Source organism: Talpa occidentalis, unplaced genomic scaffold (genome assembly GCF_014898055.3).
Source record: "Talpa occidentalis isolate TD23 unplaced genomic scaffold, MPIMG_talOcc4v2.1 talOcc4.10, whole genome shotgun sequence".
In the NCBI taxonomy this organism is placed as follows: Eukaryota; Metazoa; Chordata; class Mammalia; order Eulipotyphla; family Talpidae; genus Talpa; species Talpa occidentalis.
In genome coordinates this window covers 59,190,315-59,262,403 of record NW_023600993.1, presented here as the reverse complement: position 1 = coordinate 59,262,403, position 72,089 = coordinate 59,190,315, and positions in this window count along the sequence as shown.

The following is a 72,089-nucleotide window of genomic DNA, read 5'->3' as shown; positions in this document are numbered from 1 at the left end:
CTGCGTATTGCTTCATAGTGAGGTGCTTAACCCCTTGAGCCACCAGGGAGGCCCGATTTTCACTTTTTATAGTTATCCATTTTCCTGGTTTATTTGTGCTTTCTCCCTTTTTTCCTTTGTGAGACTGTCTAGGGGTTTGTCTATTTTATTGATTTTTTTGAAGAACCAGCTCTTGGTTTCATTGATCTTTTGGATTGTTTCTTTTAGTTTCAATTTCATTTATTTCTGCTTTGGTTTTTATTATTTCTTTTCTTCTACTGGTTTTGGGGTTTTTTTGTTGTTCTTTTTCTAGATCTTTGAGCTTCGAGATTAGGTTGTTTCTTTGAGTTCTTTCTTGTTTCTTGATGTGAGCATCTATTGCTATATATTTTCCTCTTATTACTGCTTTTGATGCATCCCATACATTTAGGAAATTGGTGTCCTCCTTGTCATTCAATTCAAAGAATTTTTAAATTTCTTCTTTGATCTCCTCATTACTCCAGTGGTCTTCCAGTAGTGTGGTTTTCAATCTACATGAGGTAGGAGAGTTCCCTGCCTTCTTTTTTTTTTTTTTTTAATTAATAAATTTTATTTTTATATTCCCCTTACAATTGCATGGTTTATTTCTAGTTTGATGCCTTCATGGTCAGAAAAGATTGTTGGTATGATTTCTATCTTGGGGTATCTGTTGATGTTTGTCTTGTGTCCCCGTACATGATCTATCCTGGAGAATGATCCATGTGCACTTGAGAAAAATGTATACTTCATTTTTTGGGGGTTTAGTGTTCTATAGATGTCTGTTAAGCCCAAACACTCTAGGTCCTTATTTAGAGCTTTAGTGTCTTTACTTATTTTTTGTCTCGTTGATCAATCCATTGTAGATAGTGGTGTGTTGAAGTCTCCCACTATGTATGTTTTTTCTCTGATGTCTGTTTTCAGAGATGACAATAGTTGTCTGATATATTTTGGTCCTCCTTCGTTTGGTAAATATATGTTAATGAGTGTAATTTCTTCTTAAAGTATTGTCCCTTGATCATAATGTAGTGACCGTTGGAGTCTCTTTTTATCTTTTTGAGTTTGAAATCTGTTTTATCTGATATAAGTATAGCTGTTCCTGCTTTCTTTTTTGGCCCATTTGCTTGTAGGATTGTTTTCCATCCTTTAACTTTGAGTCTATTTTTATGTTTTGTAGTTAAATGTGTTTCCTGGAGACAGCAAAAGGCTGGGTTTTGTTTCTTAATCCAGCCTGCGACTCTGTGTCTTTTTATTGAAGAGTTTAGTCCTTTTACATTTAGAGTTAATATTGATATGTTAGCATCTGTATTTGCCATTGTGTTTGTCTTTCCTTTGATTTTTTTATTTATTGTTTTAATAACTTTTTTTTTTTTGGCCTTCTTTTGTTGTTATTCGTCCCTCTGAGGTTCTGGCTTTAGGACACCTTGTAGTATTTTTTGGAGTGGGGCTTTAGTCGCAATGAAATTCCAGAGTTTCTGTTTGTCTGGGAAGGTCCTTATTCTTTCTTCACAGAGGAAGGAGAGTTTGCGGGATAGAGTATTCATGGTTGGCATCTGTATTCTTGGAGTCTATTGACTATGTCCCTCCACTGATTCCTTGCCTGTAGTGTTTCTTTGGAGAAGTCTGATGTCAGTCTAATTGGTTTTCCTTTGAATATTATCTGTTTCTTCTCTCTTGTCAGCTTCATTAATTTTTCCTTGTCCTGGATTCTTGGGAGCTTTACTATTATGTGTCTTGCTGTATTTTTCCTTTCATCGTGGAAGTTTGGTGTTCTTCTTGCTTCTTATATATCAATTTTCAGCTCCTTCTTCACATTTGGTAAGTTCTCTTCAATTATCTCCTTGAATATTTTCTCTGTCCCTACATCTCTCTCCTCTCCTTCTGGGATTCCTATAACTCTTATATTTCCTTTCTCATGGAGTAAGATAGTTCCCGAAGTTTTTCTTCTGTCTTTTTCCTTCGTACTTCTCTTTCCTTTTCTGTTTTAGTTCTTTTTATTTCTTTGTCTTCAAGAGTACTTACTCATTCTTCCATTTCATCTATTCTGCTTTCATTGCTTATCTCAGATCTCTTTAGTGCCTCCATTAATTCTTTGATCTCCTGCATTTCTTTTACTTCCCACTTTAGGGACTCAATTTCATTCTTCTGATTGTTGATTATTTTTCCCTTATCATTGTTTTCCTTTGTGGCTTCTGTCAGTTTTGTAATCATGGCAATTTTAAATTCTCTTTCTGGAAGGCTCAGCTGTTCTTCCATGTTACTGTCATTGCAATTTGGGGCATGGTTTTCTTTTTGTGGTGTGCTTTTCTCCTGAGGAGCTGCTAGGTTGCGTGTGGTTCTTCTACTCCCTACTGTCTGTTTTCTAATTTGCCGTATGCATTGGCACACTGTGTTGCTGGGACTGGTTGGCATCTTGGGTGAACTTCTCTGCTCCCTTCTGGCTCCTCTGGGAGCCATCTGTTGGTTTTAAGCATTCTTTACTGAAGAAAGGTCCCTGTTCTAAAATGCCGATTGGGGACACAGTCCCTGCGTGCCTGGTCTGCACCGGTGGTGGGTTCCCGCTCCCCCTCTGGGCTAGGACTGCAGGCCAGAAATGCCTAGTACATGCTCCATATTTTCTAAGTGTTTTTTTTTTTTAGTCTAAATTCCCTTTCATATCTTTAATATACCACCTGATTCTTATAAATCTTACCCGCCAAAAATGTGAGCAGTGGCACATATTTTGAAACTGACTTCCTGTAAAATTGCCTTGCTTTCTGTTGGAATCAGACATGACCTGAATCCATATAATCAGACACCAGAGAAAGAATTCCCTGGCTGTTTCTGAGAGTGAAAGCCTTGTAGACTACAGAAGAGGTGGTTTCAGCAGAGTTAGTACTCCATTTCAGTCAAAGCAATGTGTAAAGTCCATGAATACCAAAGAGGAAAGTGTTAAGATTCAAGCAGGGCCTAACTGGTAGTGCAAAGGGATAAGATGCAGCCTATGAAGCTGTCTGCGGCCTCTGAAGCACAAGTTCAACCCCTGGCCAAACAGGGAGCAACTCACATGGTGCAGCAGACTTTTCCTGACTCGCCCGCTGCTCCCCTCAGCAGTGTCCTTCAGTCAATCTGCCTGTTCTGATTCCTATTCTGTCTCTGGTGAATCCTCTCAACCTCCATACCTCTGGCCTGTACCCCAGCTCAGGGGACCCCATACCCTGGCCTGTACCTCTGGCCTGTATGCATAAATAAATAAATCTTTAAAAAAAAAAAAAAGATCCAAAGCATTAAAATGGGTTATAGGTAAAATCCACTAAACCATTTTATTGGAAATTGAAAACAACAATATTCAAGAAGTTATATTGTGCTGTTAGATGGACTCAGATAATCAAAAAGTACATCTCACCAAAATAGGATCTAATGAAGTTTGAACTTTAATTGCACAGGTCCCTTTAAGGCCTTGTAGTAGCTCATAATCTCTTTACATGAGTTTGTATTTTTGTTAAATTTGCAATGCATATTTTCACTGTTTTCTCTCTTACAACTATCAATAGATAAGTTATTTGTATTCACACTTATTATGCCCATCTGCTTAATCACGAAGGCAGGAAACTTTAAGGCTCCCTTCCCTAGTGTGGGGATTCCTTGTGGATCCATATCTCTAGGTAAAAATTGACCACCCTCAGGAGGAACCAAGAAGACTTTAAGGGTTATTCATTTACTCACAAGGAAACTATTTGAAATATAGGATATCTGATTTAGAGTTAGACCTGGACAGTGAACTTGGAAGGAGGTTCAACTTGGACTAGGACGACTGAAAGTCTGAAGGAAGTCTTTTCACTTTTACTCAAATGGTCCACATACAAGAGATAAAACTGTTAGAAGAAAACATAAGGATAATACTTTATGACCTTAATTTGTTCATGTTTTCTCATATTTGACAACAAAATCACAAACAAAATGGAAAAAAAAAAGAAAATTTAGGTATTTCATTGAAATTAAAACTTTCTGTATTAAAAAAAAATATATCAAGACCTGAGCAGACAACCCATAAAATAGAAGGAACTATTTTCAAATCATATATCAGATAAAAATTTAGAATCCAGGATGTATACAAAAGTTATACAACTCAATAAGAAAGTGACAATCTCTGGCCTCTCCCGTGGCGCACCAGTTGAGTGCTGGGCTGCGAAGCTGCCTGCAGCCTCTGTAGCACTGATTCATTCCCTGGCCACAGGTGAGGGTCCCACATGGCACTCAGACCTCTCCTGCCACGCCCACTCCTCCCCTCAGCAGTGTGCTTCCATCAGCGTTCCTGTTCTGCTCCCCGCTCTGGCTCTGGTGAATTCTCTCACCCTCCCACTCTTCTGACTGTACCCAGTGCTTGTATAAATAAATAAATAAATCTCAAAAAAAAAAAAAAGAAAAGAAAAGAAAATGAGAATCTAATTTCAAAAGTTATCTATGGACTGGAATAGAGTTATCTCAAATTAAAAGATACAAACATCCAGCAAACACCTGGAAAAAGGTTTAACTTCATTGCTCATTAAGTAAATTCAGATTGAAAAAACAAAATGCAGGGCCTCCCCTGGTGGCACAGGCGGTTGAGCGCCATGCTGTGAAGCTGTCCGTAGCCTCTGCAGTGACTGTTCAATCCCGGCCTGCCGGCAAGGGTCCCACATGGCGTGACAGACCTCTCCTGTTGCGCCTGCTGCTCCCCTCAGCAGTGTATTTTGTCAGTCAGCCTGTTCTTTTCCCCGCTCTGTCTCTGGTGAATCATCTAACCCTCCCACACATCTGGCCTGTACCCTAGTTCTTGTATAAAAATAAATAAATCTTTTAAAAAAATTTAAAAAAAAAACTTATGGCAAGTTTATGACAAGTTTATATTTCCATACTGAAACTTGTACACATTTGTTTATAACAGTCTTATATATAATAACCAAAAAGAGAAGCAACCCAAATATCCATCAATGGAAGAATGCATGAGCAAGTTATGGTATATACTTATGGTGGAATAATATTCAGATATGACAAGGAATGAGGTACTGATTCATACTACAGTGTGTATAAACCTCGAAAACATTAAGCTAACTGAAGTAACACTATACAAATGTGTCACATGCAAATATGTATTGTGTGGCATATTTGCATTTGGCACATTTGCATTGTTTCTTTTATATTAAATATCCAGAAAAGAAAATCCATAGGGACAGAAAGTAAATCAGTGGTTAACAAGGGGTGGGAGGGGAGAGGAACAGGGAGAGATCATTTATATCATATTCCTTTGGAGTGATAAAATGTTGAGTCTAAAGAGAGGTGGTGTTTTATATCATTCAGAATGCACTAAAGGCAACTGAATTGAGCACATTGAAATGATTAACTGTTCACCTCCAAAAAAGAAATCATTGTAATTGACTATAGAATTTTCTCCATATTCTAAACACTCCATAAAAGAAAAACATGATCATCTAAAAAGGAGTGAGACAACAATTTGGCAAAATCCAGTTTATTCTCAAAAAACTCTCACCAAAATAGCAATAGGAATGGATTCAATCTGCATAAAAGGCATCTACGAAAATTGTATAACCAGAATGAAAGACTGAAGGTGCCTAACATTATGAAGACAAGCTTGTTTCATCTCTTCAATAAAATGCAGTGGATTCATGACACTGAAATAAACACCAAGTTAGAATAGAGATGGCATCAACCATGGCAAGGGAACTAGAAAAAGCCAAATGCAGATGACTATCAACATTAGAGATTCCTGTTGTCAGATAAGCACTACAGGAAAATAGTCAAACAAAAACTCTCCAGGAGTTTGCAAGCAGACCTAGCATAATTTTTGAAGACTAGAAACATTCTATGAACAAGTCTTCTGCTCCCCTTCCCAAGGTAGGCCTCTCCTGCGAGTTGGAGTTTTATCTTTAACACAAGAATTAAATTTTGTCTATTATAACATTCATCTGAAGAGATCAGGGAACTGTGTGTATTTTTTTAGGATAGAGCAGCCAACTCTAGAACCTACACAATGTCTTATCTAGGAATTGTGTCACATACAGCAGATTAAAAGGGCAGTGCAAGACAAAATGATAAAAGTCACTTTTGTGATTGCATCCTGTAAGTAGTACTAATACTAGTGGAGAGAAAGAAAGGGGAAGTAGTGTTGTTCCGCCCAACTTGATAGGAGTCAATGTTGTCATCCAGGCTCAGAATTTCTCATATGAATGTTCATGACATCTGTTATTGAATGCTCTTTCTCTTAGGCAATTTACAGAAATAAATTATTATCCTGGATAAGGAACTGGACGTTTCTACATTTCCTACATACCATATAAATCAATTGTGCTTTCTTGGATCTTCACTTGTTCAACTCCAGCTTAGAAGTACATCTTACTTACTATTGGCTCTTTACATTGCATCATGGGTGAGAAAACAAAGAAACAACTAAATTTTTTTTAAATAAGCCTGTTTCATTAATGCTTCCATATCCTGGCTTGACATGGTCCTTCCGCTCCCTGATGTATAATATCTCATTGTTCACATTTAAATCAAGGACTTATGGTCTTATGGCCACCTACCATAAGTCCTCCCTCCTATTATTTTCACAGTTTGAATGTGATTTTCCTCTTTGGAATTCTACATAGGTTCTCTCCTAAATATTTCCATCAAGGGTGCAAAACTACAAGTTTAGACACATGTTTTACAGGTCAAATTGCCTGTTTACAGTGTATAGCTCTCAATTACTATCTGTTCAGTGAACAAATGAAGCCAAGGAGAAAATTAAGAAAGAGTTACTATAAAATTTCCCTTTTAGAGGTATAGGAAAAATGAGCTCCATTATTGACTTAGGCAGTAAGAGGGAATATACTGGAAGAGAAGCTGCTTTCCTCCACTATTTGTCCAAGATTTTACCTATGCTTTCTTGCAATGTAACACTGATTTCTCTTCAGAAGAGAGTAACAAATGAAAGGGAAAGGTCAGCAAATAATATCTGATAGAATTCCAATGATGCATATCCACTATCTTCTTAACCTTAAGCTATTTTTCAGTGGCAATTACATCTGCTTTGCACTTGTAGAGAATAAAACAGCACCAGTATATAATAATTTTATTAAAATGTTTAAAGCAGAGAACATATCTTACTTGCTAAATACTTTGTCAGTTCTAAATTTGTTAAGAGATCTCCTTCCTTAAACATGATTTTTTAAGCAGCACTGTGCTTTCCCTTTCCTGTTTCTTTCATTGCACGTCAGGTCAAGATCCTCAAATTTCCTTGTCTTCACTCTCCTTGTGTTGCTGAAAATCAAATAAAGGATCACATATCTGAAATTATACTCCCTTCATCTGTTTGATTGATATTTATTAGCCAAGTCCTAATAGTTAACAGTTATTAAACAATCATTATGCACCATGCTTATAAAATTATTTCGTTTTCACTTTTCTATTTGAGTATTCATTGCCAAGGTGTGAATACAATTATGAGGTTAACGTTATATTTGGGAAAACAAAACTTGAAGATGTCACATTGAAATGTGTGGTAGAACTGATATTAACAAAAACTCTGAATGCAGTCTCTATCTTTGGAGCTTGAATTTAGGACAAGGCCAATTGGCTTTACCTGTTATACTGTGCCAGGCACTGTGTCCTAAGTGCTTTGCATGTTTTATCAAATCTGATTGCCGATACTTCTAAAATTCTTCTGAAATGTTGTTGTTTATGTCTTCATCCTTAGGCCCCACTGTTCTTCCAACTCTACTCAGTGAGTGTGTTTGTCCTTCCATCATCCTCTCCTTCCCCACCTTGAGAAAGGAAGTACCATCCTGGTTTTTCAATGACTCACCCATGTAATTTCCCTTTGGACTTTTCTAAAACAAGCCAAATCCTTTGAAGATCAAGCTTCCAAGGATACCAATCTCTTCAGATTGTTGGGCATTGGTGGCCTTGTCAGTGAGTTCCCAACCCCCAATCCTGGCTCGTTGCTTCTTTTTCACTGTACCCCAACAATACTGAGTGCACATGCATATCCTAAACATACATTTGTTGACATCCTTCACAGTCAGTCAGCTTGAAGATGGTTCATTTCACTCTCCAGTGCCTGCCACATTTTCCAACTACAGAAACTGCTTTTTCTTATTTTTTTAAAGATTTATTTATTTATACATACAAGAGCTGGGGTACAGGACAGAGATGTGGTGGGTGAGAGGATTCACCAGAGACGGCGTGGGGAACAGAACAGGCAGATATACTACTGGAGTACACTGCTGAGGGGAGCAGCGGGCGAGACAGAGGAGGTCTGCTGCGCCATGTGGGTTTCTCCCTGGCTGGCTGGGGATCAAACTCGTGCTGTGGAGGCTATGGATTGCTTCATAGTGTTGTGCTTAACCACTAATGCTACCAAGGAGGCCCAGAGACTGCCTTTTCGACACTCGTTTTTTCCCTTGTGGTTTACACATAAACTTTCTATGACAATGAGAGTGAAATGATCAGAGCTGGGGTAGCTCAGTTGTGTTTGAAATAAAGAGGTTGAGTCCCAAGAGTAGGGAATTGAGATAATCAGGATGTTAAAGTTAATGCATTTGGGAATGTTAAGAATCTCTAAAGATTGAAATTTGCTTGGACAGTGGACACTGAAGTTGGCCTATATGACAGAGTGACATTGAGGTGAGATTTTGAAGCTATTTCCTCTGAGAAGAAGGAAAACAAAACTTTTTCTAACATTTTTTATATAGTTTTGGCAAAACAGAGAGTGCATAATAGCATAGATTGTTTTATGCTTTTTTCCTTCTCAATTGTGTGGAAATATGTGCATAATATTTTGTAAAGATTTATTTATTTTTATAGAAGAGCTGGTGTACAGGCCAGATGTGTGGGAGGGTGAGAGGATTCACCGGAGACAGAGCTGGGAGCAGATCAGCAGACAGACCGAAAGCACTGCTGAGAGGAGCAGTGGGCAAAACAAGAGAGGTCTTCTGGGCCATGTGGGAATCTCCCTGGCCGTCCAGGAATCAAACCCACGCTGCAGATGCTGTGGACAGCTTCACAGTGCTGTGTTCAACCCACTGCACCACCAGGGAGGCGCAGCGTGCATAATGTTTTCCCATCTTAATCAAGATCCAAATCCTCCACAGACCACTGCTAACAATTTCCGTTTACCTTTTCCCTACATACTAACCATGTTCCTTTCTGCCTCATGGCCTTTGCATATGTTCTTCCCTCTACACCCAGTGGCTTTATTCACAAGTATCAAAATGGATTCCTTTTCTTCCTTCAAATTGTCCTACTCAAGGATACTTTCTCTGTAAGGTTTTCCTTATTACTGTGATTAAAAATTGCAACCCTTTGCATCTTTTTTTTTTTTTTGCTTTTCTTTTCATTCTTTATATTTCCCCACAGCATTTATCACTTACCTCTGTAATTTATTTATTTATTATTTACCTCTCTTCTACTAAAATGTAGTTTATAGGAGACAAGGTATTTATTCATTGGATTCTTTAAAAAAAAAAAGATTTAGTTATTTATGTATACAAGAGCTGGGTTGAAGGCCAGAGATGCAGGGGGTGGGGGGTGAGAAGATTCACCAGAGACAGAGTGGTGAGCAGAACAGGCAGATGTACTGAAATACACTGCTGAAGGGAACAGCAGGTGAGTCAGGAGAGGTCTGCTGCACCATGTGGGTCACCTCCCTAGCTAGGGATCAAACTTGTGCTTCAGTGGCTGTGTATACTTCATAGTGCTGTGTCTTAACCCCTTGAGCCACCAGGGAAGCTCCTACTGGGTTCATTGCTATATCAAAGTATAGAAAAGAGAATGGAATGTGCTAAGTATACATTATTTGTAATGAATGAATGAATAGTGATATAGAGAAGCATCATCTATTCACCTTTTTGTCTGCTTTATGTCTAATAATGTTTAATTTATTATTAGTCTTATTGTAAGCTTTAATTATGAAATGTAACTTCCTTAACTTTTATCTATAAATTGACCATATTTTTCCACAGCTAATTAAATAATTCTGGTAATTTTAACAATTAGCCAATGGTGCCCCATGATGGAAGCATTTGTGTGGTTGGCAATGAAAATTTTTGAAACATTCCTAAGACCATGCTCCATAGGGTTTTCAAGAATATATGGATAGCACCAATAAGAAAGCATCCCAGTGTATGTACATTAGGAATATATCAAATCTGTGAGGAGCCTCCCTGATGGCCCAGGGGTTAAGTCTCAGCATTATCACCACTATAGCCAGAGTTTGACCCCAGCCAGGGAGCTAAACCACATGGTGCACAGACCTCTCCTGCCTTTGATCACTGGTCCCCTCAGCAGAGTTTTTCAGTAGATCCACCTGCTGTGCTCCCCACTCTATCTCTGGTGAATCCTTTCACCACCAACCACCGCCTTGGACCTCTGACCTACATCCTATATGTATAGGAAATTATCAAATTTGTGAAAGGAAAAACTTAAAACTGGAAAAAAAAAAGTGCATGCCACATCCTTCCGTAATTGTTATAATTTTAAGGAATACACACCCTATAAAACTTTATATAACTGCCATTGTTCTAGTTTGTGGATATTATTCCCAATTTTTTCACCAATTCCCAGAGCTCTTCTGATACCCAGATTATGAAAGATCTACTTACTGGCCTAATAGCAAGAGTCCTATTGTTCACCTCAGATAATCAACTGATAGAAGTCTGAAGGAAACTTTAAAGACAAAACAACAACAACAACAACAACATATACTGAAAAAAAAATAGCATCTGCAACTCCTAATTCAGATATAACACCTATATCTCAAAAGCATTTTGGTGCGTACTTCTAGGAACCTGTTAACATATATTATTCATGTGTATATATTTTCATAGAAGTAGGGTCACTGGGGACTCCCCTGGTGGCGCAGCGGTTGAGCGCTGGGCTGTAAAGCTGCCCGCAGCCTCTGCAGCACCTGTTCAATCCCCAGCCACCGGCAAGGGTCCCACATGGCGCGCAGACCTCTCCTGCAGCGCCCGCTGCTCCACTCAGCAGTGTATTTCGGTCCTTCTGCATGTTTTGTTCCCTGCTCTGGCTCTGGTGAATCCTCTCACCCTCCCGCGCTTCTGACTGTACCCAGTGCGTATATAAAATAAATAAATAAATCTTTCAAAAAAAAACCAAAAGTAGGGTCACTGTTTACATTGTGCTTGTAACTTTCGTGTGATAATAACTGTGAATATTTTCATATCTAGCTAATCTTCCATTCTATTGCCTATATGCCATTTATCACCTCTCTAAATAATGTTAAAACTAAGGTTTTTGAGCCTCCCCAGTGGCACAGCAGGTTGAGCGCAGCGCTGTGAAGCTGTCCACAGCCTCTGCAGTGCAGGTTCAATTCCCAGCCAGCCAGGGAGCAACCCACATGGCGCGACAGACCTCTCCTCCCTCATACCAGCTGCTCCCCTCAGCAGTGCTTTCGGTCTGTCTGCCTGTTCTGCTCCCAGCTCTGTCTCTGGCGAATGCTCTCACCCTCCACGCCTCTGGACTGTTCTGCTCTTGTATAAATAAATAAATCTTTTTTTTTTATTTATTTATACAAGAACCGGAGTACAGTCAGAGGTGCGAGAGGGTGGGCAAATTCACCAGAGACAGGGCAGGGAGCACAACAGGCAGATGAAGCAAAGACACTGCTCAGGGGAGCAGCGAGAAAGCCGTGAGAGGTCTACTGAGCCATGTGGGTTGCTCCCTGGCCCGCCGGGGATTGAACTTGTGCTGCAAAGGCTGCAAATTGCTTTATAGTGCGGTGCTTAACACTTGAGCCACCAGGGAGGCCTGTAAATAAATCAATTTTTTTTTTTTTAAGATTTATTTATTTACACAAGCACTGGGTACAGTCAGAAGCGCAGGAGGGTGCGAGAATTCACCAGAGCCAGAGCGGAGAGCAGAACAGGCAGACTGATGAAGTACACTGCTGAGGGGAGCAGCGGGCGTCAGGAGAGGACTGAATGCCATTTCGGACCCTCGCGGTGGCAGGGGATCAAACCGGCGCTGCAGAGTCTGCAGGCAGCTTCGCAAACCAGCGTTCAACTGCTGCGCCACTGGGGAGACCGAATAAATAAATCTTAAAAACAAACAAACAAACAAAAAAACTGAAGTTTTAATGGCATCCCAAATAATCAATCTGGATGCCATTTTAAATCTAAAATACATCAATTTTTTTACTCCTCTGTTTGTGGTACACACTATTATTGCTCCCATTTGCCCTTCAGCTATGATTTACATTTTTGAATAATTCTCACACAGGAGAGACAAATGACACTTCAATTTCACTTTGAATTTTGTATGTTATGTGATGATTTTGACAGCTCATCACTTTCTCTGACCACAGTGTAAGTAAGGGATCCATGTCTAATGCAAATCTACTCCTACTTGTCATATTTCTTTCTGGTTTTATGCCTCATAAAACCAGGTGTCATGGAAATAATGTGAAGCAGTAAAAGCTATCATAATAAATAACATATGAAAAAGATTCTCTTCATCTTTGATTATAATTTATTTTCTTTTATTTTTTTTAATTATAAATTTAAACCACGGGGCATCGTTTCACATATGTGTGTTTGGGATAAATTAATTATTCTTCCATTTTAGATGCTAGGAAATATGAGAAGCAATGGGAACTCATACATGGGAGTGATCATGGGAGATAAATTTGTTGAAATCATTTTAGAACTTCTTTTGGAATTATTTGTTAAAGTTTAATAGCCAAAAATACAACATTTCTGGACATAATACAGTACCATACAGAAATAATTGTATCCTTATACTTGAACAAATGTAAGCATTGATGGCAGCAGCATTTATAATAACAAAAGTATAAAAGGTACATTGACAAGGGTATGGGTAGCTCAATTCCTTCAATGGTATAAGACACATCAGCAGAAATAAATTCTGCTAAAATAAGATTGAGGACAAAATGCACAAACTATGTTGAGTAAAATAAATCAGGTATAGACCTAAGGGTACAATAATGCCTGGAATATTTTAGTCCCTTACTCTCGACGTGGAATAAGTAGAAATTGAACCCATAGTTTCTAATATAAGTCAATTATTTAATATTCATAAGCTTCATGCAGACTTTCCTTTTATTGTTTTATCATAATTTAAAACATAATTTAATATTTAACTTATGACAGCATAATTATTACTGATGATAAATAAAATTATCTATAATTAATTTCCCTGTCTTATATTTTCTCACATGTAAAATGGTAATAGTATAAACACAACCATACTCAACAGAGTTGTTAGAAGAAATAAAAATGGCGCCTCCCCGGTGGCGGAGTGGTTGAGCACTGGGTTGCAAAGCTGCCTGCGGCCTCTGCCACGCTGGTTTGAGCCCCAGCCACCGGCAAGGGTCACACATGGTGCACAGACCTCTCCTGCCATGCCCGCTGCTCCCCTCAGCAGTGTATTTCATCTGTCTGCCTGTTCTGTTCCCCTCACGGGCTCTGGTGAATTCTCTCACCCTCCTGCGCTTCTGACTGTACCCAGTGCTTGTATAAATAAATAAATAAGTCTTTTTTTAAACAAAAAGAAATAAAAATGAATATGTACAGTGGGTCATATATAGTATAATGATTTCATGAACATTAAATGTATTTACTATCAAAGAGATAGGAGCGTATTAAAATGATAGCACTCAGGCTAAATTCCAAACTTCCGGGAACTTACACCAGACTTTACGCATAGTAGGCTACACGTTGCCTTTTCAAATATAAATTTAAAAAATGTTGCTTTGAAATGTTAGAAACAATGTTGACTTCACGTAAAGGTCAGCCAGACATCCCAAGTGAGAACTGATGAGTATTTCCATATTCTCCTCAAATTTATTTTCTCATCATGACATTTTTCCCCCAGCCTGTGCTGATGATCCTACAGGTTTGCTAAGTACAGTCTGCAGTGATGTCATGTTGTGACAAATGGACCCTTTCAAGTGTCAGTGTAATGACAATTTATCATCAGAACTACCTGGTGAGAGTCATGATTATGAGTTTATTTATGAAATAATGATTTTTGCTCATTAATCTGGCACTAATGAATTTGAGGGGAGAAGATAGTGCCACTGTAACATTTTCTAACTGTAGAAGCATCAAAAGATACTTACGGTTATAAGTGGAACTAAACCAAGTAATTCAAATGCTATCTTAAGTACTCAGGTATATTATTTAAATCATTTTCTATTAGTAACCCACACATTGTACATAAGATTAAAAAACATTGTTACCTACTATGTTTGCTCTAGATATAAGAGGAATAATTCACTACTATTTGTAACCTTTGATTCTTACTCAATAGAATTATCCTAGTCAATCCAATATCCTAGTCAAAAGAATTTCCTAGTTCTATAAAAATATATCTTATTAGTGCTCTGAGGAATTCTGACTTTGCAATCACAAGCACTTGAAATTCCAAACTAATATATACTATGTCACCTTCTCCCTTGGCTTTAAGACTACATGGAAGTTCCCTATCGCTCTTTCAGCCATAGGAACTATTTTGTTATCTTTAAAACCCATCTATCTAAAATCATATCAATTTATTTATTGTCCATGTTATTGTCTTCTCTTCCCACTAGATTTTAATCTCCATATTAGGAATTTCCCCCGTGTTTATTATCAATTGTATGTTTTCAGCATACAATTGATACTCAATAAATATCTGTTGAAATAGAGAGTTTTTAAAATCATGACAAAGTTACTTTGGTTTGTAGTCTGAAGAGCTGTATTGATTTCATGCTTACTTCAAAATATCTCATTCTTTTGACAGATCTGCTGTCAAAGTGTCAAAATGTGGAGCTTAGTTATTAGCAGAGGAAGTAGAAAGTTAGCCTTGGCATAAGTCGCAAACTCTCAAATTTGAAAGTTTGTCTGAGGTATTTCATTATTCATTTTACCTTTTAATTTTTCTGGGGGGAGGCAAATTTTACCATCTGTAACATTATTAATTTGGCAGCATAATTCTACATATATCAACTTCCTTACCATTTGAAGCAACACAATTCTCATGTAAAATGTGACTTTCCATCATTCAGCACTTACATATCAAAATCTCATTGAAGTAAGAAAAAATATGCCAATAAAATAAAAGGAATTACCCACCATAAATACACTTTACTTGCAGAACTGTGGAGGAATGGACATCTCTCAGGGAGTACATCCTTATTCTCAGTGAAAAATGATCCTCCCCATTGTTTTATATTTTCCTACAGGCTATCACACATTTTCAGAGAGATATTCAAGAGTTTAAAATCTCTGCACTGCAATACAATGGCATTAACCTTTTGTGTAAGTTTTAAAATCATATAGGTTTCAGAAGGTTCAATGTTTTTGAGTCTGGGGGAGCAATAGAACCAGCACTGGTTGTTAAGCTCAGGAGCACATGGGCTAATTTGGTTTCCTATAGTAATGCCAAAAATACTTGAGAAAAGCCATAGTCCTAGGGAATATGAAAACTGCAATTGTGAAAATGTGTGTGCTTGATATCATGAAAGAAGATAATATTTGAATAATAAATAAAATGTCCAAGGGCCTCCATGGTGGTGCAGGGCGTTGAGACGCAGCACTATGAAGCTATCCTCAGCTGCTGCAGCTCAGATTAGATCCCAGGCCAGGGAGCAGCCCGCATGCATGGCATAGCAGACCTCTCCTTTGTCACCTGCTGCTCCCTTCAGCAGTGTGTTTCAGTAGATCCACCTGTTTTGCTTCCCACTCTGCCTCTGATAAATGCTCACTCCCCATCCCCTGCACCTCTGGCCTCTACCTAAGTTCTTGTGTGCATGGATAGATAAAACTTAAAAAAGAAAATGCCCAAAGTTAAAGTTAAACACATAGATATAGATAAGTTATAATTAGAGGGACAATATAGCCATGACAAAAATACATTAGAAAAAACTAAAGCTGAATATTTATTTTAATTTTAATAAAATTTTAATGATCTGTCATTGGTTTACACAAACCGTGTAATTTCAGGATATTTGCTTTGTACGAACCCATCTAGAGATACAAGCAAAAGAACAATTAATATGAAGGAAGGAAAAAAGAAAGTAAATAATATAATAGAAATGAAAGAAAGTAAAAAGTAACCTATGATAAAGGAACTGAGAAAAGAAATGAATGAGAGTCAAAATGAGCATGTGATAGTTATTAAAAAGAAAGGATACTATTTTAACAAGTAATATTTAACAATATAATACTTATATCAGTATATTTGAAAACTTAGATGATATGGACAGATTCTTAAAAAAAAACAACTTTCCATAGTGGACAGAAGAAATGGAAATTTTGAATTATTTAACATTTCATTGTTATTTAAAGGGTTTAAGTTTATAATCAATGATTGCAGCAAATATAGGAATTTATTTCAAAAGTAAGACTAAATTTTATAAAGCCCATTTTATGAGGTCATCACATTTTGATAAAACATCCTATAAGGACATTTCAATATCTAAAACAAAATAATAGGCAATCTCATCCATGAACAAAGACAAGAATCTTTAAAAAAATGATTTATAGGGGCCTCCCTGGTGGCGCATTGGTTGAGCGCTGGGTTGTGAAGCTGCCCGCAGCCTCTGCAGCGCCGGTTCTATACCCTGCTGCTCCCAGGCCACTGGAGGAGGGTCCCACATGGCGCGTAGACCTCTCTTGCTCCCGCTGCTCCCCTCAGCAGTGTACTTCGGTCCTTCTGCCTGTTCTGCTCCTGGCTCTGGCTCTGGTGAATTCTCTCACCCTCCCGCACTCCTGACTGTACCCAGTGCTTGTATAAAATAATAAATAAATAAATAAATAAATAAATAAATAAATAAATAAATAAATAAATAAATCTTTAAAAAAAAATGATTCATAGGCCTCCCCTGGTGGTGCAGCAGTTGAGCACTGGGATGCGAAGCTGCCCGCAGCCTCTGCAGTGCCGGTTCAATTCCTGGCTGCTGGCAAGGGTCCCATATGGCCCGACAGACCTCTCCTGCCACGCCCGCTGCTCCCCTCAGCAGTGTGTTTCCTTGGTCTGCCTGTTCTGTTCCCACCCTGCCTCTGGTGAATCCTCTCACCCTCCCATGCTTCTGACTGTACCCAGTGCTTGTATAAATAAAATAAATAAATCTTAAAAAAAAATGATTTATATACCTGGTGACATTGAACTGCATGTGCGGAAACCCACTACCTGCCCTAACCCCACCTGAAAATGTGTCTACCCCCAACATCTAGAAATCTTTTCCACTGTCTTCCCTCAGAACTTCTGACTAGATTCATGGTTTTACTGTTTTTTTGTTTTTTTTTTAAGATTTATTTATTTATTTATACAAGAATCGGGGTACAGGCCAAATGTGTGGGAGGGTGAGAGGATTCACCAGAGACAGAGCGGGGAAGAGAACAGGCAGACTGATGAAATACACTGCTGAGGGGAGAAGCGGGCGCAACAGGAGAGGTCTGCAGTGTCATGTGGGACCCTCACTGTCCAGGATCGAAATGGCACTGCAGAGGCTGCAGACAGCTTCACAGTGAGGCACTCAACTGCCTGCACCACCAGAGGAGGCCCTATTTCAGTTTTCTATCTGCTATCCAGAACCACCTCTCCTAGTTCCTTCATTTCTACCACCTTGGTTTCTACCTTCGCCTCCTTTGACAACTTTGGTACAAGTCCACACAGTTTCAATTTAACACACATGGTTGCTTATACCCCACCCTGCCACCATTCATTCCCCCAACATAGCCAGAGGACCAGGGAAGCTTTTCTCCTGGAAGAGCTCAAGTTCTTGGAAGGCATGATTTTAGCAATGCCTCAACCTAATCTGGATTTTTCCTCACAGAGAAGGAACCCTCTGAGTACTTAGGGTTTATGGTCATAATGAGACAGGATACTAAGAGGCCTAAACCAGGTTTATTTGTAAGTGGGAAGTCATATCCCACATACTTATAACTTACACAGGGACCAGACCTCCTATGGAACTCCAAGTGACATGAACATTTTAAAATTAGCTCCTATTTTTGAGCAGAAAAAAAAAATACTTTGAACCTTTTCTTCAGTCTTTCTGGGTCATTGATATTCCATTTGTCTTCTAACAGAACACAGTAAAGAAGGATTAAAAATTATGTTGTTTTCACATCTGATTTCAAATTAATTTTCTTTTCTTTGACTCTTGTACTTTATTTGCCTATATCAATTTCATTTCCTGAGTTAAAAATTCAGTAACAGAACAGAATTGAGCACAGCACAGAATTGAGCATGTGCTGTTACAGATTTTTAAAAAATTAAAAAATTCATCTTCAATCATCTGTGACTTCAACATTGTAAATTATGCTGACCCCTCAAAAAATGGTAAACACTCCATCAGAGATTCTTAACCTTAATTTATAAAATTACCTGAGTTAATAAACAGTAAACATGTTGTTTCAGAAGTGTGGAAATTTTAATATAGGATAATTTTCAAAGTAAAATGTGCACACACACAAAGCAGCAGATACTGTAACTGTGTATGTGGCAATGCAAGTGTGCTCAGGCCTGAGCATTGCTGGAATTCGCCCATGTGTTCACTAATTCAGATCATAAGGTCTGACACCTAGTACAATACATGTGTTGTGCTAGATGTTGAGAGGACAATAATACAGAAGAAGAGGAGGAGGAATAAAGGCCCAGATTATGGCTTCATGGAGGAAGAAAGTTAAAAGTCCAGGGGGAAATGAACCAAAAATCACAGAATCATAAAAGGGACTGGTGCTTGAGGTGTCCAGGTAGCTGATAACACATTATTTCTGGGTTTTGTATGTGAGCACATGTTTGAAAATGATCAGTATTTGAATTGGTGGACTTAGTAAAACAGAAAGCCTTCACGTGTGGGTATCATCCAATCTATTAAGGACCAGAATTAGGGGGAGGAAGGATGAACTAACTTTCACTTTCTTTCCCCCTCTCCATAAACCCCTCTCTTGCAACACCCATTGTATCCTGCTTTAGGGAAAAAAACCATCAACCAATGACACTCAGATTTTCACATTGGACTAATTACATCACCAGTCTTCCATCTTACTGATGGAAGACGAGGGGACTTCTCAGTCTCCATAACCATGTGAATCAATTCCTATAATATATCTCCTCATATATACAGCTTATTCTTGAACAATGTATTTTTGAAACATGTTACCCCACTTATACAGAGATATTTTTTTCACTTTTTCCCTCTACCAATCCAAGACAGCAAGACAAACCCTCATCTTCCTCCTGAATCTATTCAACACGAAGACTATGAAAATAAAGACCTTATGATGAAAATAAAGACTTAATGAATAGCAAATACAAATTATGTGATAACTGTCTTATCAATAAGTCTGGTCAACAATAGGCTATTAGTGGTTAAGAATTAAGCTTTTGTGGAGTCAAACTTTATACAAAGATTTTTCAACTGGAAAGACAGTGACGGGAAAGTAGAACACATAATTCCATTATCAGCAGACCTGCAAGCACTTCCAGCTCTTCCACACCTTCCTCTTTGTCTGTTGAACTTCCTTGACATTCTCTGTGCTTCTTTATCTACTGACTCTGCTTCCCCACTAGACGTAGCCCTGGGGTCCAGTTGTCCAGGGCAGTCTGGGCTACTCTGAGAAGAAAATCAAGAGCTGTTCACTCATTCTGATTAATTTGGTAAATGAATATTCATTTATCATGATCATGACTTATTGCCACACATTGGGTATAAATGGAAAAAAGGAACATGCATACACACACACACACACACACACACACAATGACTCTTTGGGATTCTTGGATCTGACTCCAATGTGAATGTTTGGAGGTTTCCTCACATCAGGAAGCAATTTTCAGATGCCAGGAGGGTGTTTATGATTCAACTTAGTTCAGCTCAATTCTGACACTATCAGGAGATATCAGATCTACAGGTGAAGGGTTCAGACTTCCAAGTCCTCCTCCTCAGATACCAGCTAAAAGCCAGGCTTCTGACCAGCAGGCTGTAGGCTTCAGGATCTAAGAACCCTTTCCTCAGACTTCAGACCTCAGTCAAAAATCCAGACTGTCACCTGTGCTTCTGAGATACCAGCTACAACTTAACAGTTCCCATCACCATCCCCCTCAGACTTGGTTAATTTCCTGGAATGCCTCACAGAAATTAAGAAACCCATTTACTCACTAGATGACCAATTTATTACAAAGGGTTATAATTCAGGAATAGCCAGATTGAAGAGATGCATGGGATGCATGGAAAAGGAATAGCAAAATGACCCAGAGCTTCCATGCCTGCTCCAGTCATGTTATTCTCCCTAAATTTTACCATATATTTATCAACCAAGTACTTTCTGAACTTCCTCTTTTTGGATGTTTTATGGAGGCTTCATTCATGAATGATTGATTAAATCATTAACCACTGGCAATTGATTCAGCCTCCAGCTGTTCTCCCAGGCCTGGATGTCAGAAAAGTCCCAATTCTCTATAACTTTGTGGTTCTCCTTGCCTCATCCTTGGGTGCTTTCCAAATAATCATAACAGGAGAAATATTTTAAACTCTCAAATATTAGTTAATCGTATGCTTTTAGGGAACTGTGAACCAGGAATTACAGCAGCAGACCAAATATATATGAGGTAATCTTGATCATTAATAATTTACTAAATATATCATTTCAGATTTCCAAATATTTTGCATAAAGCTACTTTTATTATTCTCATAGCTTTTTTTTTTTTTTTAAGATTTATTTATTTATTTGTACAAGCACTGGGTACAGTCAGAAGTGCGGGAGGGTGAGAGAATTCACCAGAGCCAGAGCAGGGAGCAGAGCAGGCAGAAGGACCGAAGCACACTGCTGAGGGGAGCAGCGGGCAGCAGGAGAGGTCTGTGTGTCATGTGGGACACTCAGGGATAAAACCGGCGCTGCAGAGGCTGCGGGCAGCTTCGCACAGCCTCTCAGCCCAGCGTTCAACTGCTGCGCCACCAGGGGAGGCCCCTATTCTCATAGCTTTTAACTTCTCTCTATAGATTTGTTCTGCTTTCTTTTTTAATATTGTAAATTTACACAGTCTCTGGATATTTACTGATTCAATAATAATGGTGAGGAAAATGAAAGTGGCTTGAAGATGATCACATAATTAAGTTGGTAGTAAAATAGTCAGGTCTGCTGATACCCAAGCAATGAACTTCCCCTGAACCCGCTGCTTTGTTCTAGCTTATTATTTTATTCAGAGTCAAATAAAGTTTTCCAATGGTTATGTCTGGACAGAGTTAGCCCCATTATAACAGTGAGGGAATATGATTAGGTGGAAATGTATGATTCACCAATCTTCACAACACCCAATGGGTTTAGCACAATCTTTGTTCCCAGAATCTTGTACAAAACTTCAAGTCAAATATACCACTACAATCTAGTAATTGATTAAAATCAGTAAATCAAAACTATACCCAAGGGATATGAATACTATGATAAGTATGGTGTTCATAATGTTAGCTTCCTTTTGAAAGAAATAGATATGGATACAATTTCTAGATGTGCTTTTTAGCCAATGAATTTTGCTAGGTTTGATGTATGTATTTAACTCAGTGGACCCCATTTTACCTTAAAACATTTTAATGTTTAAAAAAGTGATGGATTTATCAATAATGTAGTGAAATATCTTTTCTGTGATGACAATAGCAAATAATTAAGAAAAAAATGTTTCTAACTTCTTTCTGCAATTTTGAATATTTTCCAGCAGGAAAAAAACACCCATTAAATCTCTCAATAGGAATTCTCACTGTGAGAAAATGGCAATGCAATTTATTTAGCCTAAATGGAAAGAAAATATCCATAATTATTTTGTTCTCCTTATCTTCTGCATTTAATTTCTCAATAATGACAAATACAAATGACACCTGACCTAGATCTCAATAAATTTCTTGAATCTCAAAAATAGCATTATGCTTAAAACCTGTGTTGTCTGAAGATTGTCACATAATTTGACATTATTTAGTTTACTTAATGTGTGCAAAATTGATTTCATGCTGTTAACATGCAAAATGACTACAAAATTTATTGGTTCAATAGTAAAGGTTTCTGGATATATATCCAGTATCTATTTCATTCTTCTTTTATAGAACTTGAAACCTCATTTTATTTCTGGTCCACAGCCCAAATATTATTTCAGGCAAATTATAGTCATGGGATTATTTGGACATCAAATCATCCTAAGTATATGGCTCACACACTATCACAAGTGCTCTTAAAATGGTGTCATCTGCTCACCACAATCAAATCTCTCTCTCTTTCTCTCTTTCTCTCTCTCTCTCTCTCTCTCTCTCTCTCTCTCTCTCTCTCTCTGCTGCCTTGAATCTGTGATTGCTAGAGAAGCAATAGTCACTTAGAAATAAAAGGAGGGCCTCCCTGGTGGCACAAGAGGTTAAGACGAAATTTATGAAGTTATCTGCAGCCACTGAAGCACAAATTCGATACCTGGCCAGGGAGATACCCACATGGTGCAGCAGACCTCTCCTGTCTCTCCCGCTACTCCCCTCAGCAGTGTATTTCAGTCAGTCTGCCTGTTCTGTTCCCACTCTGTTTCTGGTGAATCCTCTCACTGCTCCCCACACCTCTGGCCTGTACCCCAGTTCTTGTATGCTTAAATCAATAAATCTTTAAAAAATTATATAAAAAGGAAAATTCTAAAGATGGCAGAACTGAGTTCTTGATTGCTATCAAGCCATTCTATCTGTTTCTTCTAGGTTCCATTGTTCATTGAATATTGTTGATTTGCTCTGACATTCACTTGTTCTCTAATGTTTTTTCCCAGTTTTATTCTCCATGTGTAAATGCCCGCCTAAGTTGTACCTATTCCATGAAATCAGCTGCTACATGGGAGTACTCATTATTTATAGATCTCTACCTGCTTGCATGTTCAAGGACAACGAAGACTTTCTCACCCGCGGGTGCATCACCCCATGTTTACAGTATTTATCATCAACTCATATACAGAGAATAGACTAAAAAGAAAAACTAATTGAAAAAATGAATAAATTAAAGTGTATGCATTGTGTTATTTTTATTTTTGATTCATATCAGGGGCTAGATTACAGTAATTTAATTGGGAATTTTTTGATTGCAAGTAATAGAATCCAAGTACACAGAATTTAAACAATTATTCAAGTGGGTAAAACTCAGTGGTCACATACAATGAGCAAATATATTGTACCAAAGTGCTCACTCATCTGAAAAAATGCAACGGACCACAACATAAGCCAAAGGTAAGAACATGATCTAGGTAGCTTGAATGTTTTCTGTTCCATGATATTACTTATGCCTAGTTCTTATCTCTCCCCAATTTCTATGTTAGTTATTTCTGTTAATAACCTGTGGCCCTCCCTCATTTATAATTTACTTGCAGCAATGTTTATATATGGTTATTTTCATACACTCCAATAGATCAACAAATATTTGTGAAGAAATGAAAATCAGGAAAATATGAGCAAATGAGGATTTTTGTTTTGTTTTAGAAAGCTGGTTCATAATGGAAACATGATAAAAAGGAGCATTTTCTCCTGTGTAGAAGTACAGACAGATCTCTGCTCCAAGAGGGCATTTATAAAAGTGAATATCTACTTCCTGAGGACAAATAAATTTTACAGGAGTAATTTGCTCTGCACATATGTTTTGATAAAATGAGAATAAAGATTTCTTTAAGAGCTGTAGAGTTGATGTATTTGCTTTTATTTTGAAATTATATAAAGGACACCTTTGTGAATGATAATAAATTTCTAACTGTTTTGAAAAATATTGGAAAAATAGCCATCCAGAATGGAACTGAAGGCATGAGAACCAATACTGCAGCAAGAAGTAGAGCCAGAAAACAACAGAACGGTCTTCAAGACTGAGAAACTGTAGCAAGGAGGGGTGCCAGTACAGCAAGAGGGAATCTTCTTTGCTCCATAAATCCCCTGGGCTCATCCAAGTATCAGCCCAAGAAGATGAGTGTATACTTATCAGCAAGAAGGCAGCCTGTTCAAGAAAAGACATCACAGTGGGCAGTAACTGGTTTTTCCAATAGAGAGAGCCATTTCTCCATCCACTACACAGTCTATGGGCAACCAGGATTTTTTGTATTTCTGCCCTGAGGAGCCAGGAGGCCATCTATCCCTCATCCCTGTATGTCCTCTAGCCTATACCTGTGTGGCATAAAAAAGAAATTGTAGGGCCTCCCCTGGTGGCACAGCGGTTGAGCGCTGGGCTGTGAAGATACCCACAGCCTCTGCAGCGCTGGTTCAATCCCTGGCCGGTGGTGAGGGTCCCACATGGCACGACAGACCTCTCCTGCCACACCTGCTGCTCCCCTCAGCAGTGTATTTCATCAGTCTGCCTGTTCTGTTCCCTGCTCTGGCTATAGTGAATTCTCTTACCCTCCCGTGCTTCTGACTGTACCCAGTGCTTGCATAAATAAATAAATAAATCTTTAAAAAAAATTGTAAGTTGCCACAGTGAGCTCAGTCTACCCAGTAGATATTTTGTGTCCACCTTGTGTAGTTAGTCAAAGCAAAGGCCTGAAATGGATTTTATTTTGGGTGACTGATCCCCTGTACAGTGTGAGAATGCAACATCCCCAGGTGTATCCCAAAACTTAGTGTCACAGACACCAGGGATAACAGCACACTGTGAGTTGCTGGCCTACACCAATAACAAACAGCTCTGTGAGATACCAGGCCAAGGTCTATGGTTTTCCTTTTAGGCAACGTCAGAGGCAGAGCCAGAGGCAGGTGCAGTAGCCAGGTCTCTGAGAAGGTTTTCACCTTCTCTTCTTTCTTTGGAGGTAAGCTGCTGGATGCATTTTCTTTTCTTTGGAAGTTGGCTGTTGATCCTTCCTTCTTTAGAGACCAGATTCTATTAATCTCCTAAACTGGCACCTGCCCTATCTTGTATCCTTTTTCACTGTCCCCATCCCATAAACCCAATTAGACTGTTTTCAATCCTAAGTGACCATTGGGCACCAGTAAGCTCATTCTTAGTTTTTGATCTGAATAATTAACTAATGAGCTGGGCTTGATCCTGATTTCACTTGCACCTAATTGGTCCATTCAATGATCCAAGTGCCAAATATGAAAAGGAAAGATTGGTGCCTATGCAGACCTTACCTGCCCTTACCTCAAGGCAGGCTCATGGGGTATGGGCTCTGAGGAGCCACAGCCAGAGGCAGCTTCAGTGGGGCCAGGAGGCTCTCTGCACCTAGTACCCTTACAGTAAGGCCAAGTGTAACCACATAAAAAGTGTGTGTGTAGGAAGAGGACTGAAACAGCACTGGGATATGGGCCCCAGTTGCTGCAGTGTAGGCTCACTGACTGCCCTTTTGGCCTGGGCTTCCACAGATCTCTCTACTGCCTGTGGCTCCATGGAACTGCAATTTCAGTGCTGCAGCTATCCAATTGGGATTCCATGCTCCTCTCTGAAGCCCTGAACCAGTGGCTATGGGGCTTGCTCTTGCCTTTTCTAATTGAGCTTGCTCTCGCACAGGGCAGCCTTGCCACTGCAGCCATGGAGTGGCATGGCGGGAGAATAAATGCTGCCTCCTGTCACAGCCAGCACCTCTGCCAGCAACCTGAGCTTCAGTAGGACCAGAAGTGGCAAAATGACTGCCATCCACAGAAATCTGCTGATAGTTGCATTATCTGTCATCAGCGCATTTCTGCGACCAGGTGATGAGCTCTGAGTGTTAGGTGTAGGCAGGCCATGGCAGCACCAGGGTCAGCCAACAAGCCCATCCTACTGAAGTGGACCTCTGTATAGTCTTCTGCAGCCTCCCTTTGTAGGGTGGTCTGGGTGCCACTCAGAGGCAGTGCTTCTGGATGGCCAGCAGGAAACTCTTGCTAACATCTCTGAAGCCATATGAGCTCCAGTGTTCAAATCCAGCTAGTGCAAAGGTAGTGGTTGGCCACAGGCAACATGCTAAGGCAGCGGGGAGGATAATCCCACCACTGTTGCTGTTTTCAGATAGGTGCACACCAGCTACTGCTTGCACATACTGGGCAGTGGGATAAGAAACCATGCTGCCACTCAGCCTTCCAGCACAGCTGCTCTAGGCACAGCTGCAGCAAAGCCAATAATTCCCTACAGCTTGTGCCATGGTCCTCCATTTTCAGAACTTGCATAATTTCAGGCACCTCCTTAGCTACAGGTGGAGTAATACAGCACTTTCAGGCATATTATTAAAAGCCTTTTTGCAGGACACCCTTGGCAATATGTTTCAGAAAGCCTGGGTATGTACCCACTGTTCCCCACTGCACAACCTCTGGCCTGCTCTCAAGAGTGTGTGGTAAGAAACTATGTGTAACCAAAGTGAAGATAGCCTGTGAACAACAGAAATCCTGGTTGCTAGGCCTGGCCAGTATGGGAATTCAGGGTGGTACCAGCCTCCCCCTAACATGATCTCATGGACTTCCCTGACACTCCCAACTTGCTACTGGTGGAGAGTGTGGAACTCCTGGAGAGAAGATCTAAAATAATAAAAGGGAAGACAAAAACAAAACAGAACAAGGGAGTATAATAGCACAATCAAAAGGAACAGAGTGAACATTTGTTTCAGAAAACAAAACCTAACTTTCTTTTGTCTCCAGGAGACTCTTGAGCTCCAAAGAAAAATACTGGCTCAAAACAAAGGGTCCAAAATCAATCCTACAAGTAGCAGTTCCTTAAAAATGGCAGAGACAGTCATATTTGTATGAGATAAAATAGACTGCCATTTCAGAAAAAAAGGTATCAAGAAAAAGAGATGTACATTACATAGTGATTAAAATATCAAAATTAGGAAAACATAACAATCATCAAAATACATGCAATGGATGAAGGGACATCAAAATTTATAAGGTAACTATTACCAAACCTAAAATCAAACACTGGCAGCAACACACTGGTAGTAAATACTTTGACACCCCATTTTCACCAACAAAACAGAAAATTAATGTGAGACAATAAACTTAAATAAGGAATTAATGCACGTGGTCTCACTGGACTTTTATAAGACACCAAGAAAATTGACTAAACAATACTCTCAAGGGATAAACCACATGCTGGCTCTCAAATGAGTGTCAATAAATTCATAAAGCTTGAAATCATATAGTATCTTCTCTACTCAACATGTTACCTAAGTAGAAATCAATCACAAAAAGAAAGTAGGAAAAAATCTGATATAAAGATTGAACAACATATTACTGAACAATCAGTGAATAAATAAGGAAATTATATAATAAATAAATAGATAAAAATACCTATCAAACTCATGGATCATAGCAAGAGCAGTACTAAGTGGTGAGTATAAAGCAATAAAGGTCCATATTAAGAAAAAAATTTTGGGTCTCCCCTGGTGGCGCAGCAGTTGTGCGCTGGGCTGTGAAGCTGCCTGCAGGCTCTGCAGCGCCAGTTCAATCCCCAGCCACCAGCGAGGGTCCCACATAATGCGACAGAACTCTCCTGCTGCACCCGCTGCTCCCCTCAGCAGTGTATTTTGTCACTTTGCCTTGTTCTGTTCCCGGCTCTAGCTCTGGTGAATTCTCTCACCCTCCCGCACTTCTGACTGTACCCAGTACTTGTATAAATAAATAAATAAATCATCCCCCCCCCAAAAAAAAATAAGTAAATAAATAGAAAAAATTCTCAAATGAACCATCATATCTCTTATCTTAAGGTTCTAGAAAACAAGAATAAACAAAATCAAGTCCTGGTAGAAGGAAGGAACTAATAAAAATTAGAGCAGAAATTATCAAAGAAGAAATAAACAAGACAGTACAAAGGATAAGTGAAATGAAAAGTGAAACCAAATCTAGTTCTTTGAAAAAAATCAATAAAAGATATAAGCTTCTAGCTAAAAATCACTGAAAGAAAAAGTGAGAAAAATGTAATGAATAGAAACGGAAATGAAAGAAGAGAGTTACAACAGACATTTCAGGAATACAGTAGCATATTTGAGATTTTTATGAATATGTACATGGAAGCACACTGTGTAGTACAGATGGAATGGGCATGTTCTTAGAAATCTACAACCTTCAAATTGCAATCAAACAAAATACAAAACCTAAACAAACCAATCACAAGCAAGTTAATTGAAGCAGTATGATAAACTAATACCTACTATTCTAAAACTCATCCAAAAAACAGAGAGAGATGCTTCTAAATATATTCCATGAGAAAACATCACTTTGATACCAAAACCTGAGACAAATATATTTATAAAAGAAATCTACACACCGATTTCCCTGATGAACATAGAAGTAAAAATCCTAAACAAAGTCTTAGCAAAATAAATTCAACTATACATCAGTGGGTCATACATAATGACAAAATGGGATTTACAGTAGAGATACAAAGATGGTTCAACATCTGAAAATTAATCAATGTAATACACTACATCAACAAAAGGAAAGACAAAAATCATATGATTATATCAATGAATATTTGATATCAGTAAATGTATAAATACATTTGAAAAGAATCCATTTATGATAAAAACCCTCAAAAATCCTGGGATAGAGGGAACATATCACATAATAAAGGCCATGTACAACAAACTCACAGTCAACATAGCACTAAATTGTGAAAGACTGAAAACTTCTTCTGTAAAGATCTAGTGTAAAACAAGGATGTCTGCTTTCATTACTACTCTTCAACATATTATTAGAAGTCCTAAGTAAAGGAATTTGGTAAGAGAAAGATACAAATGGAATCCAAATTGGGGAAGAAGTAAAGCTATCACTATTTTCAGATGACATGATAATATACATATATAAAACTTTTAACTCTCAGGCCTCCCTGGTGGTACAGGGGGTTGAGGTAGCACTGTGAAGCTGTCTGCAGCCTCTGCAATGTGGGTTTGATCCCCGGCTGGCCAGGGAGATACCCACATGGTGCAGCAGACCTCTCCTGTCTCTCCTGCTGTTCCCCTCAGCAGTGCATTTCAGTCAATCTGCCTGTTCTGCTCCCCGCTCTGTCTCTGGTGAATCCTTTCACCCTCCGGCACCTCTGGCCAATACCCCAGTTCTTGTATTCATAAATAAATAAATAAATCTTCAAAAAAAGAAAAAGAAAAAAAAAACTTAAGTCTCAGATTAAAAAAAAGTAACTGAAAGGATAACTTTACACATTAAATCACAGCAATTGGTAGGGTGAAAATATATTTACAGGGGCCTTCCCGGTGGCACGGCGGTTGAGCGCTGGGTTGTGAAGCTGCCTGCAGCCTCTGCAGCACTGGTTCGATCCCCTGCTGCTCCCCAGCCACTGGAGGAGGGTCCCACATGGCGCGCAGACCTCTCCAGCCACCCACTGCTCCCCTCAGCAGTGTACTTTGGTCCTTCTGTCTGCTCTGCTCCCTGATCTGGCTCTGGTGAATTTTCTCACCCTCCCGCGCTTCTGACTGTACACAGTGCTTGTATAAATAAGTTAAAAAAAAAAAGGAAAAAAAAGAAAATATATTTACAAAAATCAGTTGCATTTTTATACCCAATTATATAGAAGAGAACTAAACAAAGTAAAAAATCCCATTCACAAATGAAAGAAATACAAACCTAGGAGTAAACTTAACAAAGTAGGTGAGGAATCTATATAAGGAAATTATAAAATATTGCTTTAAAAAAGAACACACAAAGAAATGGAAAAAATATTCTCTGTTCATGGATGGAAAAATTAACATTGTTAAAATCCCAATACTGATTCAATGCAATCCTTATCCATGAGCAAGTGGAATTCTTCAAAGAAATAGAATGAACATTAGATAAATTCATATGGAACTCAAAATACTCTGAATAATTAAAACAATCTTGATAATGAAAAGAAAGATTGGCAGAATCACACTCGCAGACTTCAAACTGTACTACAGAATTACAGTAATCAAAACAATAGAAAAGAGTAGATCATAGACCCATAGAAATGACAATCCGTAAATTAACCCACACATATATGCAAAGTTAACTAATGACAAAGGATTCAAGAACATACATTGAAGAAAAGAGTGTCTGGGCAATCTCATGCAAAGGGAAGGGAAGGAAGGGAAGGGAAGGGAAGGGAAGGGAAGGGAAGGGAAGGGAAGGAAGGGAAGGAAGGGAAGGGAAGGGAAGGGAAGGGAAGGGAAGGGAAGGGAAGGGAAGGGAAGGGAGGAAAAGAAAAATAAAGAAAGAAAGAAAGAAAGAAAGAAAGAAAGAAAGAAAGAAAGAAAGAAAGAAAGAAAGAAAGAAAGAAAGAAAGAAAGAAAGAAAGAAAGAAAGAAAGAAAGAAAGAAAGAAATTAGATCACCATCTTACATCTTACACAAAAATTAACTCAAAATGGATAAAAGACTTTGGGATTTAAAACCTGAAATTGTACAATACACTCAACATTGGCTTCAGTGATATATTTGTGGATTAACCACAATGGTATGAGAAATACAAATAAACATAAATATTTGGGACATCAAACTAAATAGCTCCAGAACAGTGAAAATAACTATCATTAAAACAAAAATTACATACTTATGAATGGTGAAAATATATGCACATCAAACATCTGACAACGTGCTGATATCCAAAATATATAAAGAACTCTTTCAGCTCAATCAAAAGATAACCGATAACACAATTTTTAAAAATGGGCAGAAGAGGCTATGGATGACCAACAGCTACATGAAAAAATGCACATCATCACTTATCATCAGGGAAATGCAAATCAAAATCACGATGAGATACTATCTCATACCTGTGAAAATGACCTGTGTCAACTGACCAGAAACTAAAGCATTAGCCAGGATATTGAGAAAAAAGATTCCTTGTATAATAATATAGTTCTAACACATGATACAGCAATTTCACTCTTTGATATCTACCCAAATAATGCAAAGGGATATATGCACACTTATGTTCATTGCAGCCCTATTTACAATAGCTAAGATATGAACAAAACCTAAGTACGGAAGGATAGAGGAATGGATTAGAAAAATATGGGATATGTATGTAAGGATACTACTCAGCTATAGCAAAGTTGGACTCTTGCTATTCAGAGCAACATGGATGGAGCTGGAAGAGATTATACTAAACAAGTCAGAAGGAGCAAGCAAGACAATTTCCAAATGGCTTCATTTATATATGGAATATAGAGAAGCAAAAAAAAAAAAAAAAAAAAAAAAAAAAGGTCAATGAAACCAAACCCATAACAACATCTAGAAATCTCATTATAGTATTTTGGCTACAGATGGAAAGAATGAGGGGAGAAAGCAAAGCAAAGTGAAGAGGGTGAACAACGGACCATGGTAGAGAACGCAGTTGCCTTTGGAGTGGCTGGATTGTGGTGACATGCATCAGAGGTGTGTGTGGTCCTATGACTTTTAATCAAATAAAGTGTTGTAATCCAAAGTTACCTCAATTAAAAAAAAAAGATCAAAGTGAAATAAAACAGATATACACAGATACCATATCTTTTTACTTCTAAGTAGAATAAAAGAAGTATATACAAACAAAACCAATATCATAGTACAAAGGGAGGGGTTTGAGCTTCAGAAGAAATGAGTGAGGGACATCAAGAGGCACAAAAATAAATAAGCCACAGGGACACAGTGTACAGCATGGGTTCCATAGGCAATAATAGATTATTGCAAATTTGAGAAATTGCCAAAAGCAGATGGAAATAATATTATTGTGTGATAATATTGCATTATATACCAATGTCAAAAAATCACACTGTGCACATAAAACAAATATGTTATATGTTAATTATACTACAATAAGAAATGAAATGTATTTGAAAAAATAATATAATAAAAACAAACTACCCATTCGCCCATTCAGGTAGAAAAAGTTGTTAATAAGGTAGATTATTCAAGTTCTATGCAGGGACATTAAGCAGTGGGGGAGGGGAGTTTGGTGTGTGTATTTGGTAAGATATTTTGGAGTGATCATGTCCAGCTATTGTTTAATTCACCAACTATGAAGAGAAGCTAACTATAACCTTGAGCTCTCTAATCTTTAATATTCTAAAAACATATTTGTTTTCTTTTCGCATACTTGATTTTGTATGATTTTTAATATATCATCTGTTTAAAAACCTGGGTAAATATAAACTATATAATAAAAGCTAGATTACTGGAACTAGAATAATCACTGTGATCTCCGTCTTATACAGTACTTTAATCAAAGAGTTTCCAAAAGAAGGCATTTTTTAAAAAGTTGAGTGACCTTAACCTCAAAAATCTTAAGACAAATGTTTAAAATACCTGCATGATTTATAAATGCAATGACATTTTCAACATTAACATAAGATTTGACCTTTTGCTCCAATCTTCTGGGATATGGTGTTTTAGTATTTGGTTTCACATTTCTTCCTGTTTATTCTTTAAAGGCATACCTTCAACCATAAACTTCAAGAATATAGCAGCTCAAACCCTGGAAAAGAATCCCTAAGAGCAGAACATAGCAGAGTAAAATTCAATTAAATTTTAACCTTTTCAAGTTAAAAGATCTAGAGTAGTTGCATTTCCTCCTTACTTAAATTACATTGGGGGCCTCCCCGGTGGGTTTCGAGGCTGCCTGCAGCCTCTGCAGTGCTGGTTCAATCCCCGGCCACGGGGTGAGGGTCCCACATGTCACGCAGACCTCTCCTGCCGCCCGCTGCTCCCCTCAGCATTGTACTTCATTGTACTTCATCAGTCTGCCTGCTGTGCTCTCCCCTCTGGCTCTGGTGAATTCTCTCACCCTCCCGCGTTTCTGACTGTACCCAGTGCTTGTATAAATAAATAAAATAAATCTTTAAAAAAAATTACATTGGGCCCCTAAAAATGCAAAGAAAGATGCTGACAAAAATATAATTATATTCCAAGAATTAAAGTATCTGTTTTACTCACTATAATATAAGCACGTTCGTGTTTCACACATTTTATTTATTGATTCAACAACAAAAACTAAACATTATATCTTCCTTTTGATAAGACTAATTAGAATTGGTGAAAAATCATATAATCCTAAATTGTAACTTCTTTAAGAAAGCATATTTCATGTGATTAATGTGGGTCATCAAAACTAACAATGATTGACTTAATCCTTACCATTTAAAAGTATCTTTAGTATAGAATGATATAAAATAAAGATTTATATTAATTAATTTTTGATTTAGTAAAGAAATGGACAGTAAAAAGTTTTCTTTGATTATGGGTTACTATTACTTAGGAACCACAACAGGATACAGTTAAATGTTTATGTGATATTAATGTGGTCCTTCACTGAAGTTTTAGAACATGGCTAAAGAACATAAAGTAAGACTTTAATCTGACTACAAAGTTTTTTCAGTAGTACATTGATTTTATGCATTTTTCCATTTATAAGATACAAAATTTCAATTTTGTAAAATTTCAATTTCAATACAAATTTCAGATTTTTATAGCCGCATCTCAACACTTTTTTATATCTTAAAATATGTTAAGGCTGATTTTGACAATGACATAATTTTGATAAAATTAAAAACACATACTTGAAAGTGTTTAATTATTATACATTTTGTTAACCTTGCTTACATAAATAGGTAATGAGGTATCCCCACAGATCATTGTTCCTCAAACTGGAATGTGTATCGGAATCACCATGAAGGTTTGTTGAAACCAAGATTGCAGGACTCCAGTCTCAGAGATTCTGATTCTAGATTTCATTTCGGCCTGATAATTTGCATTTCCATAGGGCTTCCAGGAGATACTGATGCAGTAAACATGGTCATTACCATACTTAGTACACCATTGGTTTGAATAATTTATGCCACAGTACTTTTTAATCCAAATTAAGAAAGAGAAAACATATCCACATTATATTTCTTTCTACAGCCTCCTAAAATTCTAACCTTTAAATTATGACAAAGCTCTTATAAATGATACAGAGTACTGTATGGTAAATGAATTTCAGGCTTTTCTGCCCTCCCACCATGGCAGGCACCTGCATTTTGTTACATTGTTATATTAAGCTGTATTATTTACTTCTCTGGGCCATGGCTACAGTGTTTATATTCACCAAGATAAGCATTGGCAAGAGAGAGAGCCCAGAGAGCCGGGAAAGAGGAAAGAGTGAAGACTTGCTGCAGCCAGGATGCCTGCCAGCCTCATGTCACCCCTGGAACCCCTGCATGCCATGTATCTGGTTGCTGCACTACATGTAAAAGCTCAATAAAAGCCTGGGAAAGCCACTGAGGGCTCCAGTACTCTCCTTTACCCGTCTGCTCCGATCATGGAGAACCAGCTTTGTGCCTTCCTGGCAGTACAGTACTCAGCCACATTTGCTGAAAGGTTGACTTAAAACTTTTTAATCCCTGTTTTTTTTTTTTTTTAAAGATTTATTTATCTGACCATATAAGAACTGGGGTACAGGCCAGAGGTGGTAGGGGGTGAGAGGATTCACCAGAGACAGAGTGAGGAACAGAACAGGCAGAGTGACAGAAATACACTGCTGAGGGGAGCAGCGGGCAACTCAGGAGAGGTCTGCTGTGCCATGTGGGTAGCTCCCTAGCCAGGGACAGAACTTGTGCTGCAGTGGCTGCAGACAGCTTCATAGGCTGTACCTTAACCCCTTGCACCACCAGGGAGGCCCTCCTATTGTTTTTATTTATTTTTCTTAAGCTTTTACTGTTTTTTTTTTTTTTTACTTTATTTTTTTAAACAATATTTGCTTCCCCTCACCCCTTAGAATTTCCTTTGAGATTGAGTCCCCTTAGAATTTCCTTTCCCAAGGAACCCGTACACAATCACCACAGTCCCCTGTGCTCCTCCTTCCCTCTCTCTGATCCCTCTCCCTCCTCCTCCCCTGCAGTATGTCCCTGATTTATAATTGTCTGTTTTTGCTTTGTTGTGTTTTGTGCTGTTATTACTTTTTTTTTTACACTGATGTCTTACTTGGTTCCACTATATTCCTGTTATAAGTGAAACCATCCAATATTTTTCTTTTTCCTTCTGGCTTATTTCACTGAGCATAATTCCTTCTAGCACCATCCACGTTGCTGTGAAAGACATGAGCTTATCTTTTTTGATTGGTGAATAATATTCCATTGTGTATATGTACCACATCTTCTTGATCCAGTCATCTATTTTTGGGCATTTGGGTTATTTACAGCTTTTACCTAAAAATAAAATTATTATTAAAATATGGACAGTTTTTTTCATATTATACCATATATCATTAATCAGGATTAGGAAAAGTTTGCTTTTACATATCTGAATTGTTAATCAGATAAACTGAGGCATATCTAGTAAAAAGATGAAAACATATGAGAACGATTCTAAGTACTAATTTCTATACAAATAAATTTAAGCATGTTTTTAACCTTGGGAGCCTGTTTCCTTAAAGGTAAAATGCAATGTTCAGAATAGACAATCTCTGACAGCTTTTCTACCTCCATTTAAAATGTCTGATAGGACTCGATTGACTCAAGCTTGCTATGTTGGCCTCACTTTAGATTAGCAATGATAGTAAATGTATTGGCAGAATTTCCCAAAAGTCTATAGAACAAAAAATCAGTTTTACTGTTATTAATGAACGATGCTTTTCAAAATTATGGGAATCTGACTGCCCAGAGAATGCCTTCCAGCCCAGACTTACTCATTTGCTCCTTTAATCTCTGAGCATTAATTGTAGCAAAATGCAAGGTTTTATTCCTTTTAGTGCGATGCCTTGTTTAGTGCTTAGATGGGCATGTGATGTAGGTGGTAATGGTCACCAGATGGATGGAAAATAGATGCTGGAGTTTGTTGCTCCTCAGTAGCAAAATTAATAAACATCTGCAAAAAAAAAAAAAAAACAAATGGGAAAAAAATCAATCTATAATCACACTCAGCAATTTGTTCTTAACTACAAACCCTCAAAGTACCACCCAACATTTTCCTAATTCCAAAAATCATTCATAACTACCACCCCTTCAGTTACCATAAATCTGTAGATCCAGTAAGGTCATAAATCCAAGATTGATAAACATTTCTGGACAATTATTATTAAATCACCTGGAAATTCCTGATGACTTTAGAATGAAGTTGTAATTTAATTATATATTCTGGTAGTCAATAAATTACATACCATTCTTCCCAAAGTTAGCTATCAGTCACACCAGAGTGCCCTTCTGCATTTGGGTAATAGAGATGGAAAGGTTAATGGGTATGATTTACTTCCTGAATGCTTAATGTACTCAAGAACAAATGGAAATCCTGTTGAATTCATGCAAAACTAAACTTCCTCTCACTATCTTATCAGAATTTTGTGAAATCAAAGAGCAATAAATAAAAGAAATGTAATCTCCAAAAGTAATCTGTCTGGGTTGGGCTTCCAGGGCCTACTTAAATGTAACCTGCTGCATCAGTCACATATTATACCTGTTTCAAAGTGGTTTGGTTAATGCAATAATATTTGATATCTGAGAAGTTCTTGTTGTTCTCTAGTACTTTGAATAGGTCAGCTAAGCATGCCCATCTTTTTGGCAAATTATATTCCAATAAATTAATGTGCTGCCCCTAGAAGCCAAAAATAATGTGTATCACATGAAAAGCAATCATTAAACATAATTAATCATATTATATTTAATTGTAAATAAACCATCTCTTTTCAAAACACATTTAAATATTGGCTAAGTGTGCAGGTCAGATTTGTGAGTCTGTAAGAAATGCTTAATGGTAAGAGTTTACCTTTGAGCATTTTTGGCAAGAGGTATTTCCCTAAGTCATTACTTTGCCCCTATGCATCTCACCTTGCCACAAGCATGGTAAAGGCTCTCTGAGATATAATATGATGACTTGGAGACAGTTGAGAAATGGGAATTCACAATGGCAGAAGAGAAATGTAGACACAAACCCAAAACTTCACACTTGGGCTCAGCTCCCAGCTGCCCTTAGTATTCGTTGAGCAACTATTGGTGAGATAAATGTTCTGAGCTGTATTTTCATATATGCAAATGGGGATAACAGTAATTCTGTGATAGATCATTAAGTGTGGCACTGAGAATGAATGCCCACATACTTGTACAGCATTCTTTTGCCCGGTAAGATTTTACACGATGGTTCATGTTGAAATAAGTAATGACTGCTTTAGAAACTACTAGGTAACAGCTACAACCTAGTAGAAACTACCATAAATTGTAATTACAAGTTACCCCCAATTGTCAACAGTTCTTCTTAAATGTTCATGTGCATGGCAAATTATTAAACTGTAGATTTCGATTCATGCAGAATGCTGTCACTGGCGATTCTGCAAATTTAACTGTTGCCAGGTCATGAAGACACTACTGATTCAAAGCCACATTTTGAATTGAGTTTGTAGAGAATTATGACCCCAGGTATAGGGTATTTGCTGTGAAACAATGTTGAATTTCCAAGTCTATAAACCAGCAGCAATCATATGGAATAAGTTATTTTTTTTGCGATTTTCCATCCTGGAAAAATTTAGCTGTGTAATGGAGTTGTGCCCACAGAGAATGAGGACCACAGTCTACAAAAGATTGACAGGCAAGCTTGTCACCCTTTACAAGGGTCAATCAATATTTGTTGTCCATGCTGTTTTTGGTGAGAAGGTATTGCCTGTACTTTGTTGAGAGACAAGAAAATAGGCAACATCTCATGACAGCCAAGAATTAAAAGAGAAAAATAATGCATCTCTAATATTTTTAAACTGAAAACAAAGAAGCAATATAAAATACAAAGAAGCAATGTAAAATATTAGTCCTACGTTACACTGGATTCCTGGAAAACAGAGCTTCAAACAGTCAGAAATAGCACTATGTTGATTTGCTTTCTGACCAAGCCAAACTCGGACTGTGTAACCATCACCAAACCTGAGAGTTGAACAAAATAAATTAAGGTTAGTGACCTAAAGGCAGTAAATTCTAAGTTCATTTTCACAAGGAGGCAGAAAAAGAAAGTACTCCCAATTGTTGGGAGATTTTGAATTCTAAAATATATTAAGCTCAGAAATTAATGTGAACTCATTTATACAGTTTGCTATAATTCAATATATATTGACACATACTTATATTTAAAAGCAATCAGCAAATCCTGGAATCAATATCTCTTCAATGGGCAGGGAAGGTGGAAATACAAAGTATGGAAACAAAGTACTGGGTTAGATGAAATCAGAAACTAGAATCTGACCCTGAGAAACATTATTGCTTCAAGGCCTGTAATAATTAAAATGTGAATGGCAGAGATGAGAGGGAATGCATAAGTAATCTATCCAGGCATGCTTATCACATAAAAAAGTGATTTTTCTCTTTTTTTAGGATTTATTTATTTTTATACAAGAATCAGGGTCCAGGATAGATGTGCAGGAGGGTGAGAGGATTCACCAAAGACAGAGCAGGGAACAGAACAGGCAGACTGATGAAATACACTGCTGAGGAGAGCAACAGGCGAGACAGGAGAAGTCTGCTTCACCATGTGGGATTCTCAACAGCCAGCCGAGATCAAACCCACACTGCAGAGGCTGCAGACAGCTTCACAGTGCTGTGCTCAACCACCTGTGCCACCAGGAAGGCCCTAAAACAGTGATTTCAGCTGCACTTCAACTCAGCAAGTCATGACTGTGGGGAAAGCTGTCAGCTTGAAAGGTGCTGCCCCTAACATTGTGGAGATACAGATCACAGTCCTGCTAGGGTCCTAGTAAACACACATGAGGTTATAATTATCTCATAGAGAAATTTCCAAAAGTAACTGCAAGGGGCCTCCCTGGTGGTGCAGCAGTTGAGTGCCGCACTGTGAGGCTGTCCACAGCCTCTGCAACGCTGGTTCGATTCCTGGTTGGCCAGGGAGAAACCCACATGGTGCGGCAGACCTCTCCTGCCTCGCCACCTGCTCCCCTCAGCAGTGTCTTCCGTCCCTCTTTCTGTTTTGCTCCCCACTCTGTCTCTGGTGAATTTTCTCACCCTCCGGTGCCTCTGACTGTATCCCAGTTCTTGTATAAATAAATAGAGCTTTAAGAAAAAAAGTAACTTCAAGAATTTTAAAGCTTACAAAAGCTATTATTCTACTGGTGAAGAAATCCCAAGATAATCTGTGTTTCAGTCATATGTCTCACCCTGAAAGCACCCCCAATAATCCTTTTCACAGTTATTTTCATGCCTCTTTCCCAGACTTCAAATTTCCTCTGAAGGTCTGTATGTGGTCTAAAAAAACTTCCATTTTATAGAATTTATAGTTAAGGAATTATTGAGAATACTGATAAAGTATAGTAAACTCATACAGAAAATCATATTTCTGGCATCTTAGAGTGTGTTACATTCATCCCCCTTCTGCTCAGTAGAATATGTGAGACATTGTACTATTGACTTACAAGTCATCTAACTCCATCATCACCAAATCCTGCTAAGAGGGTATGCATTTCAGTGTGTCAAGTAAGTTAAAAACTGAGAGTTTATTTATTGGGCATCATAGAATGCAGCATGTGCTGCAGATAGCTCCAGTTGTGTGCTGATGGGGGTGGGGTGTGAGGAGAATGGAGATGTAGTCCTGGACTGATGACTTTAGGGCTTTCATGATATGGCATAGCTCATATGGCATAGTGATATGATATGGCATAGTGTTGTGCTACTGATATGATATGGCATAGTGTTTCATGATATGGCATAGTGTTGTGCTACTGACAGTGGATCTGGATGGATGGATTGGATTTAAATCCAGCTCTTTCCTGTTGTACTAGATGACCCTAGGAAGTCAACTTTTCTCACTTCATTTATCTCATGTAGAAAATGGGCTGATAGTACCAACTTTCTGGTTAAAAATGGTTAGAGGATTGAATTAATTAAATCTTGTGTATCACGCATGATAGTACTATGTGAATAAATCAATAAATAGTGAGACTTAGAGACTGCATGGACTATGACTGAGATGGAATAAACTCTGGTGTGAAGGAACTCACAATTTATTTTGGGAACTTAGAGGAAAGCAGATGAAACAATTGGAATATGAATATGAAGTACTCAGTGAAGTAAAGAGAAAGCAAGCAGAGATGTAAACTCACTTGAGTATAAAATACTCAAGAGAATATGCTCCTGAAAGAGATTAATACTGCTCAGGATCTCTCCAAGATAAGATTTCTGGACAGAAAATTATAAAAGTATGGTATCTTCACTAACTAAAATAATATCTGTAGATTTATCAGATTAATTTATGATATAGCTATCTAATTTATATTAGCTTTGCTTCTTCATTCTTTTTATACTCTACACATTTACGCCAATCACCTAAATTCCATAAGACATTTATTTACCTATTGTACTTTCCATAGTCTAAAAGCATTCAAAATAGCCAAGGAATCATTCATTAATATTTCATTTATTGGCCTAACATTTCTAGATAAATCATTATGTCCACATCATTTGCATAGGCAATGATAACAAAAATAATTGAACAGCATTATCTGACAGTTAATTACATGTGATAAGTATTTACACACTATTTGCAATATGTTTAGATACCATAAACATTAAATATAATATCATGTGTATGTGTGTATATATGTATAATGTAATATAAAAAATACAGACATGTATGTATATATACCAAACATCAAATGTTATATATATTAAACTTTTTTTTTAGATTTATTTATTTATACAAGAACTGGGTTACAGGCCAAATGTGCTGGAGGGTAAGAGGATACACTAGAGACAGAGTGGGAAACAGAACAGACAGACTGACTGAAATACACTGCTGAGGGGAGCAGCAGGCAAGACAGGAGAGATCTGCCATGCCATGTGGGTATCTCCCAGCTGGGAATCTAACCCACACTGTAGAGGCTGCTGACAACTCCAGAGGGCTGCTCAAACACCTATACCACCAGGGAGGCCCTATATATTAAACTTTATATGTGTGCATATATACATATATATATTACACATAATCAGTGCTAAAAAAGAATAGCAAACAAAGGCATATATGTTAAAAGTCAGACACTCCCAGCATACAGTGAGTGAATGAGGAAGGTTTCCCTGGCTAATGGGTAGAAAACACATATTTATGTGAGTAGTTGATGTGCTGTTTGTTGGTGGCCTGGGATTAGAAACTTACTCTGAATTTGGTCCTTACAGTGACCTCACTGATAGCAGAGGAAAGCAAGAGAAGAACATCGTGCCTATTAGCTTTGCCATTCTCCCACTCTGAGCAAAGCCATTACCACATATCACCCACATTTAATTCCCAAAGATTTTGATGTTTCCATTTTACAGAAATGAATTAAAATGGTGTGGTGGTCAAATAACTGCCCAGTGTCATGAAATTCAAAGGTACTAGATGGGGATAGTTCCCTGTCCTGGCCAATGGAGTGCACACCTCCTTGAGGCAGTATCTTTTCTAATGGGTCACACAAATGGCATTATGTATATTAATATGTTCTCATAAATAGTTCATTTTACCCTTACAACCACCCTGCATATGAACTAGAATATGTGGCATTTTCTTTCTATAAAAATCAAAGCTGTGAGATCCAAAGAAACATGAAAAGCAGGCCTCCCTGGTGGTGCAAGGAATTAAACACTGCACTGGGAAGCTATGTGCAGCCTCTGCAGCACAAGTTCAATCCCCAGCCTGCCAGGGAGCTACCCACATGGCTCAGCAGACCTCTCCTGTCTTTCCTGATGCTCCCCTCAGCAATATTTCAGTATTTCAGTATCTCAGTAGATTTGCCTGTTCTGCTCCCCACTGTGTCTCTGGTGAATCCTCTCACCCCCTCCCCTCCACCACATATCCCTGGCCTGTACTCCAGTTCTTATATGCATAAATAAATAAATTTATAAATTTATAAAAATAAGTATGAAGAGCTCTCAGTCACTCAGCTTGTTATTGGCAGACACAAGACAAAACTGGCATTCCTCCCATAAAACCATGTTTCTCCATGGCAAGTTTCTTTATTATTTTAACTTCAGTTAAGTTTGGTTCAGAAAATGTTCTAATCATTGTATATGTAAATCATAATAACTGTAAGGATTATGAAATTACTCAGCATTCAAAAAAGATAAACACATGCAATTTGCAGCAACATGGATGGCGCTGGAAGGGATCATGCTCAGCGAAATAAGCCAAAAAGAAAAAGAAAAATACCGGATGGTCTCACTCATAGCAGGAATCTAGAAAACTTAAATAAGGGACCAGGAAAATGAATATAAGAAAGTGAAAATCAAAATCAACAAAAAACTATGAACCAGAGACACTTTTTTGGGGGTGGGGGGCGGGAGGGGAAGGATTGGGGTCAGAATGGGGCATTTGCAATTGTATGGGGGAATATAAAAATAAAATTTATTATAAAAAAAAATTTATAAAAATAAGTATGAAGAGCTCTCAGTCACTCAGCTTGTTATTGGCAGACACAAGACAAAACTGGCATTCCTCCCATAAAACCATGTTTCTCCATGGCAAGTTTCTTTATTATTTTAACTTCAGTTAAGTTTGGTTCAGAAAATGTTCTAATCATTGTATATGTAAATCATAATAACTGTAAGGATTATGGATTGAAGATATTAACATAAAGAGTCTCTGATAAATAACTAAGAGAGAACAGTTTCTGGCAACTGGCACTAGACTTCCTAGGGAAGAAACTGTGCAAAGAACTTCCATATATGCTCAATTTAAAGACAAGATTTAAAGGGTTGATAACAAGCCTCATGTTAAAAAAGGAGCTTGAACCTTTTTAATTTACTTTCATGAAGAGATCAAAGTGTCACTTTGTTCAATGTTTCCAATAGTCACTAATTCATAGGTCAGAGATTGGGTCAAAGTTGCCACCAGGACAGGTCACTACAACTGTTTCATAATTAGAAACCCTTGTACCAAAGACAAACTCCTAAACTCAGTCCACCAGGTTTTCCATGATCTGCTTAAGCCACCATCTTAAGCCACCATCTCCTTTCATTGGATCTTCTTCCTGCATTCCTTCAACACATTCATTCAATATTTATGTGAAAGGCCCTATTCTGGGTGAGGATGTCTTTGCCTTAAAATGTTCCCTTGATCTTTTGGGGAATCGAGATGCCCTCCTATGTGTCAAGGAGCATGGAGCATGGTACATTCTTCTATCACATAGTGTTACAGCAGAGCAAACAGTGGGTAAGTCCTACAGGACTTCTTGATGATTGGTCCAAATTCTTTCTTAGATTTTGGTGTAATTGAAACAATGTTTCTTTCTTTCCCAAACAGCAAAATATGCTTATATATAATTCTCTTTCTTTTAGGAGTAATACAAAAGGATCAATTTATTTTTTGTATTTTCGGTTGGCTCAAAACAAAAGAAATTACTATCTCACAATTCAAGGCTATAAGATGGAAATTAAAGTGAAATAGGTCCATGTGCCCTCCTGAAGTTTCTAGGGAAGAATTTGATGCCTTCTCTTAACTTCTGGTGATGCTGGTAATCCTTGGTGTCCTTGCCTGGAGATGCCGAACAGCAATCTGCCGCCATTGTCAAATGACATTCTTCCAGTGTGTCTGTAACTATGTATCCTCTTTCGTTTTTTATCATATCATGAAAAGCAATTTTATTGAGGTATCATTGATTTATAACATTAGTTTCAGATGCACATCATTCTATATCAACATGTGTGCTACATTGTTAATAATACTACATTGTTAGAAACTTAACACTATATCAACATACCACTAAAAGTTAAATTCTATCCTTCAGCATACAATTAATTCCTGTAACACTGTTTACCCATCTTCCCTCCCCTTTCCTATATGGAAACCACTAATTTTGTTTTATAGTCTAAAAATTTATTTTACCTTATTTAGTTCATTTTTTTTGTTTGTTTGTTTGAAAGGATTATTAAGGCATGGGACAATAGTCAAGTCAGCAGTATGGACATACAAGTTCCTTCTTCTCTACTATGGTGTTATTTTCTACCCAACAAGTAAGGTAGGCCATTTTGTTTTCATGGATCTGAGATGATAGTTGTAACTCTAGGTGCCTTAGTCAGCCTCCAGCATTTTTTCATAATTCTGAACATTTTCTTTCATTTCAGAAAAACCTATAACCTATCTAGACAAAAGCTGAGGATATTACAAGGGGTTTTCTGTATTTCTTAATTTTCAAATTGGTATTTCCTTTCTTGATTCTTTTCATTTTTAAAAATAAGCTTGGAATATAAATGTAACTATTTTCCATGAAATTGAAATTCCACTACAAGTAACATAAGACATTTATTTCCAGCATGGAGGAATCCAAAAGAAAGTTTTTGATTGCTGAGATAAATTATTTATGTTATCTTTTGATTAGTAGAAGAATAACAAAAGTTCCTAAATGTGGGCCTCCCTGGTGGCGCAAGGGGTTAAGCACCACACTTGAAGCAATCCGCCACAGCATCTGCAGCACGAGTTCGATCCCCGGCAGCCCAGAGAGAAATACACATGGCAAAGCAGATCTCTCCTGTCTCCCCGCTGCACCCCTCAGCAGTGTATTTCAGTCAGTCTGCCTGCTCTGTTCCCCAGTCTGTCTCTGGTGAATCCTGTCACCCCCCGCACCTCTTGCCTGTACCCCAGCTCTTGTGTGAATAAATAAATGAATCTTTTTTAAAAAGTTCCTAAATGTGCAAAAATTATGCTAAAAGTAAGGGCTAATGAGATATTACAGAGATGGTTTAAATAAGCAGATGATTGAATGTTGTAGAAAACCACTTAAATCATCTGCAAAAAAAAAAAGAAAAATAGGGAACTCATGTGGTCCTATACTTTGTAGACTCCACACACAGATCTGCTGAACTTTAGTAAGAGAAAATGGCCCAGGATAAAAATGTTTCAAAGTGGAACAGTTTCTTAAAGCAAATAAATTCCAAAACCTGATTACTACAGAGAAGGACATTTCTCTGGTGCCCACCATGAGTACCAGAATGGAAAAAGCACCACAATGGAAAAGTCTTTGGGAATGGCAAATGTTCCCAGCAATTAAATAGATGACTTTAGGGGACTCCCTGGTGGCGTAGGTGGTTCAGCGCCACACTGTGAAGCTGTCCACAGCCTCTGCCGCATAGGTTCGATCCCGGCTTGCCTGCCGGGGAGAAACACACATGGCATAGCAGACCTATCCTGTCTCGCCTGCTGCTCCCCTCAGCAGTGTATTTCAGCAGTCTGCCTGTTCTCTTCCCTGTTGTGTCTCTGGTGAATCCTCTCACCCTCCCGCACATCTGGCCTATACCCCGGTTCTTGTATAAATAAATAAATAAATAAAACCTTTTAAAAAATAGATAACTTTCAAAATAGTGATTATAATTATGTTAGAGAAATAAAGGAAAGTGTGATTAAGAAGTAAAGGAAGCCTTGATTATAGTGCCCCATCAAGTAGAGAAACTCAATAGAGATAGAAATGTTACCCCCCCCAAAAAAAAGAAAGAAAATTCTAAGGTTAAGTAGTATAATTAAAACAAAATATTCACTCAAGAAGGCCAATGATTAAATTTGTTGAACAAATAATTACTTAATTTTACAATATAGTTCTAGCTATTATGCCATCCAAAATTGGAAAAATAAAGAACCACAGAGAATAACAGATTAACAGGATTAACAACTGACTTCTCATCAAAATAAAGTGCCAAGAGAGTAACAATCTAAAGATAGAAGGAAAAGTAAGGGGCTTCAAAGAAAAGGAAAAAAAAAAAAACTAGAAGAATTCATCAACACAAAACCTCACATGAAAGAAATATTAAGGGGGTTATTATAAAGCATCAGATGAATAAATGTTAAGAAAACAAACACCTAAATTACTTAATTTGAAAGAGGAGAAAAATAACAATGTGGCCCATGAGAACCAACCAGGGACAGATGTCACACAAAAGCAGATGTCCCACAAATGACCCATCATATACTAACCTCAGTAGAACCCTCAAACAAAAATAGAAAGGAAACATAAGACAATGGAAATGGGAATTATAAAAACAGAATAGGAAGCACACTGTAGTGGCAGGAAGGCCACAGAGCAGGGTATCTAGGACCTGAGCAGACGGGGTAAAGGAGAGTCATGTAGCCTTGGTGACTTTCTCAGGCTTTTAGTGAGATTTATATGTAGTGTGACAAACAGGTACATGACAGGCAGGGGTGTCAGGGGGCCAGGAGGCCGGCAGGACTCCAGGCCCCAGGCAAATCTTCACACTGGGTTTCTCTGGCTTCTTTCTTCCCTTCTCTCTCCTGCTTCTTCTCCTGCTTCTGCTTCTCTCCTTGACTTTCTCAATACTCCTCCCATGGCCCACAGAAGTAAACAGCACAACAATGTAACAACTGCAGGTGCCCCATCAGGCAGGGCAATCCAAATGGTGGGAGGGCAGAAAAGCCTGAAAACCATTCACCAAACAATTTACCACACACAAACATAACAAAATGGCAATGAACATTTATATCTCAATAATGTCCTTAAAACTAACTCTCCAATCCAATATTAATGTGGCTGAACAGATTTTTAGAACAGTCCAACTTTCTGCCATTCACAAGAAACTCACCTTAACAACAAAGACACATATAGACTTAGCATTAAAGATTGGAAAACAGTAATACAAGCAAATAGTGATGAAAAAAAATCAGGGACAACTGTAGTTATAGCTAATAAAATAGACTTTAAATTCAGAAAGGTAGTAAGAGATAAAAAATGACACTACATTATAATTAAGGGTCTAATATAATAAGAAGAGGGCCTCCCTAGTGGCACAGCAGTTGAGTGCTAGGCTGCGAAGCTGCCCACAGCCTCTGCAGTGCTGGTTTGATCTCCAGATGCTGGCAAGGGTCCCACATGGTGTGCAGATCTCTCCTGACACGCCCTCTGCTCCCCTCAGCAGTCTATTTCCTCAGTCTGCCTGTTCTGCTCTGGTGAATTCTCTCACCCTCCCATGCTTCTGACTGTACCCAGTGCTTGTATAAATAAATAAATAAATCTATAAAATAAGTAATAATATAAGAAGAAGAAATAACATTCACAGATATATATGCACCAAATGTTGGGGTACTAAGATACATAAGACAATAACAGAACTAAACAGAAATATTGACAACAATATAATATTTTGTAACACACAATAATGAAGACAGCAGTAAAACAAAATATATATAAAAAATAGCTTTAATTGAGGAACTAGACCAAATAGTTTTAACAGATATGTACTGAACACTTTGTCCAAAAACTGATGACTACACATATTTTTCAAGTGCCCATGAACATTTTCTAAAGGTAGACCATAACTTGGACACAAGTCAATTGTTAATAAAACCAGAAAGATTGAATTTATACATAGCATCTTCTTTGACCACAGTGCTTTTTACATAACAATAAACAGGAAGCAAAATAAATTAAGAAAATAATTCCAAGGGAATGGAGGCAACACACTCCCAGACTTCAAACTTTACTACAAAGCCATAATCATCAAAACTGCATGGTATTGGAACAAGAACACACACACAGACCAATGGAATCAAATAGAAAATACAGAAATAAACCGACAAATTTATGGTCAACTAATCTTTGACAAAGGAGCAAAGAATATGCATTGGAGCAAAGAAAGTTTGTTCAATAAATGGTGCTGGGAAAACTGGGTCGCTACATGCAAAAGAATGAAGCTTGACCACTACCTAACACCATGCACAAAAATCAACTCAAATGGATTAAAGAACTAGACATAAGATCTGAAACCATAAAATACATAGAAGGAAATATAGGCGAAACACTCCATGATATGCATATCAAAGACATCTTTACAGACACATTACCCAAAGCAGTGATAGTGAAGGCAAAGATCAACAGCTGGGACTACATCAAATTAAAGAGCTTCTGCACAGCAAAAGAGACAATAACAAAAACAAAGAGAAACCCCACCAACTGGGAGAACATTTTTGCACACAACACTAATGATAAAGGACTGATCACAAAAATCTACAAAGAGCTGATGAGACTCAACAAAAACAAAGAAAATAATCCAGTCAAAAAATGGGCAGAAGAGCTAAAAAGAAACTTCTCTGAAGAGGAAATGCAAATGGCCAACAGGCTTATAAAAAAATGTTCAACATCACTTGAAATCAGGGAAATGCAAATCAAAACTACAATGAGATACCATCTCACATCAGTGAGAATGGCACATATTAAAAAAACTAGCAACAACAAATGTTGGCGAGGTTGTGGAGAAAAAGGAACTCTCCCGCACTGTTGGTGGGAGTGCAAACTGGTCCAACCACTATGGAGAGCTGTGTGGAGATTTTTGGACCTGCTAAACATAGAGCTTCCATATGATCCAGCAATTCCACTCCTAGGTATTTACCCAAAGGACACAGACATATCAATTCCAAAGAGCACCTGCACCCCTATGTTTATAGCAGCACTGTCTACAATGGCTAAGTTTTGGAAACAACCCAAATGCCCCAAAATAGATGACTGGATCAAGAAGATGTGGTACATATATATCATGGAATATTACTCAGCATTCAAAAAAGATAAACACATGCAATTTGCAGCAACATGGATGGCGCTGGAAGGGATCATGCTCAGCGAAATAAGCCAGAAAGAAAAAGAAAAATCCCAGATGGTCTCACTTATAGCAGGAATCTAGAAAACTTAAATAAGGGACCAGGAAAAAGAATAACTATAAGAAAGAAAATATCAAAATCAACAAACAACTATGAACAATAGACACTCTATGGGGGGTGGGGGGTGGGGAAAATAGGGTTTGGGGTAAAAATAAGGGGGTTGTAATTGTATGGGGAATGTAAAAATAAAATTCAAAAGAAAAAAAGAAAATAATTCCACTTTTAATTCCTTGAAAAAAGAATTAAATACCTTGCTATTAACCTAACAAAAGGGGTAAAAGACCTACACTATGAGAACCACAAGATATTATTAAATGACTTAGATATAAGAAGATGAAAGTATATCCCATGAGATGGATGGGAAGACTCAATATAATTAAAATGATTATCTTGACTAAAATGATATACAAATTTTATGCAATCCGCATCAAAATCCCAGTAATAATTTTAAAAGAATATGAACAAAAATATTAATATTTATATAGACCCCTGAGAGGCCTTGAATGGCAAAACAACCTTAAGAAAAAAAAAGAGAGAAATGGGAGCATCACATTCCTGAGTTTAAACTTTACTATAAAACAATAGTATTAAAAACAATACGATATTAGGCAAAAATATATATGAGGACCAATTAAAAATAATTGAAAGTCCAGAAATAAATCCCCCCATATGCCAGTACCTAATCTATGATAAAACATCCATGACCATAAAATGGGGAAAGATGGTCTCTTTAATAAATGGTCCTGGGAAAACCACTCACATATGAATAAACGCAGATTGCCAATTAACACCATGCACACAAATAAATTCAAAATGGATTAAAGATATAGATGTAAGCCCTGGAACAGTAAAATATATAAAAGAAAATTTTGGCAATACAACACATCAAATTTCAAGATATTATTGGTGACTCAGTAACTGTGGCAAGGAAATTAGAAATAAAACTAAACAATTGGGATTGGGATTAGCTCAATTTTATAAAAGTTTCTATACAATGAAAGAAAATACAAGACAATTAAATAGATATGTTGCTGAATGACAGAGAATGTTTGCAGAGCATGTAACTGATAAGGGATTAATGTCTATGATATATAAAAACTCATACAATTCAAAAATTAATAAATGGGCAGCTGATGTGAACAATTTACCAAAAAAGATAGGCAGAAGTCAAAAATTCATTTCATTGTCACTTCTAAAAAGTTATATTAAAACTATAATGAGATGTCACCTCATACCCAGTTGAATGGGACATATTTAGGGAATTTTGTTTAATTTCTTTATATTTGTGAATTTTCTAGTTTTTCTTTAATTTATTTCTGTGCTCCATCATCAAGCCAATCAGGCTTGTTATTCAATTAAACTTTGGGAGCACGAGGAGGAGCAATGGACCCTGAAAGTTATGAAAGGTGGGGCAGCAGGCAGATTCAGATATTATTGTTCAGGTTGACCTTTGTTTCAAATCTCAACTCTTCAAAGATTCTTGCCTCAGAAGACCTATGCTTCAGATCTCCCACTCATGGCTTTGGATCATTGATTGTTGCTCTTGTCACTTCCTGATCCTCTGGTACCACCTCCTAGTTGCTAGTCAGTGTCACTGGGCTTTGCCCCTGACACCTCCAGAGCTGTCTCCTGCTGCTATTGCCTCCAGCACTGCCAAGCCCATCCATTGGACCGCTGTTGCCGACTCCTGGGTTGCAGCCTCAGCAGTGCCACCTGCCATTCCCTCCAATTCCACCATGAATTAAGCTCTGGTCCACCACTTATTGATGTGCACAACCTTCAGGTTCTCACTGGAGGGCCAATGCCATCCTTCACAAGCATGTTTTGGTTTGGACAGTCAGACACTGGATACTGTCTGGGGTAGGATAGATGGCCATTTGTGGCCTTAAAAACTCTGTATTTTTTCATCTCTCCCAATCCCCTCTTTGCAAATAAACCCTGTTCTTACAATCTGTGTTTAGGTTGTGTCTTGCAACTGTAAGGGCACAGGTGAGGACCCATAAACCATGAATTTCCCCAGATTTGTAGTTTCAATAAGGGACTTGTATCTATAATCTGTAACTCTTTCAACTCAAATAAAAAGAAAATCTATTTTAAAAAAATAGATAATCATTCTAAATAGATAAATATCCACACAAGTTAAACAAATTTTCCAAACATTCATAAAAATAAGTTCAACATCATTAGTCATCAAAGAATTGTAAATTCAAATCACAGTCATACTGATTTATACTCAATGGAATGGCTAAAATAGGTTTCTCTTAGAGATGATAAAACTTCTAAAAGGGACTATGGAAATTGGGCCTCTCCTGCTGCCCACTGCTCCCCTCAGCAGTGTACTTTGGTCTTTCTGCCTGCTCTGCTCCCCGCTCTGGCTCTGGTGAATTCTCTCACCCTCCCGTGCTTCTGACTGTACCCAGTGCTTGTATAAATAAATAAATAAATAAATAAATAAATAAATAAATAAATAAATCTTAAAAAAAAATGGACTATGGAAATGATTCACAAATAATTGTGACTACATTAGAAAGTACTGAATTATACACTTTAATGTGTGATTTGTGTGATATTTGATGTCTCAAATAACACTGTTAAAAATAAAGAAAGAGGATGGCCATAGTTTAAAAATTAGTTATAAAATATTTGGGGATTGTAGCAGATTGTAAATATGGACCCATTTCTTTGCAACTTCCTGCATTGAGGACTTCACAATGTAACCTCATTGTGCTCTTTTACTAATGGGTGAAATTACCTCCCTACATTTTTTCTTGAACCATATATGATCTGGTTTGACTAAAAAGACACTAGAAAGTACAATGTGACCTGAAATTTAAATCACACTTGCAGAGTTTGGCCTTTTGCTCTCTTGTTCCCAAACCACTCAGACACTGATCTCAGAAGGAGAGTGAGAGAGAGTCTAGCAAATCCACTTGGACCCATTCCTCTCCAGCTAATCTGGACAATCATGAGAATGAATAACAGTAATGGAGATTAAGATAGAAAAGTTGGAAAGGCAGCACCACAAAACCAGAAACCTGGCTCACACAATGCTGGGAGCTGTAGGTGGGGGTAGAAGTAATGAACATAGTCATTAAGCCAGTCATAGAAATGAAAAATCCTTAAGTTCCAACTGTGACAGCAAGTATCAGACTGCTAGAGAGAGTATCAGGAGGAGCGGACCAGAGATGGGACATGGAGACTGAGAATTGTAGAGAATTCTACATTGTAGAGAATCACTGGTCCTTACAAATCAACCTAATCACACCCTTAGAAGTATCAATAATAAGGTTAACAAAAGTTAACAACTCCACAAAGGAAAGAGCCCTCCTGTGCCTATGCAGATGCTCCTTGCTGCCATTTTTCTTTGAGGGGCAGCAGTCCTCCTGCCTGCCTATGACCTATGACCATGCTGGTGCTTCTCTTCCCTGACCTTCTCCCTTTGCAAATTAGCAGAGGCAGCTCTCATGCAAGGCTGCCCACTGGTGATTTTGCAGGTGTCTCTTTTAGCAAACCTGTCCATTTTAGGGCAGTTCTTTCTGCCCATTCATGTCTGTGCAAGCATTCTTTACCCTTTCCTCCAGTTTATAATAAACCTGCCCTTTTGGATATAACTAATGCTTCTGTCTCATGAAGAAACTCACTTGAAAAACTGGCCAATGCTGCTAAAAGAGGAGCTCTGATGAAACTTTTCCCAGAGTTAAACGAAGGACCTCACTCTCCGAACCCAACATGTCTAAAACTAACTACAACGGTACCCACAACTGGGTTTTATGAAGTTAATTTTCTGTCTTCCGTAACAAAATCAAACTGATGCAGCGGATTTTATTTTATGTTCTTGGGAAAAAACTGAAGCCCAAAAAAATCAGATTTGTGAACTTCTAATTCATGAAACAAAGAAATGTTCAGGATTCTTGAACTTTCTTTGAACACACACACATACAAGTAAAATTCATTAATTTTAAGATAAATGACCCAGAGAAAATAGATCTTCACCAAATTTCCGACCTTGTATTGTTTTAAATCTAAAATATAGTTCTAACCTAATAGAAACCCATATCCTTGGTCAAACCTGTTTATTCCTGTGCTTAGACTGCAATCTCAGTATGCAGCAGAGTTTCAGAACGGCACAGTTTTGCTGTTAGTATATTAATTCTTGGCAAGCCTGTGTTCATGATGGCTAAACCTGCCTCTCCAACAGAGAGGGTGGCAGGAACATATTGGCAAGGCCATGAAGCAATTAGGCCTAACTCACACAACTGATAATTCTTGTTAATGGAGACGCTGAGTACAGACAGAGCCAGGTTTCTAAAAGCAGCAGACTGGAGAGAAAGCAGGCTTCACCCTGTCTAGAGATTAATGAGATCTGAATAAAAATCTTTATCAAAGGGGTTGATTGTTATTTGTGAAGTAGTTCATTAAGCTAGATGGAGTCGAAATGCTTCCATAGCCTCTTCAATCAGTTATAAGTAAAATGGGTTGAGACAACAGCTTTAGCATGAAAAGAAAAGGAAATATGGGAGTCAAGGAATTGAGTTTTAAAACTGTTTCTTTCAGTAATAACTGTTTTGGACCAACTACCTAACGTGGTTAAGTCTCAGTTTTGTTCTGATGAAATAAACAAATAAGCTGTCAGGGTTAAATGAGATGATATGCAAAAAGCCTTTGGCAAATAACTTGTGCTCAGTAATGTTAAGTAGATTCAGCAACCCAGAAAAGAGAGTTTAACTCTGGCCTCAGAGTTTAGAAACACTGATACAAGCCTGTGATGAACTTGACTGCTCCATCTCTCTGTACAAACAAAAGCAGTAATCATTACTCCCAACTTTAGATGTCCTCTCCTGCCTCTTGCTGTGGTGAAAAGCACATGAGCAGGACACCAGAGCCCCTTCTTTATCATGAAATACCCTTAGGCATCTGACCAAGGGCTCACGGGGAACACTTTCTTCCCCAGATTTCCTGCTCACTTACCAGCCTTTCTTAAACTCTGATTTATCTCATTATTCATTATGTAAACCCAAAAGCTAATAAATACCATGCCTATTCCAGAAGTGCGAGATCAGCAGCTTCAATCAATGCCTCCTACACAATGCCTTCTCTACATTTTCTGTCCCCAACATTCTATTTTATTTAACTTCCCAACAAGAAAACAAAAATAGTCACTTAATAGCCTACTCCTGCTTTTGTCTCTTGTTGACTTGCTTTGCTTTGTTCCCCTGTTTTTACCCTAGAATTAAAAACTCTCATGACTTGACCCCAAAGATTGTCTTCAAGTATATATCCTGCTATTCAGCCTGCCCCCAAATTAGTCAAGATGTTTTCAAGCATGATATGCATTAGTATCTCCATGCCACTTCAGTCACTAGGATGACACTCAAAATCTATTAGCTGCCTATTAATAGACCTGGTTTAAATAAATCATCTTCCATGAAGCATGCATCTGTTCCCTTCTTACCCCCATTATGTATACTACTTGGGGATCTTCTTGTGGCTATAATCTTCATATAATTTTAGATTTATGTGTCTATACTATTTCCATATGGGTCCTGCTGTATTCACCAATCTATCTCAAGACACTGTACTGCATAAACATTCACTAACACTTGGTGTCTTCAACAGAGTTGAATAACGCAGCCTTTTTTTTTTTTTATCAATCCCATGGAAAATGCATTGCATTTTGTTGCACTAACACATATGTGTGTTACTCTAGACTATAAGCTTACTGAGACAGGAACCATGTTTTTGTTGTCTCTCATAGGACAGGCACTCAACAAACATGACTGAATGAAAGGAATCTGTCTTCAGCCTGAATCCATGGAAAAAAATGTCTCACATAACTTCCATTTTCCACCTTTAATGTGAGAAAGAGTATGTTTATTCTTAAGCGGGGGGGGGGGGGATTAGAAAATGAAATCAAAGCATTCTCTTTGGGGAAGTGACAACTCTAGGTGACATCACTCATGATCTTAATTTCTAAGAACTGAGGCATCCAACCAAAATATCCAGCATTGGGCCTCCCCTAGTGGCGCAGGCAGTTGAGTGCAGCACTATGAAACTGTCTGCAGCCTCTGCAGTGCCAGTTGGATCCCAACCAGCCAGCGAGGGTCCCAAATGGCGCGACAGACCTCTCCTGCCTTACCCACTGCTCCCCTTGGCAGTGTATTTCAGTAGATCCACCTGTTCTGCTCCCCACTCTCTCTAGTGAATACTCTAACCTCCCATACTGTTAGCCTACACTCCAGTTCTTTTATGCATAAATAAATCTTTTTTTTTTAAGGTACCATTTCTAGTTAAGAGAATTAATTCAGTGGTTAGCAGAGAGAGTTAAATTACATGACAATGTGTTAAAACAAAGTCTCAGAAACAAACATTTGGTAGCCCATCATTTCATAGTTTCATATTATGGCAGAAATCATTGTATGTACTCATTACAAACTTTCTCCCCCCTTTGTGCAAATGGTGTATCATATGAAATTATCTATTTCATAATAGATAATTGAGCCAGTTCATTATGTGAGGATGTAATCTTAATCTAAGTGTTTATGTTTATAGTAACATTTTGTAGAAGTATTAAATGAGGGCCTCCTCGGTGGTGCAGTGGTTGCAAAGCTGCCAACAGCCTCTGCAGCACTGGTTCGATCCCCAGCTGCCAGGTGAGGGTCCCACAGGGTGCGCAAACCTCTCCTGCCCCCTGCTGCTTCCCCTCAGAGGTGTACTTCATCAGTCTGCCTGCTTTGCTCTCTGCTCTGACTCTGGTGAATTCTCTTACCCTCCCGCACTTCTGACTGTACCCAGTGCTTGTATAAATAAATAAATAAATCTTAAAAAAAAGAAGTATCAAATCAAAGATAACACACTGAAGCACACAGTGTGATAGAGGTGACATATTAATCTGCAGCTATTAATTTGTATGGAGAGTAGTCATTGACAACTCACATATCACTCTAACCCTTTCATTTCTTATCAGGTATGTGAACTAGAGATATCCTCCAGACAAACATTTATAGTTTAACAAAATGGCTACAAATTAATGATAGCATCCTTTGAAGCTTATTCTGTCTTATATTCTTGAATCTGAAACAGATATGTATATCTGTTTTAGACAAAACAGTCTAAAAAGACACAATGAAACAGTGCTAAACCAGGATGCTAAGGATAGTGACCAGGGTAGGGGAGAGATTCTCACCCACACACAGTTGCAAGACCACTCAGTCTCAGTGTTCAACAACAACAGGGTCTATTAAACAAACAAGATTCTGTGAAATAGAAAGAGATTTTGAGGCCACAAGTGGCCTGCTATCTCACCCCAGATAGTGTTCACAGTGTCCAGAAATCCCAGAGTCTGCTTCTGGAAGATGAGGTGACACTATAGCAGCCCACAGCAGCAGACTGAAGCCTGCAAGGTCCACCAGAACAGATTGTGGTGGACTCAACAGCACCAGGAGGAGTTTCTAAAGAACCAGAGGCTGTGGTCAGCTCTTCCAGATGCTGAGCCAAGCCTGATGGAGCTCCTTGCAGGCGATGTCAGAGGCAGGGCCTGAGGCAGGTGCAACAGCTGAGTGTCTTTGAAGATCTGCAGAAGTGTGGCAGTCTAGCAGTCCATGAAGTCTATGAAGATCTGGTGAATCCCACAGATGTCGACTACTTGATGCATCTCTCTCTTCAGAGGCCATCTGCTCAATCCCTCTTCTAAAAATGGTGGTTCAATGAATGCTTTATGTTTGAAGGCCAGATGCTGACTACTTCCAATGAATCCTTCTCTCTTTGGAGGTCAGGAGCAGAATATTCCTTCTTTGAGGGTGATCCAACAAATTCTTCTTCTCTCTTCAGAGGATGGATGTAGACTGACTCAAGCTCTGCCTTATATCCCCATAGTATCTCCCACCCTACAAGTCTGATTGGAACATTTTCAATCCTAAATATCGTATTGGACTGTTTAGTAACAATCAGCTTACATTCCATTGTTCAATCCAAACAATAAACTAATGAAGTGAGCTAGAACCTGATTGTTCCATTTAGCTTTTACTTGATGGGTCAATTTTGGAATATGAAAGCCAGATTTAAAAGTGGGGAAAACCCAACCTGTCCTACACTCATGTTAGGGCAGGCCTGTGGGCCTGTTGGCTCTTGCCATGGCTGGAGCTGACCTTGCTGGGGTGAGGGAAGGGAACATCACATGTGGTGGGCTGACATGCCTCAGCCTCAACAAAGCCACCTTGCCATGTCACCCTTGAGTGCCAATTATAATTCCTATGCTTTTCCGGTTGGACAACTGAAGGAAGTGAAAATTTGATAATCTTAAACATTTCTTTAAATCATTTAAAGTTTTATTTGTTTATAGATAACTCTATCCTCCTTTCCCACAGAAATTGATCTGGTTCACTTCAAATTGTAATCCTTTTGCTTCAAAGTTTAATATATTGCTTTTTCTGGGAGGACTGCTTTTAACAGACTTAAATTTTCTGCTTAAGTCAGTTCCAAAGGGGAAAAAAGGTAGGTATGACACACTATTGCCTTGGGTTCCTTCCTGGTGGGTCATGGATGTACCCACAGCCTGCAGATGAAAAGGCTAATGAGAGGTAGAGCAGGAATTCAGCACAATGGCTGCAGTCCCTCACTTTCTTAACCAGTATTTTGAAAAAAAAAAAAAAAAAAAAAAAAAAACAACTATGTGCATTTTAGAACAAAGGCCTCAAATCTTATTAGTTTATCTCATAATAGGGGCCACTAATTGTAAAACTTCTCCTAAACTCATTATATCTTCTGTAAATTCCTGCCATTTTTGGTAAACAAAAGTGGTTTAAACCCCATTCAGTATCTCATCAGTGAGCTCCTGTCCCCTTAGACTAAGCAAGTGTTTATATCAGCAGGCTTAAGAACCAATGAAAAATCCTTCACTGAATCTGACCACACTCATTCTTGAGTGTGTATTATCACCTACAATAAAGCTTCACTCCTAATTCACTTACACTGATCCCACATGAGTTCTTTCCTGAATGGAAATAAAGAACATGTATTTCCTCAGCACCCTTAGGCCCCACCACTAAGTCTTTAAGGATATGCTCCATTTAGGATATACAGAGGATCTGGGAATGCATCCTGCAGCAAGCACCACTGACCACAGAGGTTGGTGTTATCACTCCTGGCTATCAGGCAGCCTCCATGCCACTTCAGCAATCCTTAGATAACAGCTTCACATACATAAATATACACTTGTGTTCTCACACAGAAATGTGTGAATAACTATTTAGTATAATATGACATGCTAAAAACAGAAGCTCTAGGGTACAGACTGGTCAACCTAATGGCCTGCCCTCTGCTGAGGAAATAATACAATCAGGAGAATGACAACGAACCAACATCCACTGGACTTTAAGAAAATTACTTTAAGAGTGAATAATGGAATGTCCTCCTTTTGTTTTGTTTTCTCCTTCCTGTTGTTTATGTCTTAGAACATGGTTATTATGTATGGAGCTCCAGAAGCCATTATAGAATCAAGAAAATTGTAAAGATGTACGACAATGAATCAGTGCCAACAAATGGTTACTTCTATATGGATATGCTTATGTCAATGGATATACATCAATCAATGTGTTTGATGTCTATTACTAATAGACTGATACAGTTCAGAACTGACACAGAAGAAAAGATTAAAGATATGAGAGAAGAAAACCACTAGAGGAAAGTATCAGAAGGGAAAGAGATGATACTATTATCAAACCAACAGAAGCAAGACACTTGACAAAAAGGTAAAATTATTTCTCAGAAATAGGGACAAGGAAGAGAAGGATGCTGATTAAATAGAAATTGTGTGAGACTACGTCAGAGAGCTAACTGATGGGTCTTGTCTCATCTAGTAACTCAGTGTGCATTAAATGAGTGGGCTGCCCAAGTCACAATGTAAATGGAGAAAATATCAAGAGGTAGGTCAACAAGAGAGAGATGTTGATGCAGATGCCATTGAAGACACAAGAATTTGCATCAGTGTGGCCCTGGAACGTGAAGGAGGTGGAATGTATGTGCATGGGGCCCCTTGATTCAGGAGTCAGATTAGCTATATTTGAGTGCTAACCCAACCACAGCCCTCTTTCTTTATTTATTAAATGGGGAGAGTTGTGAGAATATACATCATAGAACAAAGTAGAACCAATGGTTTGTTGTAACCTTCTTTTGATTAATTCTCTATGCTTATAAAAGGAAAGGGACTATACTAGCCACTTCATTGGTTTGTCATGATGAATGAGCTAGTTAATATGCATAAAGCACTTAGAAAAGGCATGCATTCAGTATTATTGTACAGCTACTCTTAGTTAACATTCTAAGTCAATATGCTAGATAATCTATAGTCAATTCTATAGCCAGTATGAAAAAGAACACTTTTGATAAAAATGGCACCAGATAAAAGGTGAGAATCAGAATATACTAGAGAAGGGGTATTCCATAGGCTAGAGGAGGATGAATTACAAGTATACAGGGAAAGAACTGGATCATGGTGCAGAGGTGATCTATAATTTTGTGAGATTCAGCTTTCTTTAGCCAGAGATTCAAAGGAGAAGATCAGAAGAGGAGAAAGAATCTTCACCAGTTTCTTAAGCTTAAAGAAAGACTATCAGTGACTTTGAACTCTTCCTACTTTAGAAGAAGACAGAAACAAAGAAACACCTTGGTCATCAACTAGGCTCCAGGACCACTCAGGAGGAAATATAGATCAAGTGTCAGCCAGTGAGCACCAGACTGATAAAACTGGGAAGTGGAGGATGAAGGGGTGGTGGTGGGGAGAACTCTCCAGGAAGAGTAAAAACATCCATGATGATTTGACAGTGGTGTAGAAGAAGCAGAATTTGAGAATCCATATGAAGTGAATTCTGTGAAAAACTCACAGCCTGACAAGAGGCATATGTTCAGATGGGGCCAGAAGGAGTTGGCTTCTTGGTTGAAAGAGAGGCCAGAGTTAGAAATGGTGGGAGGTGTGTACAGAAATAAGGTCAACTTGTGTGTGGAGGAAAAGGCCACTTTTTCTAAGGAGGTCTGGCCTCTGGAGATCTATCCTCTATACCCTTTTTGTTCTTAAAGTTAATCAGTTACCAGTTTGGGACAATTATTCACATTTCCATGGGAGACAGGATGCAAGAAGTAGTTGGTTCTTCATAAAGCTAGGAAGAGCAGGACACAGTCACAAGTTGGAATGGAAAATCTCTTTATGCAAGTCCACATAATGTACTGTTTTTATCTCTTCTTTATTGAAATAAATTATTAAAATTCTTATTAAATTTTAACATGGTTGTTTCTTAGCTTAGGGACACAAAGAACATTTAAAATATATATTGAATACCAACTCTAAATGATGCTGTAGAAGTTTCACATAAGATCATTTACAAAGTTATAACAAGAAGGTTTTGACTGGGTCTTCCCTGGTGGTGCAGCAGTTGAGCTCTGGGTTGCAAAGCTGCCCACAGCCTCTGCAGCACCGGTTCGATCCCTGGCCACCGGCGAGGGTCCTACATGGCATGCAGACCTCTCCTGCCGCACCCGCTGCTCCCCTCTGCGGTGTATCTCATCAGTCTGCCTGTTCTGTTCCCCACTCTGGTGAATTCTCTCACCCTCCCACGCTTCTGACTGTACCCAGTGCTGTATAAATAAATAAATAAATAAATAAATAAATAAATAAATCTTAAAAAACAAAAAAGACAGTTTTCACCTTGAGAAGAGAGTAGAACATCAAGTTAGTAAATGAGTGAATTTAGATTATGGCAACCCTCTGGAGAGTCAAAGCCTAACATTTCAAAGTGGAGTGTGTCCTCTCTGGTGTGTCTATCCTGGGTTTTCCCAGGCCCAGGCATCCAGGACTGTCTGTTGTTGTCCTCAGATGGCTTTTCTGTAATAGTGCAAATATATAAGAATAGGGCAGTGCCAAGGTGATGAAAGAATGCCTCAAATTTCCTCCAGGAACATAAAAGAACATTGTAACAGGAAAGTCTGGGAAATTCACACTTCATACACCTAGTTTTTGGCAGGGTGGATGCAATAATACACCAAAGAAGAAAAGTAGGTTATTGTTATGAAGAGAGAACACAGAGTGTTAGAAAGGCCAGTGACATCTCACAGAAGCACTGCAGTGACAGGATACTGCGGGTGGAGGTCTGTAAGGAGGAACAGTGTTCAGAGGTGTGCGGGAAAGCATCCATATAACTCTAGCTTGAAGAGCTCCAAGGCCCTGTACAAGTGTCCAGATCCATCCAAGTCCCTGTCCCAGGGTCCATCTCACAACTATGACTCTTAAATATCAGTTGGGGCCAGACAGAAGCTGAAAGAGAGAAAGGAATTCTTGCTACATTCATCTGACTTTGTAGTTTCTGTAACATGCATCATTCCAGGTCCTAGAATTGGCCTGTGTGCACATGATACACATTGGCTTCCTCCCTGACAAGATCCTGCTCTACAGACCCACCTCCTCTTAGCCACAGAACAACTCACATTCTGGAGATTCTATCCAAACAAGCAGGGGGAAGGGTGGTAGGACCCAGTATGCTTGTTTTTTGGAACTGATTACCTAAACTTGTAAGTAGATGCCCCAACCATCTCTGAACTCCCCAAGGACATAGAAAAAAGTACTAATTAAGACCTTGATTTTCTACAAGGATAGTTTGATTCCACAGACATGTCTGACCACACCTGGAGACATATATTGTCACAATGGATCAGGGACAGTAGGTGTCAAACAAGATACTAATTATTGCACTAATTTTTCTCTGAGGGCTTTCACTGTGGATATTGAATTCGATCTAATCACACAGAACTGTAGCATGGAGATTAGGGTTCAGAAACTAATTTTTGAATAGAACAATGCAAGCATTTGCAAATTCATGGTATAGAGAATAGCACTGAAATAAGCAGTTGGTATGGGTGGCAGGAAGAGCAAAAGTCAATATAGGATCAGCCCCATCTTTTGCATCTCCACTGAGAATTCCTTAAACTTGTATTTTAATTCAAGCTCAGGATCATCTCTCTCAAACCCTAACTTTCTCCTGAGTTATCCCTTCAGATCTTCTCCCCACATCCCTCTTCCCACTCTCTTCCTCACTCTTCCTCACTCTTCAAATTCTCTAAATCCCAAATCACAAGACTATCCTTGACTTTTTATTGTTCACCCACATGTCTGCTTTGTTGCTGTCTTTGCTTAGCTTCCATCCATATCATTCAAACTCATTGCTTATTAATATTTTATTAACACTGGCTTCATTTTTGGTTTTCATCAATTTTACAAAAAAAGAAAACTACTGCAGAAGCCCTCTCTGACCCACCCCTATCCTTGTTCTCTTGTTTTCCCTTCTCCAAAGCACAATGTGATACACTGTCAGGATGTCATCTTCTACAAAGCACACACAATAAAAATGGCAGCAAAGAAGCATAGAATTGTGACCTGACTGAGGCCTCCTCTATGTTTTCATATATAAATATATAGTCCTTATAGTGACCGTCCTACAACTGAGGAGATTGAGACAGAGAAGTTGGGTGATGGGATCACGGAGGAAGTCAGATCAGTCTTTAGGCTGTAGGGACACAAAGACTGATAGCAGTATTTAGGCTATAGGGAGACAAAGACAAAGGTCTCATAGTACCTCAACACTCAATACTTAGAACCTCCAGGAAATTAATTCAGATAAAACTTCTGGAGTCACCACTCAAGGTCACATTATATGGCAATGGCCTTAGGCCTCTGGGAGGAAATGACCTTTTGTTTTTGTAACAAGACTGCTGACTGTGTCAGGATACCAAGGCTTGACATGAAATGGTGTATCTCCTATATGTTTTAATGCTGTGGGACAAAAGTGTTTAAAGACTTTGAGTACTTGAGAATGTTCAAAGGAAGAAAGGTATGGAGAGGAGGAGGAAGGAGCCTCCTTCAGTTTCTTCTTTGCCAATACCTCAAAGTTAGAGGAGAGAAGTGGGAACTGATGCCCAAGATTCCACTTAATGATTAATCATTTTATGATTAATCAATATTGTGGAAACATAAGTATTCAGTCTATGTTATAAGAAAAAATAAACTTTAAAAACTATTTTAAATGCATTATATTCATTGTTTTAGTAAATAATGCACAAGCAATTTCTTGCATAAAATTACAAATAACCCTCCTCAGCCATATTACACGTCAGAACTAAAACCCAAATGTAGGGGATATTGTTGCACATGTAGTTCATATCAACCAGAGGCAAATTCTTCCTGAGTGTGTCATCCTGTGGACTCTTTCAGAAAGGCAAGTGCTGAATTCAGATATAATCAGCCAGCAATCAGGCATGGTCTATAAAACTTTATGTCAGCATTCATAAAGATTAGGGAGTGTGAAATAGTATTTTTCTTTTGATGATACTTATTAAAAGTGAACAGAGTACATAAGAGAGTAGTTACCAGGAGGTTCATTTGACAGTGATTGGCCCTACACTGTGAGTCACAATGAGAGTGATGTCCCAGCAGAGCCCAACTCAGTCACAGAAAATGAATGCTGATTCTTTAACAAGATTTCTTGATCCAAGCATTCCATAACAATTCTCATAAAATAAAAATATCTCAACCTAAAATATATAACTATTTAACAAATTTCTATTTGAGAATTCTAACTTTAAAATTGTTGAATAATTAAAAACAAAATAAGAGATGCATCCACATAAATGAATAAATTACCCCCTATACAATAGACTAGACAACAAATTAAAAAGAAGTTAAAAACTTTGAAGAGTTGAGGCAACACTGAATTAAAAAAAAAGTTATACTGAACATTATATAAATATGTTCACAGAAATGGATAATACAATGATTAATAAAAAGGCAAGATAAACATGAGAAATAATTAACAGGGAAGAAATCTAAGCAATTCATATCCCAAGAAAAGTCTTCAGCCTCTCATTAGTGAAAGTGAAAATCAACCACAACCACCATCTTTTACCCGTTTAAATTAATGGAGACTTTTTTAAAATATAGCATTTAGAGGTTAAGAGGGAGGCTGTGTAGAAGAAAGGATCAAGGAGGAATAAAGGATGTTGGGAAAGTAAGTACACATACACACACACACAGAGCTGATAGATGAGTACACCAAAAAAAGTGAGATGTTTAGATCAAAATATCATTTATGAATTTGTTAATGCTTTCCCCTCACTTAGTTTACTTTGCTCTCCTTAAGCATAAACATAGCCATAAGCCTAAGATGCGTACACAAATAGAGATGAGGAAAATGACTGGCTGGTTTTCATTCTGTTCATTCACTCAATGAGTAAATAGATACAGAATCTGTACTAGGTGCCAGGATCAATGAGAGAAGACTAGAACATATGCTCCAGACCTCTGAGGAACTGGTAAGGTATTTTGTTACTGAAGGAAAATACCACAAATCATATTCTGTTTCTTCATTAGAAGAGGAGCAAAAGCTATATACATGTGTGTCAGGTGCAAGGGATAACACTTAAAATAGATAAAGGTACAGCATTTGCTATGGTAATACAGGCAATCTGATCAAATTGGGGTGAGATATATATATATTGGTACACACTTTATATAAGGTATTTTATATCAAGGAGGGCACTTTTTTTTGCTATTTTGAACCTGCAATCTTATTCCCAGCCTGCACAGTGTGACTTCAATGAGAGTAGATATCCTTCCTAGGAGAACACAATCAAATAAATGTGTGGGAGGCCCTGGATTCTGTCTTAATAGTTGTAATATCTTGACTTCTTAGAACATTTCACACACATACACGACCTACACTTCTCAGACCTTCATCTCCTATTCTTTTTTTTTAAGATTTATTTATTTATTTATACAAGCACTGGGTACAGTCAGAAGCGTGGGAGGGTGAGAGAATTCACAAGAGCCAGAGCAGGGGTGGGTGTGGGCAGAACAGGGTGAAGGACCAAGGTACACTGCTGAGGGAAGCAGCGGGCCACAGGAGAGGTCTGCGTGCCATGTGGGACCCTTACCCAGTGGCCGGGGATCGAACCGGCGCTGCAGAGGCTGCGGGCAGCTTCACAGCCCAGCGTTCAACCACTGCGCCACCCGGGAGACCCTATTCTTCTTCTTCTTTTTTTTTTTTTTCTTTTTTTAAGAAGGGAGATTTTTTTTAATTCATTTATATATTTTTCATAGTTGTTCATTTTTGTACTAGAAATAATTTTGATTTCACCACTGAGGAATAATCCCCATAAAATTACCACCACCAAGACTCCTATGAAACATCACCATAAGCTCTTGTGTTTTTCTCTTCCCTGTCTTGATTCCTCTTTCTCTCTCTCCCCTGCTGAATGTCTCTGATATATAGTTTGCCTGCTAATTTTGTCTTTTTTGATAGCAGGGATTATCTGCAGAAAATAAGTTAGCAAGAAAAAGAAAAATAGGGCCTCCCCGGTGGCGCAGCGGTTGAGCTCTGGGTTGCGAAGCTGCCCGCAGCCTCTGCAGTGCCGGTTCGATCCCTGGCTGCACCCCGGCCACCGGAGGAGGGTCCCACATGGCGCGCAGACCTCTCCTGCCTCGCCCGCTGCTCCCCTCAGCAGTGTACTTCGGTCCTTCTGCCTGCTCTGCTCCCCGCTCTGGCTCTGGTGAATTCTCTCACCCTCCTGCGCTTCTGACTGTACCCAGTGCTTGTATAAATAAATAAATCTTTAAAAAAAAAAAAAAAAAAAAAAAAAGAAAAATAGTGGATGGTCTCACTTATAGAAGGAATATAGGGGAGCCAAACAAGGGATCCTATTCTTTAAAAAAAAAGATTATTTATGCATACAAGAGCTGGGGTATAGACCAAGGTTGTCGGGGGTAAAAGGATTCACCATTGACAAAGTGGGGAGCAGAACAGGCAGATCTACTGAAACACACTGCTGAGGGGAGCAGTGGGAGAGACAGGAGAGGTCTGCTGCACCATGTGGGTAGCTCCCTGGCCAGGGAATTAAACTTGTGCTTCAGTGGCTGTGGATAGCTTTATAGTGCTGCATCTTAACCACTTGCACCACCAGGGAGGCCGCTTCAGCTCCTATTCTATCATGTGTGATTGGACCATGGTCTCTCTAAATCATCTCCAGTAATAACTACATCATACAATTTATTGAACCATTTTCATGTAAAGAGAAAAGCAACATACCTGTCCTTAATATGCTGAGAAGAACCAAGCTACCTAAAGTTGCCATTGATCATGATGGAGAGCTTCCCACTCTTCCATACTGGGGGAGAAGGAAAAGAAACATATGAATGAGTATATTCAAGAAATGCAAAGCTTGAATAAAATAGAAATAAATAAGTAGACAAAAATGTAATTTCTGCAAATTAGCTAATTTTCTATATAGAAAGTGTGTGAAACCCAAAAAAGCACTTTTTAAAATTGATAAGAATTCGTTTAGATAGATAATTGCACAATTAATAAAAAAATAGTATAATCCCATATCCCAAGAAAGAACTGTTATAAAATATATAAAAGAGACACTTTTATTCTGGTTGGGTGAATTTCAGTTTCTCTTAATGAGTAAAGCGGGTTATAGTGTTCTTAACCTCAGTCTTGTGCCCCATGGTTTCATCATGGTCTTCCAGAGATAGGAATAAGGAGAAAAAGGGATAGGTAAATTCAAAGTAAAGAAGAAACTGCAATTAGGAAGACTTTTCAGCTGAACATTGTGGATTTAGAATCATGGAGTCAATCAGAAGCTGTTCTGAACTTCGTTCATTAATAGTGAATCTTTTCTATCTTTACATTGCATGAAAATGGACATATCTATGGAAATAAAGACACATGATTAATACGAAAAACATGAAAAAGGGAACATAAATGAGAAATTGCAGTGATATGTGGTCTTTCTGAAACTGTCTACAATAATTATGTTACATAAAAATTAAAGGGATATGTTTACCTTGACAACAGTTTATCCAGTCTTAGAATATGCACAAAAACATGAAGACTTAACAAATGCTGACATAACGAATACAGGAGTATAGAGAGTTTCTGGAATTGACAGAGTAAAAAGATGCTTCTAAGTGGAAACAAACCCTATGACAGAATAGATTTATTAAAATTAATTATTTCAATTTATTTTTCTGAAGAGAAACAGAACAAAAGCATAGAAAAAACAAAAGACAAGGGCAGGATTTTGGCTACAGTCAAGTCAAAAAATTAGCAAATTCTTTCCCCAAATTCTACTATACAACTAGGCAAAATTAACGAATACAATCACTTTGGAATTCTGGAAATTGACCAAAGGTGTATAACAATCTGAGAAATACTTATAGTTGACAAAGTTCACTTAAGAAAAAAGAGCGGTGATTACAGGGATCTAATAGACATTTACAGGGCACTATACCCCCCAAAATTAGAATACATGTTTTGCTTAAGAGCACATAGGACAGTCTCCATAATAGACCATATAATGTATATCATATATATATATATAAACAAATTCACAAAGATTGCAATCATATAAGTATCAAACTAGAAATTATCGAAGTATTGAAAGCAGAGAAATCATTTAATACATGAAAACTGAAAAATAGGCTACAGAAAAATCTACTGGATTAGTGAGAAAATCAAAGAAGAAATATAAGTGTGTATATATATATATATAGCACCTTGGTTAATGTGGCACCCTGCTTAAAGACCTTTTATCTTGCTGCAATTGTCTGTTTTTTTCTATGACTAGGAGTCTTGTTATTTGTGACAGCACCTGTGAAATGTATGCCAAATTTATTAGCTCACAGGTAAGAATCCAGGGGCCTCCCTAGTGGCTCAAGGGGTTAGGATGAAACCCATGAAGCTACTGCAGCACAAGTTCAATCCCCAGACAGGGAGCAGTACACATGGCACAACAGTCCTCTCCTGTCTTGCCTACTGCTCCCCTCAACAGTGTATTTGTGTCATCTGCCTGTTCTGCTCCCCACTCTGTCTCTGGTGAATCCTCTCATCCCCACACCTCTGGCCTGTACCCTAGGTCTTGTATGTATAAAAAATAAATCTTAAAAAAAAATACAAGAATGCATAAAGTTCTTGACACTTAGACTATACTTAAATATAAAACGAAAACATGTCTAAACTTTAAAACAGGAACTCCATTCTATCTCAAATGTTAATATACCAAATCACATCACTCACTCTTCACAAATAAGTTCTATGAAATCTAAGATGTGCATTGCTGTATAATCTAGGATGAAGTTGCATAAAGTCAAAACAAGTCAATGATTTAGAAATCAAAGTATACCATTAATTTTGTGAAGAAGGAAATATGAAACCAAACTCAAAAACCTAGTAAGTTTTCATTTCAGTTAGTGGTACGTAAAGGGAGAAGAGGTCTTGGACATAAAGGAGCTGAGAAGTGGATTCAGGAAGACTTGAGGAGGGAGTCTAGTCTCACCCTAAACAGTAACAATAGATGAGTCAAGGGTGTGTTCAGGGACAGAGCTTTGGGTTCAGATTTTAGCTCCATCACCCACTGGCTGTGTGGACTTGTATAAATTACTCAGTCTCTGTTTCAATGTCCTAATGTACCGATAGAGATTAATAATTACTAATATTGTGGTGCTGCTGTAGAAATGAAGGATCAACAAAAGAAGGATCACATGTGTAGTTCTGTTTCTGGCCCTTGATGTTCCACAAATCTTTGCTTCTAAGCCTTGTTCAAGGAGTGACCTCTCAAGGGGGCATAGCTCACCTGTGAGAAGTTAGCATGGCAGCACAGCCTCCCTGAAAACTCCTTCATTATTGTTTTCCACAGGTATCGCTTAGAGCAGGGATCCATCCCAGAACTGGGTTCATCCTGAGGGGAAAAAAAAAAAAAAAAAACAGGAGATGAATGAACTACTTGGGAACACAGGCCCTGCCATGGAGGTCAGGCCTGACCAAAAAGCTGCTGGTCTGACTCTAGCAGGCAGGTCTCTCTACTGCCATGAACTATGCTCAGAAAGTTGGGGTACATTGTCATGTCAGGCCATTTCCCCTTGGTGATCCAGTCGGGTAGACCGATCTTGATCATGGTCAATTTTCATAAAATTTCAGAATGATATACTGTAGAAAGACAAAGACAACAGGAAAAAAAAAAAAAAAAAAAAACACTTCATTTATTTACCAACATCAAGTAAAGTGAAATTTCTTGAAACCTGAAGTTTTGTTCCTTAATAAACACTGGAGTACTTATTTGAAGTACTTTTGAGAGAAATGTTTCTAGATTGCATGTTGCATTTCTGTGGATTTTTGTTTTTGTGTTTGTAGTTAAGGAGCACAAACACATTTCTTTTAAAGAACTTAGGGTCATCAACTTTCCTGAAGAAAGAAACAGGAGTGAGATAGGTTAAAGGAAAAAAAAAAAAATGGCACTACAAAGGGGAAAAAAATGCCTGGTTTTCTGCAAACCAACTGATATATGTGTATAGTTATAAACATAAGTAGAAGATGCATTCTTTGCCAGAGTGTTGATTAGGGGATTCTACATTTCACTGATCACTGTCAGCTGCAAAATCCTTTTGTCTTTACTCTGAGGAAAGTCTTAAAGGCCCTTCAATGCATGTGGAGACTCATCATCACTGCAGTCACTAAAACTTATGTGGCCACATGTGTGATGTGAATTATCTCTTTGACTGCTTTTAATGGCAGTTGACTTAAGTCCTTACCTGGACCACTATTCCAGAGTCCTGAGTAGCAAAAGGGGGCCAAGAGCAGGCTTATGAAAGGAGGTGAGGGTAGATGTGAGCAAGGGACATGATCCAGGGCAGAGGCCTTCTCCCAACAGGAGATGTGCCAGCTTAGGCTGAGCACAGGGGAATTCTGCGGAAGGTAAGGAATAGTCATGTTTTCTGAACTCTTCACTGCAGGCCCACCTCCTCTTAGAAGAAAAACAGAACTTGCAAACTACAGAATTGTGATTGACTTTTTATTGCCAAAATCCAGAGTATATATTTAAGCAATCATCTCTGTTTCTGGGGATTGTGAAAAAAGAAAAAAAAAAAGGCAAAGTTAAAAGAAGTTAAAGGAAATTCAGCTCAAATTCTAGAAGACAATTGAATGTAGGTATTTTGAATCCCCTCTGGTTCCCCCCACCCACCACAAGTTGCTGTTTAAATGAACAAGAAAAAAAAATATATCATTTTGTCTCCCACATTTATTGGTGTCCCTCAGATTTTCTAATAGCATGAAGTGTGAAAATGACTTTTAGTTATTGTTCTTGAAATGTCAAACAACTGGGTCTATTTCTTGACTTTCACTACCTCCAATTAAAGCTCTCATCTAGCCAAAATGGACTAACTGCAATTTCCAAATAGACTGCAGACAACCTGGCTTCATAACCATTGCATAAACTCTGCTCGTTCCCTGAATACCCTCCTTCCTACCACATCCAACCTGCACCTAGAAACCATTCTCAGGATTCACCATGAAAAGTGGCCTTACTGCTATAACATTCATATTCCCTGCAGATAGAAAAAAAAATCATATTCCCTGCATATTCCTTTTTCGTAGACAAACTAGGGCATAGGCCAGAAGTGTGGGGGTGAAAGATTTCACCAGAGACAAACTGGGGAGCACAAATGGCAGATCTACTGAAATGCACTGCTGAGGGGAGCAGTGGGCAAGATAGGAGAGGTCTACTGTGCCATGTGGGTCAGCTCTCTGGCCAGGAATGGAACTCAGGCTGTAGTAGTGATAGTACTGAGATTTAACCCCTTGGCCACGAGGTAGGACCAGAAAAATCACTTTTAAAAATGATTTACTAGGGCCTCCTTGGTGGTGCAAGGGGTTAAGACTCAAACTATGAAGCTGTCCACAGCCACTGCAGTACAAGTTTGATCCCCAGCCCGCCAGGGAGCAACTCACATGGCAGAGCAGATGTCTCCTGACTCGCCTGCTGCTCCCCTGAGCAGTGTTCAACCTGCCTGTTCTGTTCCCTACTCTGTCCCTGGTGAATCCTCTCACCCCCAACACCTCTGGCCTGTGCCCCCATTCTTGCATGCATAAATAAACAAATCTTTAAAAAACAATTTACTAGATGAAAACAAAAATAACATACATCAGTTTTCAAATTACAGATGAATCCTGACATTCTTTTAAATATAATTTTACATGCTAAAATAGATTTGCATTTTCAATAAAGTTACATCTATCTTTTTTTTTCCTATAATATCCCAAAGATATTTTATATTATGTCTGGGAAATGTTATCTTGGAACAAAAGAGTTTGTTAGTTTGAGGACCAACATCCAAATTTTGAATTCTCTCCCTCCAGAAAATCTGATAGTTTCAAACATCTTATCTGAAGGCACCAGCATATCTTTGATATTTCCACTTCTTACCAACAAAAGAAGGTCAGGCTTCCCCAGTAGGCCAGGGCAGTGGAGAGCTTCTGCTTGGTTCCCCCGCTGTAGGCGGCCACCAGTTTGTAGACATGGGCTTCCAGGTGTAAGCACCTCATGAGGTCCCCAGCAACCTAAAGGAGAAGCAGCCTCCATAAAAGCCCCCACATTTATTGAGGGGAACCCAGATAACTGGGCCTAAACACAGAATCTCACCCAGTGGGTCTCATCATTCTCACATGTATACATACCTGTATGGTTCAGGAAACACCTCCCCTGGTGACACAGTGATAACAGAATGAGCTGATTTCACACCTTGGGTTATCAAAGTGATATTCACAGTACACTAGTACTCTGTAATTGAGGCTCAGTTGAGCAGAGTGGGTGAGAAATACAGTCAAAGCTGGGCCCAGATGAATGACTGCAGCATGTTGAGTAAAAGGTGAGTTAAAAAGAAGACTGAGATAAGGAAGTGAAAATCAAAATCAACAAACAACTATGAACCAGAGACACTCTATGGGTGGTGGGGGGCGGGGAGGGGAGGGATTGGGGTCAAAATAAGGGGACTGCAATTTATGCATTTATCCAAAAAAGTATATACATTAGTTTAAAGCTGTGTTTTATTTAGTGATTTAAGATGGGTATGCAATTATTTGCCATTTTTCATAGTCCTATAGAGTGCAAATATAAAAATAGACATTATATAGAGTGGGGAATATAAAAATAAAATTTATTAAAAAAAAGAAGACTGAGAATAGAACCAAATGACAATAAAATTGAGGTAAACAGAAGGAACCTCAAGGGAGCAGAGAATTATAGGGAGAGTTTTGAATATCCCCATAGATAAGAATGGTCCCTTTCCATTTATAGACTACTCACTCCAGAGTCAGATTTATAAAGTAACCAAGGTGGAGAGTAGAGGAGTGTTTCATATTTGTCACTGCTGGGGACCATTTCATCAAGTCCCAAGGATGGTGACTGTACATCCCAAACAGGACACCCCCAGTCAGGGAAAGTCTGATCCCCCAAGTCCATAGTTTATGTTCCGAGCTTCTCCCCTATCTTCTATCTTGCAACCTGCCAACTTGTCACACATCATCAAAGGCCCAGCTCATTTGCTTTCTCTCCTCAGTAGAAGCAAATGTCCCTTCTTCAAGGTATGATGTGTATCCCCATGGTACTTTGCATGTACTACATTCTCTGTTTCCAGTTCTTTCCCTCGTGCAGGGCTGTTGCACTCTATAGGACTATGAAAAATGGCAAATAATTGCATACCCATCTTAAATCACTAAATAAAACACAGCTTTAAACTAATGTATATACTTTTTTGGATAAAT